Here is a 72089-nt window from a genome sequence, read left to right as displayed (position 1 = left end):
TCCAAGGGCACTGTCCCCGAGGTCCATGCAACATTGCAGAGGCGTGTCAACCATGACAGTCCTGCAACATCCAGGGCCTTAAGCATTTCTGGGCGGATCTCCACAGTGGAGCTTACCAACTACCTCAGTAACTTCCACCAGGGAAATGGACTCTGACAGACCGAAAGCCTCTGGCCCTGACTCCTGTAAGGGAGGCATATCACTTGGGTTTAAGACCTCTTCAAAGTGCTCCTTCCACCTCCCGACAATGTCCTCATCAGAGGTCAGAGTTTCTCCACTCCTGCTAAACACAGCCTGGGCGAAACTCCTCCTACCCCTTCCGAGCTGCCGGATGGTTCTCCAGAACCTTTTGAAGCCGACCGATAGTTGTTTTCCATGGCCTCTCCAAACTCCTCCCATGCCCGGGATTTTGCTTCTGCAGCTGCAGCCGCTGCTGCCTTTTTCGCCTGCTGGTACCCATCTGCTGAGTCAGGAGTCCCCAGAGCCAATCAGGCCCTAAAGGCCTCCTTCTTCAGCTTGACGGCTTCCCTCACCACCGGTGTCCACCAGCGGGTTCTCGGGTTGCCTCCCTGGCTGGCACCAACAAGCTTTTGGCCACAGCTGTGCCTGGCTGCTTCCACAGTGGAGGTTTTGAACAGGGTCCATTGAGACTCCATGTCCCCTACCTCCTCCGGGACATGGGAGAAGCTCGCCCGAAGGTGCGAGTTAAAATCATTCCGGACAAGGTCCTCTGACAGTCGTTCCCAGCACACCCTCATTAAACGCCTGGGCCTACCGGGTCTGTCCATCAGTTTTCCCCGCCATCTGATCCAACTCACCACCAGATGGTGATCAGTTGACAGCTCAGCACCTCTCTTCACCCGAGTGTCCAGAACATGTGGCCTTAAGTCAGAAGAAACGACTACAAAGTCGATCATCGACCTTTGGCCAAAGGAGCTCTGGTACCAAGTACACTTATGAGCATCCTTGTGTCCGAACATGGTGTTTGTTATGGAGAAACCATGACTAGCACAGGAGTCCAATAACATTTCACCATTCAGGTTCAGATTGGGCAAGCCGTTCTTCCCAATCACCCCCCCGCCAGATTTTCCAGTCATTGCCAACGTGAGTGTTGAAGTCCCCTGGCAGGACTATGGAGTGTGTAGGTGGGGCCCTGTCCAGAACTCCACCCATCTTCTCCAAGAAGGTCGAATACTCTGAACTGCTGTTTGATGCATAAGCACACACAACGGTCAAAGTTTTCCTCTCTGCGACCCTAAGTCGCATTGAGGCGACCCTCTCGTCTACCGTGGCAAGCTCCAACTTTATGGCAGCCAGCCAGGGGCTTATGAGTATCCCCACACCCGCCCAGCACCTCTCACCTCGTGCAACTCCTGAGTAGGAGAGGGATCACCCCCTATCAAGGAGTTTGGTTCCAGAGCCAACACTGTGAGCGGAGGTGAGCCCAACTATATCGAGTTGGTATTTCTCATCCTCCCACACCAGTTCCAGCTCCTTCCCCCCAAGTGAGGTGACATTCCACATACCAAGAGCCAGTTTCTGTTGTGAAGGGCTACGACGCCATGCACCATCCCGCCCCCTCCTGCCGCCAGGTATACATTGCACCCGACCCCCATATTAGACCTTGCAGGTGGTGGGCCCACATGGCCCCCCCACGATGCCTTTTCGGGCTGAGCCCAGCCAGGCTACATGGGCTGCCCGGCCACCAGGCGCTCGTCTAGGAACACTACCCCCAGGCCTAGCTCCAGGGGTAGATCCTGGTGACCCTATTCTGGGCAGGGTAAACGATCTCCTGTTTACTTTTTCCATGAAGGTTTTTGGATCGTGTTAGTCTGGATCTTCACTCCAGACCTGTTCACCTTTGAAGACCCTACCAGGAGCATAGTGTTCCTGACGACGTAGCTCTGGAGATCCCTTGATCATGCAAGCCCTAACAGTTAAAATTAGTTATAACACAATTTAAGAAGTTTCATTATTAATTACTCTATAATACTTAATAGCAAGACTTGTTCTGCTCTTTCGCACAGCGTAAAAACTACTTAAAAAAAGATTTCTTCCTGGTCCCCCAATGTTCTCCCATAGATCAAACTCATGCGTGTCAGGTCATTTGGTGATTCTAAATTGCCCACAGGCTGTGTATCTGTCTGTGTGTCTGTACAGTGGATTGTATTGCGTCATATCTGATGCATGCAACAGCTCCTTGTGATCACCGAAGGACCCACTCCAGTTCACCAGACAAAATACAACACACCTGAGTCCCATCACACAAGTCTTTGAAAGAGAGAAGCAAACCCACAAAGAGTGCAGAATCTTATTGAGTGTATATTTTGTTCCTAGTGTTTTGCATAGTTCCTAGTTCATATAATTGTATATAATTGTACATATTTTTATTTTTCTCTTGTATTTTTCCACTTGTTTTATAGGGTTTTATGTTTTGAGTGGCTGGATAGTGTAGCGGTAAGATCACTGCCTTTCACCTGGAAAACTGGGGTTTGAATCCTGGTCATGGCCTACCTCCAGTAGTGGGTCCTTAGGCAAGACCTCCTTACGCTTGGCTCTGCCTACCTTGGATATGAGAGCGAAACAAACAAAGAGAGTCATGCTGGCTCAGATGTTGACTGGATTAACAAGGTCTGCGCCAGATGTTGGGGAACCGGGACATACTGACGATAAGTGGGCTACTGGAACTAAAACAAGGCATGCATGGACAAGAGAGGAGAATAGGGCACTGCTGGAATGCTACTACACAAGTAACCCCAGTGAAAGGGGTTACATGAAGAGGATGTGGGACCTATGGATACTTTGAAACCCAACATCAAGACTAATGCCTAAACAATTAGTAGCTCAGTGTTACAACATCTGCAAGAAACAACTGCTATCACAACTAGAGATTGATGAGGTACAACACAAATGTTATGGCAAGGGGGAGCCAGGACAGGTCAGGGGGGAGATATCGTTATCCCCACACTCCAAGATTGGGTACCAAGCCCCTAGAACAATGAGCCCTTGTAAGCTGAATGCAACAGCATTTGACCTAAGAGATAAGATCATGGCTAAGAAGGACACCTGGAGCCCCCCTGGCTGATTACCTACTGAAAGTCTACTAGAAGATGTGAATGCAGCACTATGAACAATCCCTGCTGAGACCAACCAGCTGATGTACAACACAGCAACAGTGATCCTTGAGATGCTTGGATACAAGATGAATACCAAGCATAAAAAGCAGTATACTCCATGGAAAAGAAGGCTAGAGGCCAAGATCAAGGCAGCATGAAGGGAAGTTAGCCAGATAGAGGAACTGCAGAAAGGGGTGATGAAGACCCTGCCTAAGAAGGAGAGCAAGCTGTCTATACCTGAGGCCTTAGAAACTGCCAAGCAAAGACTCACAGCCTTGGCTAACTGCCTGAAGAGGTACACAAGAGAAATAGAGGGCAGAAGAATAAACCAGATGTTCTCCACAGAACCATCCAAAGTGTACTCTCAGTGGCAGGGTAATAACATGAGAGTGGACCCACCAAGGTTGGAGACTGAGCAATATTGGAAAAACATATGGGAGAAGGAGGCATCACATAACAATAAAGCCTAGTGGCTAGTGGATCTAAGAGCAGACCACAGCAACCTCCCTGAACAGGATCCAGTAACCATCATAGCGGCAGACATCCAAGAAAGAGTCTCAAGTATGAAGAACTGGACAGCACAAGGCCCTGACATGATCCATGCCTTCTGGCTAAAGATGCTAACTGCACTCCATGAGCACCTGGCAACACCAATGAACCAGCTGTTAATGGATGGGATCCACCCTGTCTGGTTAACAGAAGGCCGGACAGTCCTGATCCTGAAGGACCCTGAAGGAGCAGTCCCATCCAACTATCGCCCGATAACCTGCCTCTGCACAACATGGAAGCTGCTCTCGGGTATCATAGCAGCTAAGATGAACAGGCATATGGCTCAATACATGAGCGGGGCCCAGAAAGGAATTGGTAGAAACACCAGAGGAGCAAAACACCAGCTACTGGTAGACAGAACAGTCACTTGAGAATGCAAGACCAGACAGACCAACCTGTACACTGCCTGGGTTGACTACAAAAAAGCCTATGACTCGATGCCTCACTCATGGATCCTGGAATGCTTAGAACTATACAAGATCAACAGGACACTAAGAGCCTTCATCAGGAACTCAATGGGGCAGTGGAAAACAACCCTAGAGGCCAACTCCAAGCAAATTGTGCAAGTCACCATCAAGTGTGGCATCTACCAAGGAGATGTATTGTCCCCACTGCTGTTCTGCATAGGCCTGAACCCCCTCAGCCAGATCATCACAAGACTGGCTACGGATACTGACTACGGAATGGAGTAAACATCAGTCACCTCCTCTACGTGAATGACATCAAGCTGTATGCCAAGAGTGAATGAGACATCGATTCCCTGATCCACACCACCAGGATCTACAGCAATGACATCGGAATGTCATTCGGATTGGATAAGTGTAGTTGGATGGTAACAAAGAGAGGGAAGGTAGCCAGAACTGAGGGGATTGTACTACCAGAAGGCAACATAGCAGATGTTGAGGACAGCTACAAGTACCTTGGAATCCCGCAGGCGCATGGGAATCATGAAGAGGCCGCAAGGAAAGCAGCAACCGCCAAATGCCTGCAGAGAGTAAGGCAAGTCCTGAGAAGTCAGCTGAATGGGAAGAACAAGGTCCGGGCTATCAACACCTACGCCCTGCCGGTCATCAGATACCCCGCTGGCATAATAAGCTGGCCAAAAGAGGAGATAGAAGCCACTGACATCAAGACAAGGAAGCTCCTCACAATGCATGGAGGGTTTCACCCCAAATCCAGCACCCTGAGGCTGTACACTAAGCGGAAAGAAGGAGGCCGAGGACTAGTGAGCGTCAGAGCCACTATCCAGGATGAAACCATAAAGATCCTTGACTACATCAGGAAGATGGCCCCGACTGATGAGATACTTAGTGAATACCTCAGGCAGCAGAAACCCGAGAAGGAGGACGAGGAAGAACAGGAACCATCATGGAAGGACAAACCCCTACACGGTATGTACCACCGGCAGATTGAAGAAGTGGCTGATATCGAAAAATCATACCAGTGGCTGGACAAAGCTGGACTGAAAGACAGCACAGAGGCACTAATCATAGCAGCACAGGAACAAGCTCTAAGTACAAGATCAATAGAGGCCGGGGTGTACCGCACCAGGCAGGACCCCAGGTGCGGGCTGTGCAAAGATGCCCCTGAGACAATCCAGCACATAACAGCAGGGTGTAAGATGCTAGCAGGCAAGGCATACATGGAACTCCATAACCAAGTGGCTGGCATAGTGTACAGGAACATCTGTGCCCAGTATGGGCTGGTAGTCCCAAGATCAAAGTGGGATACACCCTCAAGGGTGGTCGAGAATGACCAAGCTAAGATCCTATTGGACTTCCAGATCCAGACTGACAAACTGGTAACGGCTAACCAACCGGACATAGTAGTGGTGGACAAACAGAGGAAGAAAGCCGTAGTGATAGATGTCGCCATCTCAAGCGATGGCAACATCAGAAAGAAAGAACATAAGAAGCTTGAGAAATACCAAGGACTGAGAGAGGAGCTAGAAAAGATGCGGAAGGTGAAGGCAACAGTGGTCCCCGTGGTAATCGGAACACCTGGGGCTGTGACCCCTAAGCTGGGAGAGTGGCTCCAGCAGATCCCGGGAACAACATCCGAGATCTCTGTCCAAAACAGCGCGGTCCTAGGAACAGCTAAGATACTGCGCAGAACCCTCAAGCTCCCAGGACTCTGGTAGAGGACCTGAGCTTGAAGGAGTAAGACTGCCCGCAAAAGGGGGCGAGTGGGGATTTTTTTTTATATATATATACATATATATATATCATATATTTTTTTTATATTGCAAGTATTTTCAGACTTGTGTTCTGCTGCTGCAACATAATAATTTCCCTTGTGCGATCTATCTATCTATCTATCTATCTATCTATCTATCTATCTATCTATCTATCTATCTATCTATCTATCTATCTATCTATCTATCTATCTATCTATCTATCTATCTATCATATTAAGACCTTTGCTTTTCCCATAAGGGGGTGCGGTGGCGCAGTGGGTTAGACCACAGTCCTACTCTCTGGTGGGTCTGGGGTTCGAGTCCCGCTTGGGGTGCCTTGTGACGGACTGGCGTCCCGTCCTGGGTGTGTCCCCATCCTGGGTGTGTCCCCTTCCCCCTCCGGCCTTACACCCTGTGTTGCCGGGTAGGCTCTGGTTCCCCGTGACCCTGTAAGGGACAAGCGGTTCTGAAAATGTGTGTGTGTGTGCTTTTCCCATCACGACCATGAATCTTTTAGTCAAAACCCTTTCCATTCAAAACAAAACCCTTTGGATCACAGCCGCAGCTCTTTGGACCAAGCCATGTCTTTTCTGATCACAAACCTGGACCTCAGCCTGATCTTTGAACCATGACCTAGATCACAGCTTGGACTATGCCCACCACAATGGCCTTTCCGTGTGCCCATCCATGCCTTACTCTTCAGAGATCCATCCTGTGTCTTCCCTTTCCTGAGCAATCACAAACAGCGACAGCAGCTGGTGTGCGTCTGCTACATCTTACCTTTGCAGCTTTGTACTTACATTCCCAACAAGATTCAAGAGAAAATATGACATGTTGTCTGTCACCTTGAACAAAACTTCAGCTAAGTACTACATATTCGTGATCATTGTGTTTTGCTATTGAGAAAATACCTAAAAATGTAAATGTAAACTCAGCTGTCAGAACTTACTTCCGGGTGGCACGGTGGCATAGCGAGTAGCGCTGCTGTTTCACAGCACCTGGGTGGTGCGAGAGGACGTGGGGTTGATCCCTGCTCAGTCTCTGGGGAGTCTTCCATTGTCTGCATGAGTTTCCATCAGGTGCTCTAGTTTCCACCGACAGTCCAAAGACATACTGTTCAGGTTCCCCCATAGTGTGTGTGTGACACAAAGAGTGTGTTCCACTGATCTATGGATGAGTCACTTTGGTGAATAAGGTGTGTGGGCTGATAACACTACATAGCGATCATTAGAAGTCGCTTTGGAGAAAAGCATCTGCTAAATGTAGCAACGTAAATAAACTTGAAGTCCAACTTTGGTTCTTGTCAATTCAAAGAAATGCTTTGCAAGCATAAGTAAGAATGTGAAATGAAACTCACCATAAAAGTCAAGTTCTCATAAATTGAGTGGGCATATAAACCCAGGTATGATTGTATATGTATCGGAAGATGGCAATTTTTTTCCTCTCTCTAACTGACATTTGTACTCAGACGATTTTTACTAACTTGTCTATTTTTCTTTTCCTTTCCTTGTTTTTACAATGCACACACTTCACGGTCAAGGAGTTTGCATTTTCATCCACTGGTTTCCCTGAATTGTTGATGTCTTTTCCCGCCACCATTCATGCCAAGATCACCTTAGCAACTGTTCCCTGTGAAACATCAGTAAACAGAGCAGTCTTTCATCAATAAAGCTCCTGCCAAACATAACCCGACAAAGAGCCTTCTCTAAAAATCACTTATATCTCATCCTCAATGCCTGTTAGCCATCACAGTGATGAGCTGAGTCTCCCCAGCACTTATATACCAGGCATAAGTATAATGGAACGTTAGTTACTTATTAATCTCAAAAACCAAAACCACATCTGTATAGCAGCACCAAGTTTCAGTTGGAGTGGTATCTTTCCTTTCTTTTCTGTTTTTCCATCCTTAATTGCTTAAAGTATTTTGACATCTATGTGTCTAATGTTCACTCTTCTAAAATACACACACACACACATTTTCAGAACCGCTTGTCCCATACGGGGTCACGGGGAACCGGAGCCTACCCGGTAACACAGGGCGTAAGGCCGGAGGGGGAGGGGACATACCCAGGACGGGACGCCAGTCCGTCGCAAGGCACCCCAAGCGGGACTCGAACCCCAGACCCACCGGAGATCAGGACTGCGGTCCAACCCACTGCACCACCGCACCCCCCTCTTCTAAAATATTTTTGTATTAAAATTTAACTTTTTTAAAAATTTTCTTTTTCTTCCAATTTTGAACAATTTTCAACAATTTTCAGAAGACTTTCCCCAAAAGAACTGTGGAGAATTACAGGGTACTAAGAAGTTTGTGAGAAATATGAGAATGTGCCACGCCCACACCTTCGAGCCGACACGGAACACCTGGGACGCAACGCACACTGGGGCATAAAAGGCTGCATCAGACCTGTAGCTGATGCGGAACCTTGTTCAGCCTTCTTGTTTGCGACCTCCTAGCTAATTCCTATTCCTGAACGCCTTCCCCGATCCCTTCCCTTGTTCCCACGATCCAGTACCTCTTTATGATCATCAATCTCTTGCCTGTACCGACCTCGCCTTTTGTATTCTCCCTGTAACAACGGTCGCACCTCGAAGACCAATCACCTGTTCTCTGACCTCCTCTCCTGGATTTCCCCGAATACACCACGTATACCGCTCTGCACTTGTGTTCGCCGCTTCCTTCCGGAACAGGACATGACAGAAGGTTCCGCCTCGTATACGGACCCAGCGGAGCTAAACCGTCTGCAGGTGGAGTTGGACTCTCGCGAAGTACGCATGGAAGGTATAGAACAGATGCTCTACAACCTCATCACCTCCTACAACGAAGTGGTAAGCGTGCTGAACACGTCATGGGCGCTCGCGCCGCCCATCGCGAAACGCGCAGCCGGTCCTGCGCCTGACTCGCCGAACACAACGCCGCCTCTACCACGCATTTTCCATTTGTCTCCCCCGACCCGCTTTGACGGGACGCCGGCGCAATGTGCAGGTTTCTTGTTTCAATGTGAACTCGTTTTCTCCAGTATGCCCCTTGTTTACAGCACCGAACAGAGCCGGATCACCTACATACTCTCCCTGCTCATGGGCAGAGCGCTTGACTGGGCAACACCCAGCACATATGCTCAGTTCAAGAGCCGTTTCCTCGCCATTTTTGGACTGGTTCACCCAGAAGAACATCTGAGTGAAAAACGTATGAATCTACAAGGTAACCGACCCGTGGCAGATTACGCCATAGAATTCTGTACCCTCGTGGAGCGCAGTGGTTAGGGAGAGAAAGCTTTGTTGGCTGGTTTTTGTCGTGGTCTAAACCCGCACATCCGCAAAGAAATGGCGTTCCAGGGAGAAAGATGAACCCTAGATGGGTTCATAGAAACTGCTGTTGCCTTAGATCACCAGATCAGAACCCAGGAACCAGTCTCAAAACCTGCCCCAGAAAGATACTGTCCAACTCAGGAGGAAGCAGAGCCAATACGGTTGGGGCTTGGGCGCCTGTCCTCCGCAGAACGTCAGCAAAGACTACAAAAACACCTGTGTCACTACTGCAGTGACCCCGTCACTTCCGTCTCCAGTGTCCTGTCTGCCCTGAGGCTAAGGTGAGTGGCACCCTTTGTTGTAACTGCCTCGCTGTACCTGTTATGTTGTCATGGGGCTCAGGACAGGTAAAGACTCAAGCTATGGTAGATTCGGGAGCAACAGGGTGCTTCATGGACGTTGGTTTTGCTCGGACTCATAGTATCCCGTTCAAACCCATTGGGAGGTGTCTCAAAGTGAAAGCTCTGGATGGCCAGCCCCTAGGGAAAGGTTTTGTGGACCACCCGACGGCACCTGTAACTGTGGGGGTATGTCACCAAGAAATTTTGCGTTTCTATTTGATTACTTCTCCGGAGTTTCCCCTGATTCTAGGGTTCCCTTGGCTCTCCCACCATGACCCTGTTTTTCAGTGGAGTACGCGGGAGTTGTTGGCTTGGACCCCAATGTGAGAGGACATGCTTAAAGCTACCCTGCCAAGCTACATCCATAGAAGGCTCAGAATCTGCCCCACAGGTGCCAGTTCCTCCTGAGTATCAGGATTTGGCTGAGGTTTTCAGCAAAAGACAAGCACCTGAGCTACCACCACATCACCTGTGGGACTGTGCAGTTGAACTCCTGCCAGGTATCACACCTCTGCGTAGTTGCATTTAACCCTTGTCCAGACCTGAGCAATTAGCCTTACAGAAATACATCACCGAAGCCTTAGAAACAGGAATCATACGGCCATCCACGTCCCCCACGTCTGCTGGGTTTTTTTCCCATCGAAAAGAAAGATGGGGGGGCTATGCTCATGTATTGACTATTGGGGGCTAAATAGCATTAGCATAAAATACCCACATCCCTTGCCTTTGATCACGGCCGCCCTTGAGAACATCCAGCAGGCGCAGTGGTTCACGAAGCTAGACGTGAGAAGTGCATACAATCTAGTCTGTATCCGGGAGGGTGACGAATGGAAAACTGCCTTCAGCACCACCCTGGGTCATTACGAATACCTGGTTATGCCTTTTGGTCTTGCGAACGCACCCAGCGTCTTCCAGGCGTTTGTGAATCATGTGCTCGGGGACATGATCAACAATGGCGCCCTGGTCTACCTTGACGATATCCTGATCTATTCTGATACGATGGCCAGGCATGTACTAACTGTCAGACAGGTGCTCCAAAGACTGTTGCAGAACAGATTATATATGAAGTTGGAGAAGTGTGAATTCCACAAGCAGCAAGTCTCCTTCTTAGGGTTCATACTCACCCGAGACGGCATTGCTATGGATCCTGGAAAGGTCTAGACCATCCAGCAATGGCCTCGCCCAACCACCACTAAGGCTCTCCAGCGGTTTTTGGGGTTCTCCAGTTTTTACCGCCGGTTCATCAGGAACTTCAGCACAATCGTCGCCCCACGGACAACACTTGCAGCAAGTAAAACCCCTCGTCTCCCGTGGATCCAAGAACCCCAACGAGCCTTCAAGACCCTCAAAGCACAAGTTTTCTGCAGCCCCCATCCTGCATCAACTGGAACCGGGGTTGCCATTCGTGGTTGAGGTGGATGCCTCAGAGTTAGGGGTAGGCGCCGTTCTTTCTCAGAGGCAAGGTAAGCCCATGAAGTTGTATCCTTGTGCCTTTTTTTCCCAGGAAACTGTCTGATGCCGAACGAAACTACGGCATAGGGAATAGAGAACTGCTAGCAATCAAGTTAGCCCTAGAAGAGTGGCGACATTGGCTGGAAGGGGCACAACCAGGTTGTTATGACTGCACCACACAGCCAGCTCTTTAACCTCCTGTCTATAAGCAGACTCATCCTCATCCTGGATGAGGCCGATGAGTGTGGTGTTGTCTGCGAACTTCAGGAGCTTGACAGACAGGTCTTTGCTGTGCAGTCGTTGGTGTACAGGGAGAAGAGCAGTGGGGAGAGCACACTTCCCTGGGGGGCACCAGTACTGATCGTGCAAGTCTTGGATGAGAATTTTCCCAGCCTCACTAGCTGCTGCCTGTCCGTCAGGAAGTTGGTGATTCACCAACAGACTGAGGTGGGCACAGAGAGTTGGGTTAATTTGGACAGGAAGAGGTGTGGGATAATGGTGTTGAAGGCCGAGCTGAAGTCCACAAACAGGATCCTCACATAAGTCCCTGGTTTGTCCAGATGTTGCAGAATGTAGTGCAGTCCCATGTTGACTACATCATCCACAGACCTGTTTTCTTGATGAACAAACTGCAGGGGGTCCAGTAAGGGTCCAGTAATGTCCTACAGGTAGGCCAGCACCAGTCTTTCAAATGACTTCATGACCACAGACGTTAAGGCAACAGGTCTGTAGTCATTAAGTCCTGTTAAGTCCTGTGAAGATAGGGGCCAGTTAGTCAGCACAGGTTTTTAGACAGCCTGGTGAAACACCGTCTGGGCCTGGTCCTTCCAGAAGACCCGATGCACCTCCTCTTCACAGACCCAAAGTGTAGGAGGAGGAAAGAGTGGGGTTGCGGGAGGTGTTGGTGGATGCATGGAGAGAAAGTCAGAATGGGTGTGGGGTGTGAAACAGGGTTTCTCAAACCTGCAATAAAACTCATTCAAATCGTCGGCCAGTTGTTGAGTTGACACGGTGCTGGGGAATGGTGTCTTGTAATTGGTGATGTCTTTCAGGCCTTTCCACACTGATGCAGGGTCGTTGGCTGAAAACAGTTTTTTTCAGAGTAGTTACTCTTAGCCACCTTAATCTCCTTTGTCAGTGTGTTTTTGGCCTGTTTATACAAGACTCTGTTGCCATTCCTTTAGGCATCTTCTTTGGCCTGACGAAGCTGTCTAAGTTTTGCAGTGAACCACGGTTTGTCATTGTTGTATGTTAAGTGAGTCCTGGTAGGGATGCACATATCCTCACAGAAACTGATATATGATGTTACAAAGTCTGTGAGCTCATCCAGATCACTAGCAGCAGCCTCAGTAACACTCCAATCAGTGCACTCGAAGCAAGCTTGTTCTGCTTCGTTAGTCCATCTTTTAACAGTCCTTATTACAGGCTTAGCTGATTTCAGTTTCTGCCTGTGGGTCAGTATAAGATGAACCAGACAGTAATCAGAGAGCCCCAAAGCTCCCCGTGGGACAGAGTGATATGCATCCTTTATTGTGGTGTAACAGTGGTCCAGTATATTACTGTCTCTGGTAGGACGTGTAACGTGCTGTCTGTATTTTGACAGTTCACGGGAGAAATTTGCTTTATTAAAGTCCCTGAGAATGATTATAACAGAGTCCGGGTGTTGTTGCTCTGTGTCTGTAATCTGATTGGCCAGCTGTTGCAGCGCTGCGTTCACACATGCTTGCGGTGGAATGTAAATACTTACAAGAATGAATGAGGGAAAACTTCCATGGCGAGTAGAAAGGCTTAGAGTTGATGAAGAGTGCGTCTAGATCGGGACAGCACATCTTCTTCAACGCTGTCACATGTGTACATTTAAATTTCTTGTTTTTCAAAACTATGAAGTACAGTATTTCCTACCTTCAACACTGAACTATTTATAAATTTTCAGCAAATGAAATTTTTTGACCAAGAAAGCATAAATGAGCACACATATCTGCTGGAAAAAGAGAAACATCTGAAGTATCAGTGTTAGAGTAATCTAAGGACAGCATATGAGAACCACCCAGTCATACCAATGATGTCATTTATCTTCTATAGACCATAGAAAGTGGGAACAGTCATTATGATATAAACCTTCTCAGTCCACATCTGGGCTTCTTGCACTGATGCATAAAGACTGTCAACCCAAATTATCAGAAACCCAACTATACACACATTTACAGTGGTCACCCCTTGGAACCAGAAAGGCATCATGATCACTTAGAGATTTAGACATTGGCAAACACAAGTGCAGAATTTATGCAGAAGTCCAAAGAGCAGTAGGTGGTCATGTAGATGCAATGATGGAGGGGTACAAAGACCTAAGAACAAAGTAGCACAGCAGCTGGGGCTTGGGGAATCAGGGGACATAGAAGCTTAAAGAACAAGGAATCCTTCTAGGGGTACTGCATGGGAACACAAAAAAAGCAGGTACTTGGAACAGGAGGGAAACACAGCAAGCACAACAAACCCAGTGAGCCACTTGCTATGACATACAGTGAATGAGATTCCACAGTGTCACAGGTGAAAGTCTCTCTTTTTAATATCCTTGGTGATTTTTTCAATAACTTGAATTCCTGGAAAATTAACTGGAACCAGGAGTGCTGGGTTTAATCTGGTATCTTCAAATTGGAGCTTTGGTGGTCTTAGTGGGTATTGCTGTTCTATCTCAAACAATAGAATGTAAAACCCCAACTACAAAAAGCAAACCCAAACAGAATAGGTGAATGGAACTACCCTGATTCAATTCACTTCCACTTTATTCTCAGCTCCTCTTGGTGTTTTTGTGTATTGGTGATCAATAACAAAATAAGGAAAATTGCATTTGTTTATGGGAGTAATCAATCAGTTTACTATTGGAGTTTGTGGAGATCATGTATTTTCAATTTCACTCATTTTAATTTTAAATTTGAGCTTGCTCAAAAATAATAAAAAAAAAATTCAAATGTAAAGTCAATTTTTACATATTACAGCTACAGTATTTCAAATTTTTAAAGAACCTAAATAAATTTATCAACCTATATTATTTAGCTCTTACTGATTGTGTTAATAAGAGGGGGTGCGGTGGTGCAGTGGCGCAGTGGGTTGGACCATGGTTCTGCTCTCCGGTGAGTCTGGGGTTCGAGTCCTGCTTGGGGTGCCTTGTGATGGACTGGTGTCCTGTCCTGGGTGTGTCCGCTCCCCTTATGCCCTGTGTTGCCGGGTAGGCTCCGGTTCCACGTGACCCCATATGGGACAAGCAGTTCTGAAAATGTGTGTGTGTGATTGTGTTAATAATAAAGAAAGTTCAAATTAGCCAAAAACTGGCAAACATTAGACATCTATGTTACGAATTGGTTTATCGAACTGAACAAGGGGTTTTGGTAGTTTAATGGTAAGTAGATTTATTTTTAGTCTTTTTAGATTAGTTTTTACTTAAAATAAAGGAATAAACAAATGAACAAATAAATGACACACACACTCTGAAACTACTCGTCCCAAGCGGGGTCATGGTGAACTCGGTGCAGCAAGTGGTAGGCAACCAATTAGGTCTACTTGAGTCACATGTCTGCAGCTGTGTCTCTTTCTCTTAATGTACTTTTCTCTTAATTGTACTTTTGCTGAGATGTCTGTCACTTTGGACAAAAGCGTCTGGTAAATGAATAAATGTAAATGTAAATGTAAGTGGAGCCAAACCCGGCAACATAGGGCACAAGGCTGAAGGGGAAGGGGACATGCCCAGGGCTGGATGCCACTCCATCACAACGCACACCAAGCAGGGCTCAAACCCCAGACCGACTAGAGAGCGGGCACAGGCCAAACCCATCCCATCGCCACAGCACCACACCCATACTAAATAAATAAATAAATAAACACACAATCACACACACACACACACATTGTTTGAAACCGCTCATCCCAATAAATAAATAAATAAATAAATAAATAAAAAGAAAGAAAAGAAAAAACAAACACAAATCTCTAGTCACTTGTTAATCCCATCCACGAGAGGTTTGGAGCACACTGAGGCATGCCAGGCCCAGGGAGTGACCACATGGGGAACAAGTGTGGGACGATTTAACGTTTTTGTTCCTTTGTCACATATTATTTATATGAAACCACACATGTATAAAACAAAGGAGAGCCAGCAACATAATAAACAAAACACAAGGAACAGCAACTAGCTGAAGTCAAGCCAAAGATAAGCCATCACATCATTAAAACCATCAACCGAAACTTTCCTTCTTCTCGTTCTTCTCCTTGTTCTGCCAGCTGTGACTTTTCTGGAAAGTGACTTAAATGTTTGGTATGTAAACTAAGCAAGTTGCAATTACTTTCCCATTTATGCAGCTGGATAATTCAATTCAGTTTCAAACAGTTTATTTTTATAGAGTGCTCCTCTCACGCAGTGACACAGAGCGCTTTAACACAGGCATAAGGCAAGAATAATTTGTAATGTATTCAACAATGAGAATAACATTTCCCAGAAGTCCGTGAGCAGGAATGGGGATTCAGACATGGGTTCTTTGAGTGGAAGGATATAGCAGTAACCACTGCGCCACCAGGTAATCCACTGGAACCAGCCTGCCCCTGAACCTTCTTGCCCTCTATTGTGCCAGCCGTGTTGTTCAATGTATTCTTCATTATGCATTCTTTTGGGTTTGGCCGGGTCCTGCTTTCCAGTGGGTCTGGGGTTCAAATCCCGCTTGGGGTGCCTTGTGACAGACTGGCGTCCCATCTGGGGTGTATCCCCTCCCCCTTCAGCCTTGCACCCTGTGTTGCCAGGTTAGGCTCCGGCTCGCCACGACTCTGCTTGGGACAAGCGGTTGTAGACATTTTGTGTGTGTTTGTATATTTTATGCAGCACAGATTTAAGTCATTTCACATAAAGTACTTCTCTCAAAGGTATAACCTTCTGGTATTTGTAATCAAACTACGATAACAGTTCATGGCCTACTTGTTATTTCATTTTATTCAACAACTAAAGATAATGGTTAGTGTTGTTTATTAAAAGGGGGGTGCGGTGCTGCAGTGGGTTGGACCACGGTCCTGCTCTCCAGTGGGTCTGGGGTTTGAGTCCCGCTTGGGGTGCCTTGCGACGGACTGGCGTCCCCTCCTCCTCTGGCCTTACGCCCTGTGTTACCGGGTAGACTCCGGTTCCCTGTGACCCTGTATGGGACAAGCAGTTGTGTGTGTGTGTGTGTGTGTGTGTGTGTGTGTGTGTGTGTGTTAAAAGTTAAGTATTTCAGGTCAAAATAAGAAATTAATGCCACACACACCAAAGCAGGAGATAGGATCCACGTGTGGGATCTTTTATTAGTTGTCCAAAGGGCAAGGTAAGAATCATAGTTGGGGATGGGCATGGGCAGAAGAATCGAGGAGTGATCCGATGTTGAAGTTGAAAGAGAAGGTTATAGATGAGGGTGTCAGGACTTGGGGACGAGGAATCAGAGCTAATAAGATGAAGCAGGAACGTGGGGTAAGGGATGTGCAAGCTGTTTCTGCCAAGTGCGTTTGGTTGGGGTTAAGTTGGGGGGGCTGGGGGGCAGGGTGACAATTTAACGTAAGTTAAAATGATAAGGTACAGTGTTTTCTGTCATGGGGCTGAGGGCGGGAGACCGAAGAGTTAGTGTGGACCTAATCGCGGGTTTCTTTATTGTGGCACAGATGAGGAGCAAACCGGAATCGTAGTCAGGGACAGGCGTGGGTTGACCGAGCCGCAGACATTGTTCTTGGGATGAGACAAGAATCTAAGTCGATTGGACAAGGCAGGAGATCTGAAACCAGAGAGGCAGAAAACAGGGAACAGATGGCAAAGGATGAGGATGAACTGGAAGGACAAGGAGGTAAGTAGGGTTCTTTGCTGTTGCAGAAGAAGCGGTTTGACTCAATGAGGTTCGCAACCTGGTCAGTTGGGACGGCATCTTTTACAACCTGCGGATCTGACTCAGAGCAGATGCAATTGTTGGCTCAAGGGTGTGGGCGTGATATTGTCACTGCAGTTTAATACTCAAAAGCTGACAGTCCCTCATAATATACTTCATTTTATTTTGATTCATTTTTGTACAATAATATTACAAAAAAACAAATTGTTGTTGCTGTTGTTGTTGTTGAAATAGAGTTACAACATTTTATTGCAGTTTCATTTTAATATTTCCACTAGAGGGAAGTAGATGCACAGTAGATCTGAACATTGCGAGAACAAGCACACTTTGCACAAACACAAAACTAAGCTTTCAAACCAACTGCCCAGGACATTTGAGGGCTTCACTGTGCCAGCATGCATGTGCTTCTTTCAGGAAGAAAACAATAAAACAACCAAATGAAAATAGAAGAAAAAAGTCAGATAAATGATGACAGAGAAAGAAAAAAGATAAGGTAGGAATTTGGCATGTTTGATAAATGTCAGAAACACACACACACACACACATTTTCAGAACCACTTGTCCCATACGGGGTCGCAGGGAACCGGAGCCTAACCCGGCAACACAGGGCGTAAGGCCGGAGGGGGAGGGGACACACCCAGGACGGGACGCCAGTCCATCACAAGGCTCCCCAAGCGGGACTTGAACCTCGGACCCACCGGAAAGCAGGACTGTGGTCCAACCCACTGCACCACCGCACTCCCTGTCAGAAACACATTTTTTTATATTTCATATTTAATTAATTGTAATTCAAAAAGAGCTTAAGAATTCACCTTATTATAAAATTTTGTGTGGCAAACTACACTCATTAAGTGAGGGAAGCCTGTTATTGAGTTAATTTTGCTGACCGTATATGAGTACATCTTTTCTTTGCTAGGGAAAAAACGTAATGCTTGGTTAAGATGTGTCAACAACGTCTAATTGAAATGTACAGGTTGAAGAGGCTTTATTCAGGTTTTTTTTTTTCCCTAGTTTCATAGTTTTCATCTACTTTTTAATTTATTTTCTCTGCCTTGACATTGACACTCCCAGAGACTGGTACACTTGTCTTTCAGACCCATCTAGAGAATGAACTCAGATGATGGCCGACAACCAGCAGCTACGCCAATGCCATCTTGTCATCTTGCTAAGGAGTAAGAAGGACTTTGATTTAAACATTCTTCAGCATTGCCTTCCCAAGTGTTGACTGACATCTTAATCTTGCCTCTAAATGACTTTGCAGAATACTTGAGAATGAGCACTACAATTACATTAGTCATATCATCTCAGAGGCCGGAAAAAAACAGGCTGAAGAGTCAAAAAGCTACTTGGTGCTAATATACAAAACCAGGCACATTTTCGCAAGCTGGGCAAAAAACCAATACTAAATCAACTTGAAGTGTAGAGTAAATAATTCTTTCAAATTTAATCTCATTTCATCAGTCCCACACCTTCCAGTTGAAAAGGTCAAATACTTTAATTCACATTTTCAGATCAGAAAAGATTTTCGCATAAAACAGTATCACATTACAGCAAAATGAGCTACAGAGGGCTATAAGGGGGTAGCCCTACTGGAGGAATGTGTTTCCTCAGACTGAAAGAGTAATATTACTCTAGCAGAAAGAACCAAGCTCTATAAACAAGTAAACCCATCAATACACTTGCTCAGTAAATATAGGTGATGTAAAGAATATGAAAGAGATCCTGTAGACACTTCTAAAATTATTTTCTTAAAAAACTGGATGAAGATTAAAATGCCTCCAGTAACTACTTAATATTTTTTCCTGATAAATATTTAACACACACACACACACACACACACACACACACACAGACACTGGTTGAAGCTTTGTATCCCTAGCGGGGTCGCAGTGAACCAGAACCTAACCCGGCAACACAGGGTGCAAAGTTGGAGGGGGAGGGGACACACCCAAGACAGGACGCCAGTCCGTCACATGGCACCCCAAGCAGGACTCAAACCCAAGACCCTCCAGAGGGCAGGTCCCACCCAAACCCACTGCACCACTGTGCCACATCCTAATATTAAACATATTTTATGTATATTTTTATATGATATTTTCAACTGAAGCCAACATCTTACTGTTCTCTGGATTTTGCAAATTAATCCTTAAGACTTATTGCATATGTGTCATGCCCGCTGGTCCATCAGCGCCACCTGCAGCTCATCAAGGAATAGAGGATAAAAGAATGCCCCGGAAGCTCTTCCATGTGGAACCTCTTCCCAGAGCAATTACTGGTTCTGTGATCTCTTGCTCAGCTTTACTGTCCACAATTCTGTGTACTCCTTTTGATGACGTCCACTCCTCGCATGACCCTTGTCTGTCTTTTGACTACTCTTTTGCCTTACCCCTTTGAGCACTGCATTTGAGTCCATCGCTCCCGCTTGCTTCCCGTCCGGTGACATGACAATATGTATCATTCTGGATTATGAGAATATGAATTCAGTTTCAAAGAAATTAACTTGCATGTCGTTATTAAAACCCATGGTTTTAATAAATGCTTTAGGCCTATCATCCATACATCCATCCATGCATGCATATACATGCATCATGACTACATTTCCCAAAATTCATCCAAATTATCATACAGTCTGAATACAGTATTTCCTGGTGAAACACAGTAAGACACTTAAGTCAACCACATTCATGCAACACCCAGGAAACAGTGCACACATATACACTCAATGCTTCAGTTGTCTTTTGCTTACCTCTGTGTTCCAGCTATTTTTTAGACTGCATATCAAAATTGTGATACCAGTCTTGAAATAGGCTTCTCACATTATTTACTTCATTTAGCAGATGCTTTTCTCCAAAGAACACCATGTAGTGTTATCAGCCCACACCTTATTCACCCAAGGTAACTTACCCAAACTAGAAACATTACTTAGAATGGGTCATTCATCGATACATCAGTGAAACATTCTCTCTGTCATTCACACATCACGGGTGACCTAGACTGACTAATCTGCTTGAACAGCATGTCTTTGGACAATGGAGGAAACCCATGCAAATGCAGGGGGCACATACAAACTGAGTGGGGATCAAACCCACAGCCTCATGCATCACTCAGACCCTGTCAGACAACAGCGCTGCTCACTGTACCTCCCAGATGCCTACCAAAAAGTAACAATGACTAGATGTCCCTAAACTGACAAAAATTTAAAAAAAAAAAAAGATTTACCAAGTATATAGGCACGGGACCTTTATATACTCTGTTAATTATCATTTGGCCTCATTTAAGTATCAATATTAATTACATTTAGGGCTCTTTATGTGATTTATCTGGCTCTTTGATGGCCTCCTGCTATCAGGAGGTCTTGACAATGGTTTTGGCAGGGAAAGAAAAAGTTGCCCATGTCTGCACAATCATATGCAATATCTCGGTGGTTCATTCTGCGTATCTCAATGTCTTCTGGGAGCCAAATTAATATAATTTGGCAAGTCTCCTAGACAAGGTCTTCCAAAGCCAGCCAAACCAATTACAATCTGAGCCAGTAATTCTTTAATGTGGCTGACTGCCACCAAGTCCAGCAACAAACTGTCTTGAACCTTATTTAAAAGGGTCTTGTGCCTAGTCCAAAAGAATAATACAAAAATGTGGTTGATCCACCACAGCATATCAGTTCAAGGAGATGTAAACAGTTAGGTGGTTTAAGCAATGGGTTGCAGCATTATGTTGCAATCCCAAGTCTTACTGAGAATACAGGTGTCAAGGATCTCCACCCTGATTCCACAGACTTTATGTCAACGGCAACATCCCTGCCAAATGATACTGGGACATAATAACAAAGGGAGTTTGAAATGTTATGGAAAATGTAATTATGGAGACAGAATAAGTCTTTCTAAAAAGAAGGGGAATAAGGTAATTAAAGTTTTGATAAGAAAAGAATTCATACATACTTGAATGCAAATAACATTGCTCCCTTTGTTGGCCATGACTGCCAACAGTTACCAAAACAACAAGCCCTACTAACAGTGCCAGGAGCACTAGGCAGCAGGGGAATCTCCAGATCTCCGACAGACTAAAGTTACAATCCTTATGTGCCACTGACCTCTCACAGAGGTAACACCCTAGTGTCATGATCCAAATGTTGGACACATACCAAAAAGCAAGATGACAAGTCCAGATTGGGATCAATGGTATGTGAACTTCTTCTGGAGGACTTGGCACTGTAAAGTAAATGCTTCACTATCTATAATGGACAAATCTCAGAGATTGTTTATTTTTAATTGAAGATGTATACTGTACATGTGCATCATGTCCTACAAGTATTACTTGAACATCAGCTGGAAGATCATTTTGCATAACTCGAAATTTTGCCTAGAAATCAAACTATTACATTTTGCGTAGAAAATTGCTAATGCAAAAAGTTAACCATTTTTTCGTACTTTAAGTAATAGTGTTGATGCTTTTGAAAGCCCTACTGAGAAAAGACACTTAGCTGAAACAGAGGGGTTGTATATAGTGATAGTTGTCTTCCCTTTGTCTGTTCAAATGTATGGAGACCTATCAAGGCAGAAGCAACAAGAGGTCTTTGTGGTGCTCTCAAGAATGCACCACCTCCCTTATGCAAACTGTGTCAACTGTGTGACTCAGCAGCAGTCCTGGGGGTCTACAAACATCTCTGTAGCAATGTGTCACCCATTTCCCTTGTTTCATTGTTCTCATCCAGTCAGGAGCAACCCATAATCCTCTTCTCTGAACTGTAATCAGATGCTCCAATTACACTAATCTGTCACGGCCGTCGGATGAAGGATTGTTTTTGTTGTTGTTTACTTCTTCACTGCTGTGTTTGTTTGAACAAAGTTCTGCGTGGTTTAAAAATGAATGAATGTGTTGCCCTTTTTTGGACAAGTGGCATTATTTTGTAATTCTTTAAGTCGTAACTGTTTTGTTTAAAAGGTAAACCTTTTCTTGATGTCATAGTTCTAGCCACATCGGTGATAATGTTTCACATCAGTCTTGAAAATTACCTGTTCACACTTCAACATTTTTTTTTTTTAAATTTTTGAGACAGAAAACGTGTATATATTAAGATCTGGCACACTTTTGTTCAGGTTAAACAAGATGGAAGAGAAAAGGTGGAAAGAACTGCTACCATGTGATTATCGATAAAATTATTGTTTCAAAGTCACATGCCCTAAAAGCAGCTTGGTTTACGCCACAGTAAAATCAGGGTAACATTTACCTTTGTTGCTTTGGCCTTTCTCTCTCAGGCTGCTGGACAAGCAAACGTTGTCAGGGAAATGGTCCGAATGGAACCCAGACCAGAGACAGTTGGTCAACTTGGGTGGCACAGAAACTGCAGGAAACTGAGACTGTGTGTGGGAACCAATCCACAAATCCCCACCCAACACACCTTTAATATATTATATGTGTGATGTAAGGCAGACAGATGCTGACCACTTCAGCTATGAAAGCGACACACGATGTAAGCAATGCTTCCTTTCATTGCCTTCCTGGAGTCAGTGTTGCAAATCCTCCCTCACAGAGTTCTCCATGCTCTGATTTGTGCTGACAATCCCACAGACATCCCGTCAGAACATGTTGCTTTGATTTTCAGTAAAAATGTGAGTCATTTCCAAGGACTGGCATGGTGCAATTCACAGCAGTTCTTGTCCACACTTCTCCCTACTTGTTACAGTATACAGTACATAAACAAATAAACAAACAGGGAGTTAAAAGAAACCATCAAAGCAATTTATCAACTCAATCTGGTTTTCAGTTTTCATCATGTGCTTGTCCTATGTGGGGTTACACTGCTCCATAGCCTATCTCAGAAACATAGGAAACAAGGCAGGGTACACCCTAGAAAGGACACCACTCCGCTGCAGGGAAATCATATACATACGTTTACACACTATTAGCAATTCTGAGTCCCCAACACACCTGAAATTCAGAAAGGAAGGAAGGAAACCAGAGCACTTTGAGGAAACCCATGCAAACACAAGTACAACATGCAAACTATATGCAAGACTGAGCTGGATCAAAACTTGTGTCGTACAAATGCTGCACCACTGTGTTGTCCATGAGTTGCAAAGCTCAAGTTTGATGGGAAATTCTGAGAATTCCTGTGAAAAATGTGCTTGGCACTTTTATGTGTAATTTCTGCTAAAATTCCATGGCGCTTTTTTTTTTTTTTTTTTTAATGTTTTTGTTGGAATGCCAGACTTAATGCCAGACTTAGTGGCTTGTAAGTTTCCATCTGGTGCCTTGTGAGAAGGGCATGTTTCAGCATGTCTCCTATTTATCAGTATCGTGACTTCCAGAGACCTGTTGGCAGAGGACTGCTTGCTTTTGAGGTGATTTAAACCACCCATTTGTGAAATATAAGTTAAAAAAAGAAAACGGTATCATTCTAAATAAGGTCAATTAAAATGTGATACATGGACAGTGGACAGTAAATAGTTTTTTCCACTCACTGGTATTCTTGTAAGCAAAGTTCCTTATGAAAGGAAACTTAATTAAACAGTGTCTGATCTGCAGTGCTGTGGACTGGCTAGATTTTTGCTACACTTTCCACAATCCATCACAGCAGGTTGAGCGGCTATTAACTGGACTAGCCTGGAATCTGAAGGCTGTTGGTTCAAGTCCTAGAAGATGCCCTTGCAAAAATGGGTGAGCTGTGATGCCTTCAATGAAAGCTGCTTTTTCTGCCAAGGAGTCCATTGGGCTACCTTAAGAACTAGAACCTGCAACTGGTGTTTAATCACTGGCCTCAAAAATGATGCTCACAGTGATTCTTAAAGTGTAAATCAATTTTTTTGTTAAAGACCTTTTTTATAGTTGAATGAACACCATTCCAGCATGCTTGTATGCTATCAGATTGCCAGAATAAATTTATTAAAGTTCCATGAACAGATTTCCATCAGAGTTAAGAGAACTCCATAAATAACCTATGGCTGTGTACTGCTCTGAAGTAAATTCATTAAAAAGAGAGAAAAGCTTAGGCAGCCAGGCAAGGTAATGGTGAACCAGAGCCTATCCTGGAAACGCTGGCCACAATGCTGACCAAGGTGCACCATAGACGAGAACCCAGAGGAAGTAATGAGCTTCAAATTCCGTGCCTTATATCTATGGGAGGTGCAAATGAAAACACTCTGGCTCATTTATAAAACCATGCACTGCCTCTAAAAGACAAGTCATTGTCTCCTTTGTTAGAGATAAAGGAATACACTTGACCAATTCATTGAAGTCTGATATGCTGCACTAAGAAAATATTGGTTTCTTATAGTAATGCAACCAACCACTGTTTTTAGGAATGTTAAAATCGTCTCCCTCTTAATTTCAAGGGCCATACTACTGATGTCCCAGGTTATAAAAATAAGTGGACAACTCATGTTTACATAAGGTAATACCGCAGTAATACAATCTGCCATGTTAACAAATCAATGGAAGAAGATGTAAGGGATTCAGTGAAACTGCAAGCAGAGAAGAAAAGCAACACTGTTAAACTCAAACAAAAGCAGAGAAAGCAGTGAACAGATTGTAATTTGATAGTTGTGTGTCTTATCTAAATCCCATTGAGGTGGATGCATTTTGTTTATGGTCAGTTAACAAGGGATCAACATGACTTGAATTTTTAATAACCCCAAGTACTCATCCAAACTCATTGACAATGGCATAAGTTTTTAATTTAATGGTGATCTTGTAATAAACACTTTGCCCCAAAACCTAACTAGATTTATAGATTTCACTTATACAAATCTCTGTAGTCCAGGATTCCTTCATTCAAAAATTATAGAAAGACCTCTACATAATCACTTGAACAAGGGAAGTGCAACAAATCTCAAAACAGATACGATGCTTGTGTGAACACTGAAGTCCATACTAAAAATCTGTCCGTTGTGACCTTGAGCTGTTTTTTTTTTTTTTTTTTTAACCCTTTCAAATATTTTTTTATGTATTTCATTTATTTGGGAATGGTTTAAACACAGTTTATTGAGGTAAAGACACATTTTGAGTACCACAGCTTTGTTAATGATTTTTATCATATGGTTATCATAGCAGCATTTCTTGCTTACTGTACTGTAGTAAACAAATTAATAATATTGTTTAGCTTTCATTGTCACTCATTATCAGCAACTGCTTGTCCAGCTCAGGGTTGCAGCAGTCAGGCTGAGCAAGGTAAAAATAATAGTATAAATAATGATTTGCTGTATGTAAAAAAAAATATTAAATTAAATATTAAAAATAATAATAATAATAGACAGGTGATTAGGAATTGTCTATTCTGAGTTTTATGCACCTACTTGTGCGATGAACATTGGTGCGTATAGGGGAAAGGAAGAAACTAACTTACTTAAGAATCACATCTGTGCAACTATTTCTCCCTTCCTCCTAATGTAATGCACAAATTGTATTTCTGTGAGATGTACGTAGCTTTGGAGAGAAGTGTCTGCTAAATCAATCAGTGTAAATGAAATGTATCTTTTAGATCCTACAATATACTGCCATTCTGTTGAGGGTATTCCCCCAGCCTAGTGATTCTAGGATAGGCACTAGACCCCTGCAAACCAAAGCAGGGCAAGCAGTTAATGAAGATGGATGGATGAATCTTTGGCTGATTTAAATGGGCCCAACCACGAGTTCTATGGTAAACCCCCTCTCATTCCTTATTTATTTTTAATTTATTTACTTGACACCTTTGACCAAGGTGACTTATGTTAAGTTTTATAATTAGCTGTCTACATTTACTCATACAACACAGTCATCTAATCAAAGGAAATGTGAAGGCAATTGGATAAATAATTAAATGTGACAGTTCAAAATCAAGATGAAGCCCTAAAGCCAGACTCATGACTTATTCGAAATGTGCACTTCTATATTTCAGTTGATTTGGGTTTCTATCTCATGTATGTATATAAATGGACAGAACACATAAGCACACATGACAAACTGGGGAAGATTATTTATGTGGGTTTTAATCTCCTGTGGTTCTTTGATAGTGGAATTTTCTTCATAGGACCCCAGAGGTAAGCACAATTCTATACTCCAGGTGATACTTTCTGGCCTTCCTCCATCTGTTACTTCTGACCAGATACCGTGGCACTTCTACTTTAATCAGTGTTATCGCTGAACTTATTGTCTAATGCAATTAAAATCTTTCTAGAACCCATTTTCTATTTGCATTTGTGTCATCTTGCAAGACACCGTTTTATTGATAGTGATCTCTTAGCCAGTGGAAATGCATTATCAATCAGTCAACGAAATACTATTTCATAAAGTTTATATAAGCATATTTTTTATAAGGAGAGCATACCAGAATGATTTACAACATTTCATTCCAGAGGGAAAAATTGCTGTTATGGGATAATCTGAAAATTATTCTCTGACTCCTTCAAGAAAGTGATTAAGACTCCTGAAATTCACTGTCCAACCATGGATTTGTTTGTGAAATTAATATAAAAAGAATGATCATGACTGGGACATTAACTATTGCTGCTAGAAATGATGATGCCGTACTCTTGATGGAAAGTTTCAATACAGAGCATTAAATTAGGCTGGATTAGACTGAACTTGGTTCCTTATTGTGAATTTTGCCTCAAGTCTTTTGTCTGATTTCCTGATGTGATCTATGAGCTGGCGACCAAATGGCCCCAAGCAGAAGGAAGCAGAGAGGAAGAATGATCATATTCTTCTCTATATTTAGTCTGTAAAACGACATTTGAGATAGATGAGTGAATAATGGCGAAAGCTATAACAGCACAGCACATCTGCGGCTGCGAACAAGACTACAAACAGTCAAACTATAATACAGAATTAGTAATACAGGATCACTTTATGTAATTGCAAGGTTGACATCATTGAGAGTCTGGCTTGCAATAGCTCTATGGCCTGGATCCATCCTCTATTAGCACCACCGGTATACGAAAGGCCAGAAAGGTAAGTTTCCATTCAGGTCTTAAAATATGCTTCACTTTTGTTTTACTGAAGCATGCTTTACTTCTGAACATGAGCAGTTACGTTATTGCATAATAATTACTGTGCTTTTCAGTTCTGAAGGTCTTGTTAGAACATCATCACCGTATGCTGAACGAGGTAACCGAATGAGGAGTATTACACACACACACACATTTTCAGAACCGCTTGTCCCATACGGGGTCGCGGGGAACCGGAGCCTACCCGGCTCTCCGATGGGTCTGAGGAGTATTATTTTAAATTAAATATGATAGGGAAGCACATGCAGCACTGCTAAGTAAATTTGTTCAGGAGACAACTTTTGCGGCTGCATTCCAAAATAGATCATGAATCAAAAATGCGTTTAAGACACGTAATACACACCTCTGTACGACAGACTGGGAGATGCACCTCACTGCCATAGTCCAGCAACATGAGAGAGTATCGCACTGCATATCGCTTGTCCAGGAAAAAAAAATCAAAATTCGAAGTACGGTTTCTACTGAATGTCTATCGCCAGCTCATCACTGTAAAGTCGAAAATATCGTAAGTCGAACCATTGTAAGTAGGGAACCACTTGTATAGAAACCTCAGACTGCATTTGAACAGTCACAGAGCAAAGCATTAAAGTACGGTGCTCTAATCATGCAAAGACAGTACTTTTCTCATTTTGACTGTATTATGAAGGTGAAAGAAAGACAAAAATAAATGTTTCCTAACCAATGGTAGTGTCAAGATACTGTATCAGAAACAGCATAAAGAGCAACCAGGATTTAATTTGCAGTCTGAAAATCTTTGCCAAACTGACTTGGTATTTATGAACAGTTTCCATGCCTTATTAGAATTCATTTCAAGAAAGTAATGTTTTATCCACAGCTTGGTGTCCTTGAGACAAGCTTCCAACTTTTTAGGTATGTTCAGATGTTTTGCTGACAAAGTTCTGTGTCATTAGCACAGCAGCAGTACCTAACACCACGCATGTTTTTAAACCATTGAAAGAGAAAAAACTTTATACGGGGACTTTGGACCTGTGAGCAAGGTACTTACCCTAAATTGCTCCAGTAAAATTACTCAGCTGTGTAAATGGGTAAATAGTTGTAAGTCACTTCGAAGAAAAGTGCCAGCTAAATGAATAAATGTGAATTTACAAAGATCTGTGAGTCTTCTGTACAGTAAGACTGTTACATAATTCAAAAATTCATATTTTACTCAATAAATTATTTTTTTTTTTACTTGAACCAGCAGGAATCTGTTAAATTAGAACAATAAGAGTGTCAAATCTTTGCAAAGTTGATAGCCAGAAGAGTCAAAACATCACTTTAGTTAACCTCACTGCATTTTAGGGGGAAAAAATACATTTCTGAGAGGCTTATAAACAGATCATTGAAGTATAAGCTATTCTGTCCAAGACATGCTATAATCAAAGCAATCTTGAGAGCCATAGGAACAAATCTGAAATATAGCAGAGTATATAATCTCTAGCACAGGCTGCCAATTTCAGGCAGGATCCCATTCATTAGCTTTGAGGTTACAAGATGAAGTTAGTAGGCAGATAAATTAAAACCTTTAACTAAAGCAACAAATCCACTGAGTGTAAGAGGAAAAAATTAATCAAAGACTTCATTATATCTAGCAATGTGAAGCGACAAATCAGACACCTTTCAGGTATTTTAAGAGCTTCCCTTGGTTCTTGTCTATAATCTTCACAAATTTGTTTTCAAAGGTCATCACTACTGTAGATTAATTGGGTCAAGTTCTTGCATGCCTCTAAGTTGAGCAAACTTATCAATCAAAAATGTATTTCTGCACATGGCTAAAGTTAAACAGACCTTCCTGTTTTAATAATCAAAGACCTCTGGAGATTTTTAGCAAACCGTCTTTACCTTTTCTATTTGGCCTTCTCTATTTGGCCTTCTCACTGCCAAACTCACATGGACTGAGCACACAACATCGACCATCAAAAAGGCCCATCAACGCCTCCACTTCCTCAGGTGTCTGAAGAAAGCCAGGATGTCCACTACAGTCCTCACCACTTTCTACAGGTGTGCTGTGGAGTCCTTTCTCACAGGGTGTATTACATCCTGGGGTGGCAGCTGCTCCATACAGGACAAGAAAGCCCTACAGAGGGTGGTCAAAACAGCTCAGGAAATCATCGGTACACAGCTACCAGCAGTCGAGGACACCTACACCACCTGCTACCTCAGAAAGACGATGCGCATAATGAGAGATCGCAGTCACCCCGCATGGGCACTTTTCTCCCTGCCATCTGCAAAACGGCTTAGGTCTATTCGAACCTGCACAGCTAGGTATAGGAACAGCTTTTACCCCACTGCTGTAAGACTATACGACACTAACCAATGTGCCACCTTTAGTAACTAGAGTTGGACTGCTCCACCCAAGCACATTGGTAAATTACACTGTCACTTTAAACATTCTCATTCTCTCGTTCCGAGTTCTCTGACTGTCAACTGGCATTATTGTTACGACTGTTACCATTATTTATTGTTATTGCTGTCATTGCTGCTATTGTTATTTACTGTCATTGACACTGTTTTGTTTGTCATTGTTTTGTTTGTGAGGTATTTCTATTGTCCTTGCCCATAGTCTGTGGAGAAGCATTCAGAAAGATTTTCATGATATATGTCCATGATACTTGTATCTATGACAATAAACTTGAACTTGAAACTATTTGATAATTCTAATGAAGGGCAGCATTTCACAGATCAGAATGTCCTTCAGTTCAGCATATTTGGCATGTTTAGCTCAGCATGATGTCCTCATGACTTTGGATGTGAGTGCCTCTTTCAGTACATATTACCTTGATAAGTCTGTGTATTTCCCAACCCCAGCGTCCCACTGTATGTACTACCCCTTCAATCAAACTCAGATGGAGGTAGTGCTAACTGTACTAATCTCATGGCAGCAAAAAAGCTTGAAAAAAAGGAAAAGAGAGGTTGGATGTCCTCAGAAAACATGGGGCAGGAAAGTAAAGGAGAGAATCTTTTGCCTTTTGGAAAAAACACATGTAGGAAATATTTCATAGACTACAACACTGGCGTAGTCCATGAAAACTACCTTCAAAACATTCAGGAAAAGTACAAGTGCTTAAAATATGTTCACTTACTGTCTCTCACTAAAGAGGACTCAGAGATAAACAGGGAAGCAAATGATCAATATTTAATATTGTTTATTTTGTGGGTTGGCGGCAGCGCAGATTTTGACTTCTCCACTGACTCTGTTTAATGCTTTACTGAAAGATTTAGTTCAAACAGTCTGCTAGCTAATATCTGTTACTGAATCCAAATAATTCCCAGTAGAGTTGTGAAGACAGGTTATAAGTTTTAATCCACAAGCAGTTTGAATTAATTAAATATGCCTGTCATGAGAAACCCAATGCCACACATATACAGATGTTACAAATACATGTTTTCTCACTTTTCAAAAATGTAAAAAAGCTTCAGTCATAAATATTACACACAGAGCTGCCTGTATTTTCTTGATCCTCATACTTCTAGACCTTTCTGAAACATTTTACATCATCAACCACGTTATACTGCTTTCCTCTCTAGAACAGCTTAGAATTAACTGAACACCATGTAAATAGTCAGAGTCTTGGGTAAATGTTACCAGGTGGCCCAATACAACTCCTTGTCTTTTCCTCAGACTCTCTCTCAACTGGTGTCCCTCAAGGCTCTGTGCTCAGGCCTTTACAATTCTCCATCTATGCCTTTTCTTTTGGTTCTATCATTGCCTGTCACATATTTTCCAATTAATGCTATTAATGCTCATCTTAATTTTCCGCTGAAGCACCACAAATGTATCCTCTCTCATCAGAGCCTGCAGCACTCTATCTCTGCTTGGATAACTGACCATTTTCTACAACGCAATATTTCTAAGACTGAGATATTCCATTTTCCAGCAGGATCATCCATTAGTCACAACCTCTATATGAAACTGGACAACTTGCTCATTTAAAGTGTCAGGAGGCTAGCAGTAACACACACACACACACTTTCTGAAAGCATGTCCCAGACGGGGTCGCGGGGAACTGGAGCCTACCCGGCAACTCAGGGAGTAAGGGGACACACCCAGGACGGGACACCAGTCCACCACAAGACACCCCAAGCAGGACTCGAACCCCAGACCCACCAGAGAGGAGGACCCGGTCTAACCCACTGCGCCACCACACCCCCACTAGCAGTAACAATCGACTCTAATTTCTGCTTTTCCTGAAGCTAAATCTTATACAACATTTGCAAGATATCCCCATATAATACAACATACTCTACACAGCTCCAGGTCCAGGCTTGGACTACCTCAGCATTCTTCTGTCTGGTCTTCCAGTCTCTGCCATTAATCTTCTACAACTCATCTAGAATGGAGTGCATTCCCATATTGCTTCCCTCCTCATCTGTCTCTGTAGCCCTTCTCTTCCTGCCTGTGTTAAGTTCAAGATTCTGGCTATTGCCTGCAAGACAGTCAGCAGATCTGTACCCTGATGCCTATAAAACCTGATCATTTTCTGCATCCCAGGAAGAATACTATATTCCTTCATCTCTGACTACGTACTGGTCAAACTCAAAGAAGTCAAATATCAAATGTTCTTAGGTTGTTAGTTCCGGCTATAATGTAATGAACACATCACCCCCAGAACTGTTGAATCACATTGAACATTAAAGAAGTATGTCAAAAACATTTCTTTCTGGCCTACTTCTCTCCTGATATCACAGTAGCTTGATAAATCTGCAAAATATTTCCTGATAAATACTTGAAGTTTGGGGACACGGTGGGGCAGTAGGCTTGGTTGGGTCCTCCTGTCTGGTGGGTCTGGGGTTCAAGTCCTGCTGGGGGTGTCTTGTGATGGACTGGCATCCTGTCCTAGGTGTGTCCCCTCCCCCTCCAGCCTTGTGCCCTGTGTTGCTGGGTTAGGCTCCGGCTTGCTGGAACCCCGGTTGGGACTAGCGGCTTCAGCCAATGTGTGTGTATTTGAAGTTCCACTCAATTCTATAGGCAGCTCCTTGTGTTGTCATGGTTGAACACACAGAGTGGACTTGTCAGACCCAGTTGCAGGTGTTTATTGCAACATTGAAAAACCAAAGGGGCAGGCAAAGGTTAGAAAGGAGCAAACGTAGTAACAGGAGCAAACCAGAGTCAAAGTCTGTGAAACAATACTGAAGGTCAAGGAGTCAGATAAACGGATCCGAGGGGTATAAGGGAGGGACAGGGAACAAGGAGTGAAGAACCACTGTGAGTATTTGCTGGGATTGCGGTGGCTTAAGTGAGGGTTTGCGATCCGCTGTTTCCGAGCGGGCCTGTTATGCCTCGTCTCACTGATTCGCTGCAGATGCGCTTGTCCCATCCGACATCGTGGACGTGACCTGTGTAATGTATCAACAAAAATGATACCGGAAAAATTACCCATGCTTCAACAGGTGAATTTCTGCATAGAAATGTCTTCCCTTGTGAAATGCACTTTTGTTTATTCTCAGCTATGTGTTACTTTGAAACGAATGCCTACTAAATGAACAAATCTATAGTAAATGTAAATGGAACAATTCTGAAATATGATACACACACACACACACACACACACACACACACACACATTTTCAGAACTGCTTGTCCCATACGGGGTCACGGGAAACCGGAGCCTACCCGGCAACACAGGGCGTAAGGCTGGAGAGAGGGAGGGGACACACCCAGGACGGGACGCCAGTCCGTCGCAAGGCACCCCAAGCGGGACTTGAACCCCAGACCCACCGGAGAGCAGGACTGCGGTCCAACCCACTGCGCCACCGCGCCCCTCTGAAATATGATACATTTTCATTAAACACTGTTATGTTATAAGGGACATATCACAGACAATCACATTTACTGCAGTCTAACAACGCTTACATTATCTCATAAAGAGTATTCTGTTGTGTGAATTAAGCTTCTCATGGAATACAAGAAAATAAATGATCAAAATCTTGCTATTGTGGTGCAATGCCCCCAAGCAGGCACGAGACAACCTTCACAGGCGTCAGACGGATGATTGATATAGCAAATGAGAGAATAATGAAATAATAATTCAATTACTGATTCTACTAGCTCTTTTTTTGTTTATTAACTTTGAAAAGTTAAGGAATTTAAATTTGCCATACTTATCCAGTTATTTCTTGATAGAAAAGGAAACAGACAATTACTTACATGTACCTAGCTCTTTAGAGCATGAACCCAGTGAGAGTACAATGACATCTGCACATATTCAGGATGAAAAACCAGCTTTTTGTATTCAATTGACTATGAACATGACACGGAGAACACAAACGGAATAACAATTATGTTACACTCCCTTGATGGTTGCTCTTTGTTGTTAAAAATATAGAATCACAATGTGCCTGAAAAACACCTGGTAAATTCTGGTACAGGCAAATACTGACATTTGGAGGTGAATGCAACTTTTCTCTTTATCAAAAGGAATTATTTTTGTTTGGTATGTGTCTCACAGACAATGTTACTGTTTAAGGCTGTGGTTCAGATCACGAGACTGACACAAGGACCTTAATGAGCTTGAAGGAGCAACATCATGTCCCAGACAGCAATTTTTTTAATCTCAAGGACAAGACCAATTCCTCTGAAGATGGTTCCTTTTTCTACTGCTGGTGGTTACTATACTTTCTAAATGATGATATGCAGCTGAAATTATGAGAGCTGACTTATTTATGCAGCACAGTCTTGTGATTCTGACAGCACCTGCAAAGGCTGCCTAATATGTCTTACTTTATCACTGCTTTCTCCTTCTGCAATGATTTTTTTTTTTCAAAACCATGTAATAGTGTGACGGGGGCGTGGTGGCGCGATGTGTTGGACCGGGTCCTGCTCTCCAGTGGGTCTGGGGTTCAAGTCCCACTTGGGGTGCCTTGCGACGGACTGGCGTCCCGTCCTAGGTGTGTCCCCTCCCCCTCCGGCCTTACGCCCTGTGTTGCCGGGTAGGCTCCAGTTCCCCGTGACCCCCTATGGGACAAGCGGTTCAGAAAATGTAATAGTGTAATTATTTTACTTATATCTCTATATTAGCAAACAACTTGACAATGCTCCAAGTTGCCCTGTGTGCAAAATTATAATTATGACAAAAGTACAGCACTTTGTTTGAAAATGGCACATATGTCAATTCGCCCCCTCCCTTAGAAATTATTCAGGTAACAATCTTCGCTCTTATGTCAGCACTTCTTTCACAGCTGAGTAGAACATGATTTGAGTAACACAACTTGCTCTGAGATTCACTTATTACAAGTGCAAATCTTTAAATGCCGGAAGATCGGCCTTAATTAAGTAACTCATGCAGCACAACCACGTGAGGGCTTCAGGAGACCCACAAACAGCCAAACCTCATTGAAACTTTTCCATTACAGTCACCTGACTAAATAAGAGCCCCAGGACTTCTGCGCCCCCATCTAAAGGATTGTAGTAGAGCTCCTGACTCCGTCCTGCACACAAAAAGGGCCGGATAAGGTAACGTGTAGGCTTCCAAACTTGGCTCACTGCAGTCTGCATTCCATTTGACTTGTGTGATGCCCCAGGAATGAATAACTCAAAAGAGATGCAGCTGGAGAGGAGAACATACTTCTGTCTACCTCTAAAATCCAAAATAAACCTACTGAGTCTGGGAAGCCATTTTATAAGATGACCGGGGTTGGGGGGGGGGGGGGGGGGGGGGGGCAGTGAAAGCAAAACTGCAGCCAGTCATGGCCAAGCTAGCCCAGTCTCTGCCATGTTTTACATTCCAGCTGCCAGTTGCTTGGGTCAGAGGTTAGACACCTGGATAATGTTAATGGAAGTTGCTCTGTAAAATAAAATTTTAATAGAGAACAGCAAAATATGAGGTGGGCCTTCTTCATAGGCAGAGTCATTGACCAGAACAAGTGTTATTTAATTTTTATTCTAAGATGTCAGTCATTTTAAGCAAATGTCACAAATGGCACACCCATTCTATGAACACTTTAGTTAATAAAATAGACTTGGACCTGAATAATACACTTAAATTTATTAATTTAGCTGTCACTTTTCTCCAAAGCAACTTACAATTTTTTACCCATTTATACACCTGGGTAATCTTTTAGGGTAAGTACCTTGCTTAAGGGTACTACAACCAGAGGTGGGGATCACACCTGCAACCTTCAGAGCAAAAGGCATCAGCTCTAACCACTACACTACCAGCTGCCTATAGTTCAATAATTTTGGTTTTAACTTAACAGCTGGAGGTGGGATTCAAACCTATGACCTTCAGAGCCCAAGAAAAGAGCTCAAGCCACTACACTATCAGTTCTACACTTAAACCAACATGCCAGTATTTTATACCTGTTTTCAGAAACGGTTTAAAATTCTTGCCCCGAAGGTCCAAGCACTGACAGGTGTGGAAGGCCTCTTTTTCACCTGTATATACAACTTGCCAACAATGGTTTACAGTGGTAATACAAGGATGAAAGACATGATGCAATACACAAAACACAATGGCTGTAAATAAACATAGGCACTGCCTTAAACTACAATGCTTAGGTCTAGTTATTTTTAGCTCTGTGCACAGTGAAGATAATAAGGGGTTTCAAGTTTCCATGTGGAAATGTTACAGATAACAAAATAGGAAGATATGTTTACAAGAATCCTTTGTTTGTGCATTTCTGTTTTCTTTTTTTTAAAAAAAATTTAAAAAAAATCACACTTGGAGTTTTTGTAACAGCGTATTGTGGGAAACAGCATTTTTGAGGTGTCATCTTTATGTACATGAACATTATACTTGTAGCTTTAACTGGACTCTGTATCAAATGATGTAATACAGTACACAAAGGAATACTGATAGTGAATTGTGAACATAAAGTGTGATTCCGAAGAAAACGGATTGTGATGTATATTTACATTTATTCATTTAGCGAACACTTTTCTCCAAAGTGACATACACGATACAGCTTATAGAAAATGCAATGTGTGCATTACATTAGCAGAAAGAGACACTTAGATGCAGACACGTAATTCTAAAGTACAGTGAGTCTGTTTCTTTCCACCATATGAACCAATGTACATCACACGAGTAGCTGCATAAAATTTTCTCAGAATTTTGGTAATTCCTAATCACAATTTGATAATTTTAGGATAATTTCTAGCTCTGAAAAGTATTAAAAATAGAGTATTATCTTTTGAAATGAAAAGACATTGATATTTCTGATATGAGTCACTTTTCAAACTCACAAAGAGGTAGGCTATTCTTAGGACATAATGCATAAACAACCTAAATAAATAACAGGGCTGGTACTGAATGTATGTTCTAGCTTTTAGTGTTCGGAAAAGGAATAAAAGAAAGAGCATGTTAGGTACAACAATATCACTCAGAAACAATGTGGAACACTAATGGAATATATAATCCCTAACAAAAGAACCCTTGCTACAGACGAGTGCTCAAACAGGAATATTTGCTATATGAAATCATTCAGTATTCAGTAATTCCCATTTGAGGGGGTCAAATTGCATTATTTATTTTGGTCACAATGTAACAGTACTATAACTTTAAAATACAATCATTTACAGCTTGTATTTTAATGCTATACTTTCAGTCACTCATCCAGTATCAATAACCTCATGTTAAGTGCATGGTCACAGAGGTCTGAAGTCCTTCCAGGAAGCACAGGGTGTGAAACAGGGTACACACTGGATGCTAGACACTGTGATCATTTGGCTCACAGATGTTTATGAAATAAAGAAATAAGCTGATGAGATCACTGCCTATAGCTTTTACTCTGAAAAGCACACTATTAACATCTGAAACCCAGCTCCTGTTGCCATGAGCTGACATCCTGAATGGCAACAATAAAAATCACCTTGCTGTAAAAGTGTGTGTGTGTGTGTGTGTGTGTGTGTGTGTGTGTGTGTGTGTGTGTGTGTGTGTGTGTGTGTGTGTGTGTGTGTGTGTGTCGCACCACAGTCCTGCTCTCCGATGGGTCTGGGGTTCAAGTCCTGCTTGGGGTGCCTTGTGGTGGACTGGCGTCCCGTCCTGGGTGTGTCCCCTCCCCCTCCGGCCTTACGCCCTGTGTTACCAGGTAGGCTCCGGTTCCCTGTGACCCCGTAAGGGATGAGCGGTTCTGAAAGTGTGTGTGTGTGTGTGTGTGTGTGTGTGTGTGTGTGTGTATATATATATATATACACACACAATATATAAAATAAACTACATAAACATTGTTATATTATTCTAGGTGGCTTAATATTGCAAGTCGGTTTATATGAATTAAACTGAATTGAAGAATAATAGCACTGAATCTGTTGTTTCATATGTAATATTGTATTTACCTCAGCTGAGGGTTGTGATTGGTTAAGACTGTTAAAGGAGAGGGGAGTAGAAAAAAAGAGGTTAGCGGATTGTGCTATAGAAGTCTAATGTCTGATGCTAAAGAACATAGTAACCAGTAGATAAAATACCTACTGTGGGAGTAAAAATGATGGCATAAACACAAAAATACTGCAGTACAGTGAATAATATGCTTGTTGTATGAAAAGGTTGTGCATTTCCATTCGTTGAAGGAGACCCGTAAAAGGCTGTCCCTAATTTGGGACAGTGTCCGCAAAATATGATGCTTTTAACTTAAAGTGTCGCTAGGCTTGAAGATGGACACATATATATAACTACCTAAAAACTGAAAGTTACCAAAAACAGTTTAATTTTTTTATTTTGTAAACATATATTTTCTCCACTATATAATAATAATAATAATAATAATAATAATAATAATAATAATAATAATATCAGAATAACTGGCATTCTATTCTACATAGATTGAGCCTTTTCGGACTATGGCACAGCAGGGAGGCCCCTTAGACTTAGTGTATCAGCATGTCATGTTATCAACACAAGGGTTTCGATAAACAATCATGCCCCCTCCACTTGATTTATTTTACATACAAAGAAAAGAGCATTGTCGTTCATTTGTGTCCTTTTTTATATGCAGATCGCCAGGAAAAATACTGCATTTTCTTTCTTGATTTATTGGAAAATAAAGCCCTTATTACTTGCATTTAGTGTAATAAAGAGGAAAACGTCAAATAAATGCAAACATTACCACTAGTCTAAGAGACATTAAACAGTATCCCAAAAAAGGATATCTTGTACTTATTTAAAAAGGTGGCTTACGTGACGCGCTGCTGAATGAGTGTTAAAGAATGCGTACTATGTATGCGCTTTTCTTATCGCTCAAAGAGACATGACTAATGGAAGAAAGTTGAGCGTGTGGGCCGTAACTGGGGCTGGAGGGGCTCGGCGGTGGCGGCGCTGGCCGTATCCCCCCCGCCTCTCTCCCCCCTCGCATCTCTCCCTCCCTCCCTCGCGCTGACATCACGGAGTCGCTGCTTCCCCCGGGCGGAGCGGATCAGAGTGGAACTGAGTGGAGTGGAGTAGAGTCGAGTCTCTCTGGCACTCGAGCGACGCAGCGCCCAGCCGATGCCGGAGCTTCTCGCACCTTGGACGCGTTCGCGAGTTCGCAGGGATACAACCAAGTAAGTGTCGCTGTTTGTTCGTACGCGGGTCGGTTCGGCGGGTCGCTCTTTCAGCTGCAGTTTCCTTACGTGGAACTTAATCCCGGCGGGCCGGTCTCTCACGTCCCCGGTTTCTTGTAAAAGACACGGGGAGAGCCAGACTCTCAGACGCTCCGGACCGGGACCGGCAACTGGTCCACTCATCCCCTGGAACTCTGGGTTCTTCCACACGCGTTTACTACATTCGGATGTCTACATGTTAAGAAAGTTTTTTTTTTTTTTTTTTTCTCCTTCTTCTTCAGTGACGAATTTAAGTATACCCAGCCTGACTAGTCTATCATCCTCTGGTCATTTTAGCCTTTTGCAATAACGGACGGCTAATTTATACGTTTATCTCTAATAATAATAAGTCAAAGTGTGTGTGTTCTCTGGAGATAGATACTAGATAGGCTCAATCAATGTATTCGCTATTTACACAGCGATTAAATAGCACCGCAATCTCCACTCGTGTTAGTTGGTTTGTTTGCGACCTCCTTTGGGATAAATAAAGTAAATAAAGATTATTTCCTTGCTCTTCTGCCTCCCAGTCGTTGTCATGGCAGTAAATAAAACCGCTTTCAATCACTAATTAATTCCCTTTCAAATTGAGAGTACAGCTCAGCTGCGCTCTTTCACCACTTCTTCAAACTTACATCGCATTTCTATCCCCCCTCTTTTCTGACCTGTCCTTCGAAAGATATGCAAAAATCTTGTTTTGTTGGAAAATAAATAAATAAATAAATAAATAAATAGATAAAAAATAAATACTCCTTGACTGAGGTGTGGACATAGAAACGGACAAGTCTTTGGAAGCAACCTGGTCGCATGGTTGCATTCTGTATCAATAGCTATTTATTTATTTATTTATTTATTTAGACATACACAGCTATCTACTTAACTTAAATCAGGTAAGCAACATCCATGATGTTGAAGGCAACAGTACAGGGTCCTTTCTTGGAAGCTCTTCAACCTCCAACATTGTGCAGTTGCTAGATGTGGAAATTTTCAGTGTGCTGGAAACCTATAGAAATCCACAGCACAAGTCAGGCAATAATTGCAACCCCTTGTTCCTCCCATCGGTGATTTTCCTCCGTTACATTGATTTCTGCTGGAGATAAATTACTAGAATTTACCTAAACTGTTTTCTCAGGGCTGCAAACATTGAAGAACAAACAGAGCCTTGTTCCAGTGATGCCCTCTAAATGGTCTCAGTAACATGACTTCAGTTTCCTCTGAGTGATGATTCACCCAACCAGTTTTTCATATTTTTTTTTATCTCAGGCCTTTGTCCAAAGCAGCATGCAATGTGATTTACACATTGTCCATAAGGGTGTTCTTTTTGGATTGTTTCTTTTTTGGTAATTACCTTGTTGCGGGGTACTACAACAGAGGGTGGAGTCGAACCCGGGGCCTTCAGATGTTAAGGCAAATTTTCCAAAATTTTGGTAGTGATCCTCAATGCTGCTACAGCCAGTGCTACCGATTCTTTAGATAAATTGTGCCTGTTCATAAAGTTTCTATTCATATGGTTCTATTTAAACAATATATATTTTTTAATTTCAGTTGAATGAAATTAATAACAAATTTACACATAAAATGAGATTTATTCCACAATCAGTGATTTTCTCAGTGACTGCCATGGTACTCTTTTACTTTGTGGCTGAGCTTTTCTAAGTCAGCTAAAATTATAGCACCATCTATAATATTTCATTCAGATAAAAATTTTGTCTAATAGCATGCTCCTCGCTGTTCTACTTGACACACCAGCATTGGACGTGAATGGACGCAAACATTGTGTCGGTGCTTTATTAGCCGTTAACTGTTGTACTTCAATATTTCAATCATCCTTCATATTGTTCCAGGGGATCCTTATCTAACACTGAATTTTTTTTTTTTTCTGAGGTAGTCCTGGGACTCTCAGAAACACTCCTGTAAGGGGGGTGCGAGCCACTGTTTCACGGTGATGGAACAAAGTAGAACCTGGCCTGCCGACCAGTAATCATATCTAAAGATTTGCAGTTTGAGAGCATAGCGTTTACCTACTTACCTTATTACGGAGCTTAATACAGTTATCCCTGAGATACGCCAGTTTGAGTTACGCCAGTTTGACTTTAAGAACGGTTTTATTTAATATTTAATACCTCTGCCATGAGTTAGCCACAGTTTGACAGCACTTCCATCCATCCAGTGAAGGGATACTGCCTTGTTATGCTAACTTATGTTAATTTTTGAAATAACTGTGCCCTTGATGGGATTTGGTGATATTTTGGCATCAATGGGTGTCAGTTTTGGAGCTTAATTCGTACAGTTTTTATTGTCATTGAAACACATTCTAATTGCATTGAGTATTTATCTTTGAAAGGATTTTTTCAGGACTGTATTACTGCCATAAGGTGGGGGAGGCGGTACATGTAAACAGAACCCTCCTGCTAACATAGGGGCCTGAGCACCACTGAGCAACAATCCTAATTATTAATGCCTTGGTAACATAGGTGATGGAAGGAGCCAAATGAAAGGACCTTCCAATTCATCCGTCTGCCAGTGTGTAGCCACAACGCCTCCTTCTCGTAAAATTCTGCCTGAATAATTTATGACCTAATATGTATGTTTTATTTAAACAGCCAAGCTTGAAAACAGTGTCTGCTGTGTGCTTTTTCACATCACTAGTTTTACAAGCCATGAGAATTGCCTTCCAGATGCTTCTTTTTCCATGCTTGTTTGTTCAGTTATCATGGGCTTAAAAACATTACAGTTGGCCATTGTGCAGAGTGATGTATTGTTACGATGTATTAGATACAGATTTTTATAGCCTCAGCAGGGGATTTTCAGAAAGGATTTTCCACACATTCTGCTGGGGGGGGGAGATCACTTTGCACTAGGTTTGAGTGACGGCTGGAATTAAATGAGGCTTTGTCTGGTTAATTTACATATGATTGAAAGGTGATAAGCTTTTGTTATGACTACAGGTTATTGTAAAGTTTCCCAGTCATACTTGTGCTGCAGTAAGAATATCAGTGATAGCTTTTTGTGTATTGGTGGAGATGGTAAGATTTAGGAAGAGACTAATGTGAGGACAGCTGGTAGTGTGGAGGTTAGAGCTGCTGCTTTTGGATCCAAAGGTTGTGGGTTTGATCACCATCTCTGACTGTAGTACCTTTGAGGAAGGTACTTATCCTGAATTGCTTCATTTAAAAAAAGCAAAAAATTACCCAGCTGTATGAATGGATACATGCTGGTGAGTGTAATAATTATAACCTTAACCGTGTAAGTCGCTTTGGCGAAAAATGTCACATAAGTGCAATGTTATGTAGGAGGTAGAGACACACACATTTTCTGAACTGCTTGCCCCAGACAGGGTCGCGGGGAACCGGAGCCTACCCGGCAACTCAGGGCATAAGGGACATACCCAGGACGGGACACCAGTCCGCCACAAGGCACCCCAAGAAGGACTTGAACCCCAGACCCACCAGAGAGCAGGACCCAGTCCAACCCACTGCACCGTACAGACATTACCGCTTAAAGTCAGAGTCAGTCAATGAGTCGTACACAAATGGTTGATAATGACAAATATGACCAAGATCATTATTTTAAGCTGGTTTTCTTCTATGTAAAGACTGTATACTAGTTGAAGGTTTACCATGCCATATGTGACTCTGCTAAAGCAGTAAATGTACAACATTTCCCCTAGAGGATCATCAGTTATTTAATTCTATCAGTGATCCCAAACCGCTTTTTTTTTCATAGTCTATCGCCATTCTTGAACTGCAGCAGGGGAATGTTGAAGCTTAGCAACACTATGTACAGCAGCTGTCACTGCTGTCTTGGCATCTTAAATGGCCAACACCATGTGTTTAGGATTGTGTGCCATGGAACTGCCTGCGCACCACCCCTCTGTCAGAGTGCCAAATGTGAACATGTAAGCTCAGATGAGGATGCATTCACTCATCCTGACTACCCCTAACTCCTCACAAGTTTGTCATCCAGATGTCGGATTGTCAGTTTTGGTAGCAAAGACAGATTAAAGTGGAGTAATTAAATGTGTTCATTATGCCTGTTGCACTCTTGTCAACTTTCTTCCCTGGTTCATACCGAGAAGGGATCTGTTCAGCAGATCCAGTAATTCCCTTTTATTCCAGTATAAGGGTTTGGATGCTAGTTATTATAGCATGATTCCCAGCCTACTTTCTGATACTCCAAGAATGTATTAATTCCTTCCCTTCACTCTTTTCATTTATATTTTTACTTTGTCCCAGGGAACTGTTTGGACAGATATATTTAACGCTGAAAAATTAGACAGGGAAACAATGAAAGTACACATTTTTATGTGGGGAAAAATAGCATTTTGCTGCCATTTAAGGAACAGGGCGCATGTTTATTTGTGGTCTGATGGTAGCTCAAGCTAGCGTAGCACATCCTTACTAGCCACAGTTTACGTCTGCCTACATAAAGGAGTATTGCACCCCTGCATTTTAAACATATTTACTTTCATTTTCTCCACTGCTTTGTGAGTAATGAAATGAACCTTTAACAACAGAGTGAAAATGACCACTAAAACAGGAATCTGGCATTTGTTAATGTACTGTTAATGTCACACTGGTGGTTCCTTGCACATTAACAACAGTGCCTGTTTGAAATTGAGTCAGCGGCCCTTGATAAAGCAGAAAGAACATGTTCAGTCAGCTTCTCCTGGACTTAAAAGCATGGAAGACAAGGCATTTTCTGTCTTCTGTGTGGTCTGCTCATTATCAAGCCAACTGTACTGTACGGTGTGCACTTTACTGTGCTCTCTGCTCGTGTTTCTGCATTTTATATAGGACAACAACAGAAGAACAGAAATCTGCAGGATAGCTGATTTTCAAGGTCCTCCTGCCCACAATCATTTCTGAATATGTATTGGAAGGCATTAGGTGTGTTCCAGGGATTTTTATTGGCGATAGATGCTCATATTCAATTGCTATCGCTCTCTCTTTCATTGTACTGCTGCCTGAATTACACTCATCATTTTGGTATTTTAATGTAACTTTGGAGAGCCTTGATATAGCCTACCTTCTTAATGGAATCCACACAGGCTGTACTGAATTGTTAATAATAAAATGCATTAATAGGCCGAATCGGTCTTGACTGTTCCTCCGGAAGGGTCCAGATTTTTGAGTCTGAACCGTGCTGCCAGTGATTCCGGTGCATTCCTTCTAGACAGAAGAAGGGAAAGGAATGTAAAAAGCTTGCTTTTTGTATTCCAAAGTCATGAGACAGCAAAAAGCCAAGGTAAGTGAAGGGGGCTGGTAAGATGCTCACAGTCTGTGATTCCTTCAGATCACCTAGAGAGAATTATGATATTAAACTGCAGGGGAGCATCAGAGGGTCTGGTACTTGATCGGCACTGACCATAGATCACGCAGCGAACCAGCAGTCAACAGGTGCATGCATCCCTCGACGGGAACAAGGGGAGGGTGTTACAAGCAGGAAGCATGTCACCAGGGACGTAACTCACTGGGGCTTTTTATAGCCCTCTCCTCGGGCCAGCCCGGAGATGGGATCAGTAGGGTAGGCCATGGTATGTCTCCAGCAGACGTGGTACTTAGGGGATTTGGGCTTATCTGGTGACCTTAGTCACACAGGCCAAGGGCAGAGTGTCGCTGGACAACATGTAGGGCTCATGTGCTGCAATCTCATTGGCGGTTTCCTGTTTCCTCCAAGTCATGTGTGTGTGCCTCACTAGACAGTGGCCCACGTTAATGCACTTTGGGCTTAGAGACCTTATCTCTTATCAGTCCTGAAGGTAATGCAGAAAGTACACAAATAAGATAATTACAAACGTTAATGCTATTAGATACTATCAGGATGTCAGAAATCTACATGTATAGGAGGTAGCTGGAGTTTATGAAGTGGTGCTGTATACTTCAAATGTACAATATGTACAAAGAAAAAAACAGAAGGTGTGCAGTTAAATTAAATGAATACATTCCACTTTAAATGTCTGTGCACTGAAGGTATTGACATTTACATTAACTCATTTAGCTGACACTTTTTTCCAAAGCAGTTATACAGTTATAATCTGTTTACAGTTACTTACCCATTTATACAGTTGGGTAGTTTTATTGGAGCAATTTTAAGGTAAGTATGTTGCTCAGTGGTACCACAACCAGAGTTGAACCTGCAGCCTTTGGGTCCAAAAGCAGCAGTTCTAACCAGTATGCTCCCATCTGTCCCTCTTGGACATTCATTAAAAACTATGTGGAAATCGTATGAAATTTAATTGCCATGTATTTGTATACATTTTGATATAATTACTATTATGTGTTTGTTTTGTAATGAAACATGGTGCATGTGTATAGATAAAAAAATATTAATTGTACAGTTATATCTCATACATATAAATGTGAATAACAGCTTGAATGGGGTGCTTCTGTTTGGTCTATCTGGAGGTGACAGACTGTAAATCAGAAAAGTGAATGCAGAAACAAAAGGCAGCACGAGTCGTGTGTCGTGCGAGAAGCTGGAGATCTCCACTGCTCTGTCGCCAGGAAAGCCTTTTATTGTCATTTTCTTTCCTCTCAGACATTTTCAGCCTGAGGGGAAACTATTCTCCCTGCCTACGCTTTCTCACATACACATACGCACCCACACACACACACACACACACACACACACACACACACACACACACACACACACACACATACACACAAACACATCTCGGCTCCAGGGATCCGTAAACAACAAGCACCTTCTCCGTCAGGCCAAGAGACCTGGCGACCTGTCCCGCACATCCTCCTCACCCACAGACCCTGTCTTAATCCCCCAGAGCATTAAGAGATTGTTTTAGTCTCGAAGGTGCTGTTCCCAGACTGGTGTAAACAGATGAGTGACGTTGATTTGCATCATCTTCTGGGAACAGGAAGACTCATGCTGCGCTCAGGCAGGTTTGCTTAAACTCAGCAGATGGGCAGAGGTACCCCTGAGGTGCACAGCATAACAGTCAAGTATTCATTTTTGTAAAACATGTATTTTTGGCCCTATAATACACTTTAGCAAGTAAATCAATCTGTATGTGTATGTATATATATATAATGGATGGCAAGGACTGTTTTTATATGTTTTCAGGCTAGATGCTGTTTGCTTCCCCGGTAATCCTTGTGCTATGCAGTATGCAAAGGTGGTGTTTTGGTTGTTGCGGCATCCGACTGCTTCACTCACGTTTTCACACTGAGCTGGAAATGGGCACAGCGTGACTGTTGGGGTTAGTTACTGAAACCAGCATGGCTACACCCGCAGCTGTCAGTGGCACAGATGCTGCTATAATGGCTCCAGATATGAGCCTTTCAGAGGAAATGCCAGGCCTGAGGATTTGGGGCTCATCTTGCACACTTTGGCGACAAACGGAGGTCGCTTTTCGGATTGGTAAAAACGTACTGCAAAACAACATAAATTTTCTTATGGCATTCTGTGGGACAGTGAAAGGTTATTAGCGTAACAATTTCCTTACTAGGATAGCTTATATTGTGCAATTTATATTTCACACATTTAACAGTAATCCATGTTTTAAATGAACTTGTCCTTCGAGCTGTTTATTAAAAAAAAAAAGAAAAAAAAACATTTGAAAAAGTGTGTAAATATGATTATGTAACATCTTTTCTAGCTGCCTGATATGTCAGATTAAGTGATGAATTCAGTTAATACGCCTTATCTCATCAGCATGTTATGTTGATCTGGGTATCTCATTTGCAATGCTTTTTCTTGCAATTACTAACAATGTTTCTGGGATAATATTAGAGGAAAAAAAAAAAAAAAAAACAAAATATCCATTAGGATAAAAGACCTGGCCATCTCATAATACAAGTAGTCTGATTGTGTGATTTTTTAAATTTTTTTTTTCCCTCCCTCTCTCTTCCCCCCCTGTACTTCTATCTTATCTCAGTGGCAAACTGTCTGACCTTAAACCACCTTTCCCACGACATTGACACTTTTTTTTTGCTCAGTCTCTCAAATTTCATGCTAATCCTCAACTTAGACGCACAATGAAAACTCCTGTTCAGCAGATGTTGAGATAGCATAAGGGGGTCTACCATGCTATATCATTTGGGAATGTACAGCAAATGGCTCAGTGCTGTTGAGCATGGCTTTTCTTATTTTGAAACATTTTTAAATATGTGTACCCCCTTGATTGTATAAGATTTCCATTTTTGCAGTCATACACATTTCACATTGTGCATTATATAATTATATTTCATCCAAACCAGTTTAATTTTTGCATTCAAGCTTGTGCTCCAAGGCAAATATAAAGCATAGTTTGTCATTCCTCATTTTCATAATCTGCCCCCCCCCCCCAAAAAAAAAATTTGCATTTATTGTTTATCAAACTTGATGCAAACGCCTGTTTCAAGATGGGAGGCATTTTGTTGTGCTAACTGGGAGACTAAGCTGTGGAATTCAACTTTGCATCACACTAATGGGAACCATTCTCACCAAAGTCCCCTGGGATGCGTTTTAGTGAGAAGGAAAATTGCAAGGGGAAAAGGGGAGGTCTAAGCCACATATTCACAAATACAGTTTCCCAATGAAGTGTGTTGCCTGGAGAGACCATTTCTTTTTCCCCCTTAGTCCCTGTGGTTCACACTGTAATCATTGGGTTCATGTAGGCCACTCAGGTTTCTGGGTACTTTGTCAGGGCCTGACCAATCCTGCTGGATCTCCCTCCTTCTTGGCATTACAGTCACAGAGTGTAACATTCACATGGCATGTGTATACAAACGGCTTATTCCAGGCCAAAACACTGCCATGGATAAAGTCTCGCATGGAGAAGTCGCCGTCTTACACAGCCTTGGACTCATTGCGCAAGACACTGTCAGCTGTCTGCCCATAGTGGGTTGTGGCATTTAAGGGACCTTCCAAAACTATCCAAGATTTTTTTTTTCTTCATTTCGATGTATAGTTTTGGCAAGAAAATCCTTTTGTCTGGAGAGAAGGGTGAAGCAAATCTCAGAAGAGTAACATACCGTTTTTTTCTGTTTTTGCTGAATACAGAAAATATCTTCGCCATCACATTTTAATAATTAACAGGATCACGTAGACACCCAAATGTTGCACAGATGTGCGTGCACACACACACACCTTATTGCCTACCTCCTGCGCTGCAGGGGTTCTCTCATTTCCAGAAGGGCCCCGAGTAGCTGGATTTTGCTGTGTCCCCATTAATTATGGAATGGAATGTGGCAGCTCAGAGTAGCGTGGCAGTTCTGGTCCAGGAGGGGAATTAGGCAAAGTACAACTCCAGTTAATTACAGCGTTGCATAGCTGTTGAGAACGTATTTCAGTGTTGTACGAGCTGCGTTTCTAATTTGTCCAAAGCCTCTATCTGAACTCCTTTTAATCCCGCCCCTTGTCACGGTTTGTGTAAAAGTGATGGTGGTGCACACACGTAGGATGTTTTCGTTCAGTATGGACACCTACTGCTAATTTAGTGAGAGAGCCATAATGATCAGCAGGAACTTTTCCACGGTGTATAGGGCATAGCCTTGGGGAGGCGTCGGCCTGTCACAATACGTTCTAGCTTTATCTGAATTTCTGGTGTTTTTTAAATCCTTGGAAAGGTGTTAAATCTTTTAGAATGACCCTATTTTCCTCCTAAGATCAAACAAGTTGTCATTACATACTAAAGGATAACTTGTAATATCATCTAGTGCTACTACAACTACTAATACGCTTACCAGTTTTTCAGATATTTCAATAAAGAGGTAGAATGTCTGAACTAGTGCTAGCAAAATCACCTCTAATAAGGTTTGCCATTCATAAAATTGTTGGATTATTTATTTATTTATTTATTTATTTATTTATTTATTTATTTATTGTGATTATCTATCATCTCCCTGAACTTTTAAGGAATTTAATTCAAATTCCAGTGTTCAGTGAAGGGCATGATAATTGGAAACAGTATGAATGAGATCAGTCGGACCATTCACTTAGGAATTGACCTTTTACATTCTGTTAGCGTGGTTTTGAAGAGACAACAGTTGTTTAAAAGCCCTTGCTTGTAGTGCATGCTAATGTAATTTATTTTCCGACGATACGCTTTTAAATCTGCAGCACTTCCAAAATGGTAGTCGCTGAATTTAGGTTATTTATGCTTTAGTTTCCCAAACTTTCTGTATAAAACCAGACAGTCTGAGTCGGCCGCTATAGGCTGAAATAACTGGTTATTTTATGACGCTTTGACTGGGAGCCTACAATTATGGTTTGCCAGCTCAACACTAAGACTAACATGACGTGCTGGACCTGGAGAGGCTTAGTTTGTCCTTCTTAAGATTTGCTGCAGTATTTCTATAGCCTCGATAGTAAAAGATTCTTCTCTCTGTTTCAGTTTATTAATAATCTGCAAAAGTAGTGGTCATGTGTTATTGTTTGGTGAAGAAGGGAGCCTGTGGGAGTTTCACAAGCGGAGGTGACAGCTCATGGTTTCCACAATGCTGACTTGTTCATCGATCAGCTGACACACCACCTGACTCCTTTCCCATAGAGGGTAAAGCCGCTAGCCATGGCTGCGTCTGCTGCGCTTGCATACCGAAGGCTTGTTTCCAAGGAGATGGTGGTGAATTTGTGGCAGACCGGCCAGATGTGTGTTATACACTGTACATGCGAGGCCTTTTCAAATCCTTTTGGACTCTGGAATCTGTGTAGTTCCATTAACCTCTCCAAAAAGACAGTCTTGGCTCACCATCTGATGGGTCTTGTTAAATATGTATGTGCGATAAAAGCTTGAGGGAGGGCAAACTTGGACCTCTTGCCCTGAGGCAAGGACTTGTGTTACAGTGACCCATTTTATGCTCTTGGCAGTGTGCTGTTGTATTGCAAGGGGAGGCCCTGCCAGATGTGTATCTGACGTGGATTTGTGGCTCATCTCAGTGGGAAGAAAAAAGAAGTTAGTGTTAATATATATCTATATTTTTTAAAAAAATTTTAAATGTTTTAAATGTCTAAGGAAAATTTTACATAAACTGCTAAGTGAAAAGGAATGACAGAAAATTCAAAGATGTAAGAAATGAATGAATTTGTAAATGTTTTAAAATGTAAATTATGGAGAGGTGTTGCTTTAGTTTTGAATTTGGAAATAACTTTTAAAGGAAAAAGCTAAAGGGCAGGTGATGCTTAAGTCTGTGTTTAAGATTACAACTGAAATGACATTGGAATGGTTTGACAAGCACTCGCTGTTATTTTTAGAAATGGCTAGTTAATAAATGACAAACTCGTGGCTCACGGTACCGGGAGAAACGCATCTTGGAAGCAACGATCTGTACTTCCAGCATCCCAAAGACCCAATAGTTATGTTCCCTGTCAACGTAGGATTATTGTGTTGGATCAACATGTCTACTCCATCCATCTCAGTTTCTTGGGGCCTCACAGCATTCTATCTAGCCTTGGGCACAGACTTGCCCTTCCCGGCCTTGAGGCAGAGAAGTGCCGTAGCAACGTTTACAGAGTTAGAGAGATCCAGTCAACGAGCTCAGGAAAGCCCAACTGGGGAAAGTCTGAGATTTGAAGCACCTACTCTGCTCTTGTGCAACCCGTTGCAATAATGGATAAAAGCATCATGTCAGTTGCTGTTGAAGTCAAACACGTAGACACCTGAGCAGGAATCTGGGAGCAATCTTTCTATCAGTGATGTTGGTGGGTTATAACAAATTATTCCCATCTACGATCATGTACAAATCGCTCTTCTGCTGTTTTAATCAGTTACTCAGGTTTCTGACACTTTTTTTTCTTTCTTCCCCAGATTTTGTTCTTAATTACTGTGTAGATCTTTAATTTTTCTTTATTTGCATGTGGATGTAAGGGACTCATAGAGTTCAGATTTGTACCCTGGCTCTGTCCTCCCCTTGTTAGAATGGTCTCTTTGATGTCACTCTCTGCTCGGAATCATTGCTGCCAAAGGAGGGGAGGCTTCCAGATGGTATGAATAAACTCATTTCATATTTCACCCCATGCTTGTGATTAAAGGTTTGCAGACATTATAGGAAAGCAAATCATATTTTATTCACCAATTCTTGAAAGAAAGAGAAGTGCTTAAACAGCATAGTTTGAATTAAACTCTTCAAGAAGCCTGAATTTTAGAGCTGGGTGAAATGGTTTGAATTTTAATTTCTTATAGATTTCATATTTAGCAATAATAACTTTAGATGGATTAAATATCTGCAGAGGCACTGCACTATACAGTTTACATATCTATTTATTATTTATTCATCTACCTACCCATCCTTTCTTCCTTCCTTCCCTCCTTGGGAAATAATGGTATTTTGTCCCATCACAACATGAATTTGTGGACTGATTTTAGGGTACAAATTAACCCCATTATGTGAGGAATGGGTATAGGCTATAGGGGCATTTGGAAATTTCTGCGCATTTTAAAGGGAAAATGTTAAATGCTCTTGGACATTTCATTCCGGTGCTTCCACATTTCAGACTATACATATTTAAAACGTGAATTCAATCTGGAAAATCAGAACTGACCCAACCAATATCTGCCTGGCTTTGTGCTTCTGTAACTAGTTTTACATCCTTAATATGAGGGTAATAATTCAGCCGCTACATTTCTCAAGGCATTTTCCAGATTTTCATACCATTTTGGCTTTGACCATTACACAGTACAACCTTCCACCTCCTACAAAGGTAATTTGCTTCTCAAAACCCCCCGTAAGGTAAATTCTCATAATCCGCAGGCACAATTACCATTAGTTCCAATGCTAAAATGCTTTATGCATGAGCTCCAAATTTGACACCAATTTATGCCATTTTATTTTAATTCCATTAAAATGATTCAAATGACTTCAATGGTTATATCACAATATAACAAGACAGTTTTCCATTATTAATTACGCTATAATACTATATGGCTATTTACCTGTGTTTGTTCAGCCCTTTCATAACTATCACATACCTTACACTTAACAGATCCTCCAAAACAATACATATATAAGTCAGTGTTTCTGTATTAATGCAACCTTTAATTATAAAAATGAATAAATAAATAAATGTAAATGAAATAACATTCACTGAAAAAATTGTCATGGTTTGAGTAGTTGAAATGGTGGCCATAATTACGGTGGTTATTTACATTTATTCATTCAGCTGATGCTTTTCTCAAAAGAAACTTACAATGTTAAGTAGCAATTCAGAGTAAGCACCTTGCTGAAGGGTACTATAGGGAGAGATAGGAACTGAACCTGCAATCTTTGGATTCAAAGGCAGTAGTGCTAACCACTACATTGTCACCTGTCCTGTGGTTTTGGCTTATATCAAATGAAACTAGCAAACAATGGGTAGTTGAAATTAACAGCTATGCAGCATGAGATAAATTGTAACTGCAAAGAAGATCAAGTGGTGGAACATGAGTTTCTTCTGGGTGCTCTTGTTTCCTCCCACTATCCAAAGATGTTTCAGGTGAATTGGTAACCCTAAATTGCCTTTTGTGTGTGTGTGTGTGTGTATAATATGCACACATGCATATATTTATAATAACATATAATATGTACATTCATATGTATGTATTACATGAACCTGACTGTAGTTCAGTTGTGTGCCTTAATGCTTTCTTTCTGAATGTGTCTGAAAATGTGAAGTATTTAAATTTTTGAAACAAGGCATCAGGGAATACTGAAACAGATTTCAGCTCTAATGAATTAGTTGTTGACTATATTAGCAATCCATCTGGGTTAACAGGTCCTGGCCTTGTTTTTATTGAGTACATTTGTAATTCAGAAATATACCTGTGAAATAATGAACATGCAGGTCCGGAGAAAGATAAGCTCTTCATCCTCAGTTTTAATTAGTGTAAGGTTTTTTTTTTTCTCTTAATTGTTTTTTGCAAGCAGCTCGCAAGCTGCTGTGGTAGGTTTACTGGCCTGCATCCAGCTTTTCTAATGAGATCGTCAGGCATAGCTAATTGGGATTTTCGTCTGCCTCTGTTTATCCAGACCGAATGGAGAAGTCCTGATGATTGAGTTCTATCCTTGATGGATTGGCTCTGAAAGAGTAGACCGACTGGGGGAAAAACCAGCAATGGCCGCCCACCGCATCAGAGTGACAAGCAACAACAACATTCTCCCCCGCTGCAAGTCTGAGGGAACACTGATTGACCTCAGCGAAGGGGTGTCGGAGGCCAGCCTTACTGATGTCAAAGGTCTGTGTACATTTTTCTTGCGTTGCCGCCTTTGCCCGGGGTATGAAATGGCTGTGACTTTCCTGACACACAGTACTTAATGCCTGTGTTTATTTAGTGTTACTGCAACAGTTGATTCAACCCCTGTGGTTATAAAATTTTAAAATAATGGCACTTGTTTTTCTTGATCATATTTAAGCACTGTTTAAAATTGCTTTGTTTCTCCATTTATAGTGCCTTCTCCCAGTGCCTTAAGACTTGACACCTCCACCTCCTTTGGGACTGCACGAGAAGTTATTGCTATTAAGGATTACTGTCCATCCAGCTTCAGCACCTTAAAGTTCACCAAGGGTGACCATCTCTTTGTGCTGGACACATCAGGAGGAGATTGGTGGTATGCCCATAACAACACAGAGATGGGTTATATTCCTGCTGCTTATGTTCAGCCAATCAACTACCGGAACTCCTCCTTCAGTGACAGTGGGATGTTTGACAATCTCGGGGATTGTTCTGATGAGGGGGCCAAGGAGCTGGACCTTCTTGGGGAGTGGACTGATTTAGGCCTAAGGCCCAATATGCCTTATGATGGCAATCCTTTTATCAATCGTTCCTCAACCAACCCCTTCCTCTCTGGGGCTCCACAGGGCCTGCTGGATCAGAACAGCAATGAAAAATCCTTGAATAACAGCATAGACCTGTTGCTCTTTGATACTCCAGCACCTTCCATGCCAAACTCTTCTGCTGGCATACCTGTCACACCTAATGGCTTTTACAACAGTGTCTTTGACAGGACCCCCATCAGTCCAGGTCTTGAATTCACACAGTCACTCCAGAGAGACAATCCATTTTTTAGAAGCAAACGATCCTACAGTCTGTCAGAGCTTTCCATCCTGCAAGCCCAATCCGGTGGTCCAGTGGCCTCTTCTGGATTCTTCACTGGCTTGAAAGCTCCATGCCCTGAGCAGTTTCAGAGCAGGGAGGACTTCAGGACTGCATGGTTGAACCACAGAAAGTTGGCAAGATCTTGCCATGACCTGGACTCCCTAGGCCAGAATCCTGGCTGGGGCCAGACACAACCTGTGGAGACTAACATTGTGTGCAAGTTGGATAGCTCTGGTGGGGCTGTCCAGCTGCCAGACACCTGCATAAGTATTCTTGTTCCTAAAGGACATGTAGCCCCAGGGGACACCCAGCAGATATCCATAAAGGCCTTGCTAGACCTCCCTTTGGAACTCAACAATGACAAGTGTTCTACTGTGAGCCCAGTGGTGGAGATTAAACTCAGCAATATGGAGATAAAGACCTTTATCACCCTGGAGATGAAGGTATCTGTCGTGGTAAAGAAAGAGAGCCAGCAGGCAGCAGAGGTGATATGTGTTCGCAGTGACTTCAAGGAAGGCCCTTATGTCCCAATCACCCAGACCTACTTTTACGGGGACACAGTTCAAGTCCAGCTGGACAACCTGGAGCCCTGCATGTATGTGGCTGCAGTGGTGCAAGCCCAGCATACTTCCCAGAATTCGACAGTTTGGGACCATATGGTCAGAAAGGTCACATTGGGAGTGTATGGGCCAAAGCATATCCACCCTTCCTTTAAGACTGTTGTGGCTATTTTTGGACATGATTGCGCTCCAAAAACATTGCTGGTGAATGAGGTTGGGAAGCAGGCTAATGCCACCCCTCCAGTAGCTCTGCAGCTGTGGGGGAAGCACCAGTTCATCCTGACAAAACCACAGGACTTACAAGTCGGTGTTTACTCTAACATGTCTAACTATGAGGTAAAGGCTAAGGAACAGGCAAGAGTTGTGCGGGGTTTCCAGATCAAACTGGGCAAGGTGAGCCGCCTCATTTACTTGATCTCATCTCGCAATGTGGATGAAATCTCTGACTTCACCTTAAGGGTTCAAGTGAAAGATGACCAGGACTGCATCTTGGCCCAGTTCTGTGTACAAACACCGCAACCCCCACCTAAAACAGGTGTGCGGTCCACAGGTCAAAGGAGGTTTTTAAAGAAGAAAGAAGTTGGCAAAATTATTCTATCACCTCTGGCTATCACCACCAAATACCCAACTTTTCAAGAACGTTGTGTCTCCAACTTAAAATACGGGAAGTTGCTCAAGACTGTGATCAGGCAAACCAAAAACCAGTACCTCCTGGAATACAAGAAAGGGGACATAATAGCACTCCTGAGTGAGGAGAAAATTAAGCTCAAAGGACAGCTGTGGACTAAAGAGTGGTACATTGGATATTATCAAGGAAAGACTGGACTTGTCCATGCAAAAAATGTTTTGATCATAGGAAAGGTCAAGCCAATTTATTTTTGTGGTCCAGACCTCACCACCACTGTGTTACTTGATCAGATCTTAAAGCCTTGCAAGTTTCTCACCTATATTTATGCCTCCGTGAGAACAGTACTGATGGAGAACATAGGGAACTGGAGGGCATTTGCTGATGCTCTTGGCTACAGCAATCTACCTTTGACGTACTTCTGTCGAGCAGACCTGGACAGTGAGCCAGAAAGGGTGGCCTCTGTTTTGGAAAAGCTCAAGGAGGATTGTAACAATGTGGAAAGCAAGGAGAAGAAGTCTTTTCAGAAGGAGCTCATGGCTGTAAGTGATTCTGTTCAACTGTCATCATTGTAGGGTAGATAGTCCAACATCCAAGTTCATATCAAGTATCCTTCAGTAAATTGTGTGTTTCAGGTCAATGAATATGTGTTTTGGAAGTTAGTGTCAGTGTCAGCAATGTCAGTGATTCAGTTGATTCCTATATGTGTTGAATGCGTAAGTGAATCCTTTTTTGCTTTATGTTCTCAAAATTGTTGTGTTTTCAAGTCTTTCCTTCATTAATGTGGGACAATTAATTGGTACACTGACAAAGCTTTTTGTTTTCACTTGCCAGTTTTTGCTTTATAGCCAGGGAGAACAGGGACCCATTCCAAATTTTGAGTTATGCAGGCAGCGTTCTTGTCTGTCAATGTACTGACTGTATATTACAGTTGTTTCAGAATCTCTGCTGACATGTTCTCTCAGAGGCTCTCATTGTGTGAGGTGGTGCACCAGCTCAGCAATTGCCAGCATCTCATTTTCATGTTTGTATTATCTGCCCCGTTCTGTCATCATCTCGCTAAGCAGATAGAGGAACTTGCTTATTTATATCAAAGGAACAAGCATTCGCATGCATTGAATACACTGTAGAAGGAGATATCAGCATCCAGTGAGCCTTATCTCACTGTGGACTAATAAGAGACAAGGAAAGTGTGGAATACACTACCTCCTTCTCCAGAGCTTCCTTTATAGAAATGTGCCTGTGATATGCATGAGAGTTTAGCTGTCCCATGCTGTCAGAGCAAGAACAGAGAGAGATCCATTGAACTTGATGTCCACTGGGAGATTATCATTAGGTAACCTTAATTTGACCTTCTTACTTGGAGACGGCGGCACGTGAGAGTGTGTTCCGCTGATATATGGATGAGTGCCCCATTGTAAGTAATGTATCTAGCAGTGTAAGTCACCTTGGTGAATAAGGTGTGTGGGCTGATGACACTACATAGACTTCATTGGAAGTCGCTTTGGAGAAGAGCATCTGCTAAATAAATGTAAAAGAGACAACAATGGAGTCCAACCCAAACTGTCTGCACTGTAAGTTTATTTATTTATTATTCGAGGTTCAACTGATCAGGGGTATTAAAATTCTTCAGAATTCCTTCCATTTGTCAGGCTTTCAAATTCATTCTTCATTCATTCATCCATTCCACTGATTCATGTAGAGGTCATAACCCAGAAGTGAATTGTAGCTGTAAACTCTTGGACAGTAGACATAGAGGTACCTTAGTAGTTGTTAGGAGAATATACTGAAAGTAGCACTCTGTAAGCTGTTACAGCACTTTATTTCATTTGGCTGTACAATTTGTGTGGCTCAGGATATGAAGGTTTGAACCTACATGCTCCTCCTGCTACCACCGTGTCCCTCACCAAGAAAAGTGGAAGGAAACTGACTGACTGATTATGTAATTTCTTTTTCTTTGAATACAGAATAGGTGTGTTTCTGTGACAGTATTAGTTGACTGTATCTGCAGTGCACTTAATTTTAATAAAATTAAGTTAATGTGGTGTTGGTGGAAGACTGGTATGTAAAAATTTCATTGCAGCCAATGTACTTCAACTTAGCATTTCATTAAAACAGAGATTTATGAGCATTATAAATGCATGAATGTTTTACCTAGAGGTTGTTAATGTAGTAGAGGCTATGGGAAACCACTGTGGGGTGTCCTTGCTTTTACAGGCATGATTGACATGTTGTTAGACAAGCTTTGATAGGCCTTGTTACATTTCTGCTGTCATTTTATTTTACATTAATTTTCAAAGCATAGAGTTATTACCCTCTTCCATGATGTCTACAGCTAGACATCTGTCTGTAGCTGAATTGTATTTATAGATCCTTTTACTTCAAAACATATGTTCATTTGTATCTTTCTTGAAACAACATTTTCTCACCAAGTTGTGTGCTTTCAAGTGACATTTGTTCATAAATATGAATAATATGATGTAGAAGTGGATGCACATTACTGGGCCCAAGGTAAGGTTATTTTTGTAGCACCACAAATAAATTAATAAATGCTTTCTGAAGTCACTGTTTAAAGAATTGCCCCTTGGAGGCATTCTACTGTGAAAAGGGCTTGCTTTCAGCGTTTTTGAATTTCAATTTCAAATCAGCAAAAGCATTCTTGTGAGAGTATAACCTTTTACATTACGTTGAGTAGTTTTGCCGGGAGTGTGAACCTGACAGTCTGCTAAGTTTGTGTAAATTTAATATGCTGTGCTGTGTTTGCCAGCTCCGGCAAACAGGGTGCTGTATTAATAATTTTGAAAATGCAGTGCACGTATTTTGGCACAGATCATGTTAAGTGAGTGTGTATAGATACCATCGAAGAAGCCACATTAATTTTCATTTCCGAGGATAGTATGTAGTGATGTGTCTACATTTAAATTTGTTCATTTAGCTCATGCTTTTCTTCAAAGTGACTTACAGTGTGAAGGTACCTACAGCTGTTAACCCATTTATACAGCAGGGCAGTTTTCACATAAGCAATTTTTAGGGTAAGTGCCTTGCTCAAGGTTACTTCAGCTGGAGGTGAGATTCGAACCCTGATCCCTAAGAGAAAGTATTTAGTAGTACTATTAGTATCCCTGTTCCTAAAAGTGTTCTTAGCAATAGTAGAAACTGAAGGGTTAATCTTCATGAGAATTTAATGTTTTTCCTGTTTTTATTTAGACAGATTAAAACCAGCATCCTGCATTTAAACCGTATTGTACAGGCTTTCATTCTGTGGCTCGCCTTCTAACACGTCATCTACTTCGAACGTGATGTGGTACCTGTGGTACTCATTACACACAATATACGTGGCTGAATTCAGCCATTGCTTCTCTCTGGAAAAGCTGTCATGTTAATTATGTTCCATGTCTATGGATCCTTCTTTGGAAAAGACTGTATGGGCTTCAACTCTTTCAGTCAAACACAAGATCTGGGGTGTATTTTTTTGGAAGTGAAAGTGAGGTTGCAGAGAAAATTACGTAAACGGCTTGGAAATTAGGCCTAGTATCATAGATTTGCATTTCTATGGGTTTAGTAATACTAGAACAACACCGAGACAGTAGACCATAAACGTAGAACAAGGTTGTGCATCTGTCATTCAGTCGCTGTAGTATTTAAAAAAGAATATGCACATCATGAGCTATCCTGATCCATCATTTGTTAGTGATATATTCATCCTCTGCTTTTTCTGGGACCATGCTCTAATAGGCAGAGTCCCCCAGTGCCCCATACTGGATTGTGTGTTGCAAACTCCAAACTCTAGAATGCATGCCTTGTGCGAAAAAACAAACACACACTAGAAAGATTTTTAGCTTGATGTATTGCATCGCTCCTCCAACAGACCGACAGATAGATCTCACATAGTCGTTTGTCTCAATAATAGGGACTCTGAACAGAAAGATCTATTTCTGTGATAATAAGACATCATACCAACCAACCTGTGGTGTTATTCAGTCTGTCACTTTTGTCAGGTATAAATATTTACCACAATGAGAAACCAAGCCCCCCCCCGATGTACTTCTCTCTTGGTGAGAGGAAAGTAATGTTAAACTTTGCATGACATAAATTTTTAATGGCTGCTGGAAGGATCAAGGAAGCATTTCAGTGTATGCTTCTCTTGAGTTTTTGCTCTGGAGAACAACCCGGCATTCTGTGTATGGAGAAAAAAGTGACTAATAAGATCCTTGGATATTTTTTGCTGTCAAGGGCTCAGTGATTCGTTCTAACTGGAGAATACATCAGAAACTTCACATGCTGAAGATTGATCATGTTGAAGGCAGTTAGATTCAATTAATGAATTTCAAACACTTTTTTCCTGCCCTGTCATAAAACTACGTTCCCCCTCACATACTTGCTCTCAGTACTTTTCCCTTCACGGTATCATTAAGCTTCTCTTTCTTGATTTATGTTTTAGAAGTTGAACATTCAGAAGGGCAATTACTCCTTAACAATTTAAGGGCTTGGCTAAAACATCTTTTCAGGATAACTTAATGTAACCTGGGTATCAGTGTCTCTCACCTGCTTCTTTCATAAGCTGCATGAGACAAAAAGTGCCATAAGGATCGGAACTAAATACTCGTCTTGACTCCTCTTTCCAACGTGGTGTTTAGAGGTACAGGTGGTCCTCGATTTACTATGGGGTTACATTCAGCAAAACGCATCATAAGTCGAAAATATCGTAAGTAAAAGTGCATTTAATACACCTAGTACACACCTCTGCGTGACAGACTGGGAGATGCGGATCGCTGCCGCTGCCCAGCATCGCAAAAGAGTATCGCTCCTCATATCGCTTGCCCAAAAAAATTTTATTTTATTTTTTTATTTTTTTTTTTTGCGATTGCTACAACCGCTTGTCCCAAGTGGGGTCACGGTGAGCCGGAGCCTACCCAGCAAAACAGGGTGCAAGGTCGAAGGTCGAAGGGGGAAGGAACACACCCTTGACAGGAGGCCAGTCTGCCACAGGGCACTCCAAGCAGGGCTCCAACCCCAGACTCACCACATTGCAGGCACAGACCAGGACTGCCATGCCACCATTCCCAGGAAGAAATCAAAATTCTAAATTTGAATTACGGTTTCTACTTAATGTCTATTGCCACCTCACCATCGTAGAGTCGAAAGAATCGTAAGTCGAACCATCGTAAATCGGGGACCACTTGTATAGAAACCTCGGACTGCATTTCAACAGTCACAGAGCAAAGCATAAAAGTGCAGTGTTCCAATCATGCAAAAACAGTACTTTTCTCATTTTGACTATATTATGATGGTTGGAAGCTCTATTTTTCTCTTGTCCTATGGGCTGTGTGATGAGCTCTTCCCAAGATTCCACAGAAAACGTATGGGTTTAAAAGCCTTGCTTGAGACGAAAGTTATTCTTGGTGAAATTTTTTGTTAAGTGAATGTGTTTAACGTGTATAGAGCAGAACACAGCCTCTCACCTGTTATCATGAAAGGGAGTAGGAGTACAGCACGTGGCCCTCACTGTCAACCAGATTCAGAACAGGATGTTTCAAAAGACAAATATACCGTACCAAGTTGTTATATTTGTCAAACAGAATTGCTTCATCTTGTCCACTTTAGATATGTGGGGGAGGGATGGGATTTTTTTTTTTACTCAAGTTTTTGCACAAAGGTGCAATAGAGATCCGTGTGAGCTATACCCGCCAACTGAGAGCAAACACGAAGATTAAATAATGGCATTTAAGTAACTGTGTGCAGAAGAAAAGCTGCCTTTCTCAGCCATGTTCTGACATTTTAACGGAAATTAAACACATTTGCCATGTAGCTGCTAAAGCCTACTTTTTATCATTGACCTCTCTTAAGAACATTTGTGCTCTTGTTTGTTATACCTGAGTGAATACCAAACACTTAAGGTTTAAAAAATGGGAAATTTAAATGTTAGAGTATGTATTCCCACCCCTTTGAACCATAAAGTCATATAACCACAGACCACAAAGTGGGGTTCCAACGTGAGTGTCTGACAAAATGTCATTGTAGGCCACTTCCACAACATATTGTTCCTCCCCTGAGGAGTACACTGTATTATTTCATGGACCTGATGTTGAAGAAAAGGCAAATACTGAGAACTGCTGTGTGATATTCCCACAAGGATTCTCAGATTAAATAGTAATTCTTAAAGTGGGAGGGTCTGGAGTGGCGGTTTACCTCCGGCTATTCTGCCTTTGACTTTCCATAAGGATGTCAATTCTTTTTTGGTATTCTCAATACCAAAGGTACTGTTGTGAAAATGAATGCAAATGGAAAATGTAATGAAAGTCTTTTGGGTCATCTTGACGCTATATATGTGCATACTGACAAATTTGGGGTATTGAACAAAAAATATTTCACTAATACCCAAATGGTCATCTATAACGTTTTAATTATGCATTTTGGAAGTAATGTGAGGAATAATTAGAGGAATGGGGTTTGCTTAACGCATACAATTTTTACTCATTTGGGAATAATGCTATTTTAAAAATTCAAACTCAGGCTACACTTTTCTGCATGTTTAGTTTTGATCGACTGTATTACAGTTAAAGAAAAATGTAAATAAACTTTCTGGTGGCCCAAGGGTTGGTGGAGGTAGTAAAAAAAAAATCAATAATAGTAGAAGAGAATGTTGATGTTGTAAAGTCTAAACAAAGTCTGAGAAACTGCATATTCTTTGTTTTTGGCATGCTTTCAGGTTTTGATTTTTTTTTTTTTGTGATTATTACTGTACTTTCTGTTCTCTCCCCGTTTTGCTATTCAAGCTTATTTTTATTATCCAAGTCGCAATAAAGCAAAGCTTCACACGAACACAACAGTCACATTATACCAGAACTGGCTGTACTAATTGTTAATTCCTATAGAACCTGAGTGCACCTTTACAGAGCATTATGGGTAGAATGTCTCATGACCAACTGAAATGAAATTAATGTTCTAACACATTGTTAGACCTCTTTTCACCTTGTTAACTTTGCTCATTATTTTTCTCTGTTTAATTTCACCTTTCCTAGGTCATTATGAATGCAGCACATTCCAGTAATTTACTGTACATGTGTGCTTTTTTCCTTACCATCATTAATTTAAGATGGCCATACAACGTAAACAGGCCTCGGGTTACATTGCCTCCTGTTTTTTTGAGTTGGTGTGGAATGACTAAGCACTGTTCATGTCGCCTGTTTACATAGCCCAGGGCAACCGTTTGCAGGTGATCCGTGGTGAGCGCGTTACCATAGTGCATTTGTGGCACTGGCGGCTTTAGTAGAGAATTTGCTGTGATGGAACCGGATGCAACGTATGACAAGTGGCGGGTTTAAGTAATCATCAGGAGAGACAGATGGTACGTCTGTGAGAGTGGCCAGATGGGCAGGCATACGGCCATTTTTAAACAGTTTTCCACGCATTGACAAGGACTGTGAATCAGCAGTCCAAGCTCATTACACACACACACACACACACACATACACACACACACAGAGCGACCGTTAACAAGCAAATGTCTCAAGCTCTTATGGAATGCACTTCACAGGGAAAACTGTGGGACCAGTTCACCTTCCATACTGACCAAGATGGAAACCCCCCAGTCATGCGCACACACACACACACACACACACACACACACACACACACACACACAACTACAAAAATTTGTTTCACTATCTTTGGATTTTACAGACTCCCACAGTGATCCAGTGGATTATTTCAAATAACATGTAATTTAAAGTAAACCACATGAAACTTTGTAACAAACTTTTTTTTTTTTTGTTTAATTTAGTTTACCCCCAGAGGTCCCCACAATATGTTCTATTAAGTATTCCCAAGCATGTACTATCCTCAAGATAAAGGAAAATACACCCTCATGTACAGTATCTATGCCTACAGTCTATACAAACACGTCACCACTATCCAGATGTAATATCTAGGAGGGCATATCTTAAATGTGAGTGATACATTTTTTTTCAAGGTGAACATAATAAATCTTCATCTCATATTCTGCAGCAACCCTGTACAGTGTTAACAAAATGGAAACATACGGACATGAAACAAGGCTGAGTTTAAATTTCGTTGTCTCTCCCTGTAGTCAGTGTGTCTTGTGTGTCCATGAATAGAGGGCTTAAAAACAGCACTTGAAACTTTGATGACTAAAGTGGAGGCAAGGCAGTACTTAGCACACACATTATGCCATGTGGTTGAAGGCCAGCACCAGAATCATAGCTCTACAGATGTTTCCTGAGCATTGTTACGTGCTCAGTACAAGTTCCAGCTTTTGATGAAAAGCCATGTTTAGCTCCCATGGTCACAATATGCAAACAAAGGGGATATTTAGGTACTCCTGGGAGTGGAAGTACTCTAGTGGTCAACATATCTGACTCATTCCCTGCTCTAATACTGCACATTTCTAAAAGATATTCATAGTCAGAAGGAGCTTAAAGAATCCTCCAGTATCAATTTTATTTTTTAAAGAATTGTAGCTGTTATGTGTGAGTACAAACGTACAAAGAACGATTTCTGGGAGATGAACTTCTACTAATGGCTATTATACTGTTTTTCTTTGAATATACTTTATATGCCTTTTCCTTTCAGCTAGGTTGAACGGTAGTTCCTAAATAACTGAGAGCTACACTTATTCCGAAGCATGTTAAGCACAGTATATTGCAGAAATGGCACAGGAATTTGGAGTTTGCACAGTATTTTGGATTTGCAATTTCCAGTTTTCTCTGTGCTTTTTGGTTTGGTCAGTTCTTTTTCTTTTTAGTTTTAGGAGTTTTAAGTAGTATTTTTTTTTCTAATTTGTTTAAACTTAACAGGCAGCACGGTGGCACAGTGAGTAGTGCTGCTGTCTCATAGTGCCTGGGTGGTGCTAGAAGATGTAGGTTTGATCCCTGCTCAGTCTATGTGTAGTTTTCATGTTCTTCCTGTGTCTGTGTGGGTTTCCTCCCACACTCCAAAGACATGCTGTTCAGGTTCACCCATATTGTGTGAGTGCCAGAGAGTCTGTGTTCCACTGATGTATGGATGAGTGACCTGTTGTAAGTAGTGTATCTAGCAGTGTAAGTCACATTGGTGAATAAGGTGTGTGGGCTGATAACACTACGTAGAGTTCATTGGAAGTTGCTTTGGAGAAAAGTGCCTGCTAAATAACATAAACATAATAAAATGTGCAATCATAACTATGGAAAAAGTTATTGCCCCTTAATCACCCTCATTAAGAGTGTAATTCATCAGCTGTTGGAATACAAGCAGGCCTGATTTGGATAGTCCTGTTAAATATATTCAGTTAATTTAAACTCCTATCCACAAACGTCAAGTTGGCAAAGTGGGATTTGTAGAGGAACATCATGGTTCCCTCAAAGAACATTTCACAATGCCTTTTGGAGAGAATCTGGAAAGAGAATGACAAATAATGATCAAATTTGATATCAAAAATCTGCAAAAATAGAGAAAATCTGAAAACGGGCCAAGAAAAAAATTCGCTGCGTTTTACATACAATAATGGAGAGTGCTGTACTTGAGACCAAAAGGTTGCAGGGTTCAGGTTCCAGTCATGGCCCTATGACTGAATACATAGGTGAAGTGTAAAATTGTAAAGTAGTTAATTGTACAGTAATGTTGATGATGATCATGATTCTATTTATCATTTTTAATATAACCTTATTAATTAATTGCACTTCCCTGTGGTACTGTTCCTCAGCATCTGATACAGCAATGACCTTATGTCCCTCATTCAAAGTAATGATATCCAGATGTCTGCTTTAGTTTTTTTTTTTTTTTTTTTTTTTTTCTCTGCATGTTCAGGAATCCTCTAAAGTTACAGTTATTAGCAGGAGTCCATTGAGTCAAACTGAAGATTAATACAGATCGACTAATGGTTAGCTTAGAGCTCCTGGCTTTAAGGGGGGGAAATGTATTGACAGAAACTGAAGGCAGACACATTTCATGAATTCAGTGCTGGTTATAGTATTTTAAAATATAACAAAGGTAGTTGCTGGACCCTGTCACATGAAAGCAAATGCCTAGAAGAAAAAGCAACACATACTTTTTTTTGAACTCTTGTGGGGGTTAGCTGTTTATACCTTGCTGCTTGTCAATATCTTACTAAAGGCTTATTTCCCTCCATTTCCTCCCAGGATCAATTATCAGTATAGTACTAAGTCTTTGCTTGTGATATTTATCTGTCTAACAAAAATTAGGATTCTGAAACACTTCACACCCTGTAAAAATGGAATAATCATGGAGATTGTCATAGTTCTAAGGTATTTGTTAATGTTGCAATGTCCGGAATTATAAAGGATAATTGCTGATGTCCACAAAGGAAATGTGTACTCGTCTGGGATGCCATCTCATCATTATTTCCAGTGCCACACCCCCGCACTGCACTGAAATATCTTCTATTTTCATTGCTGGGACACAAGACTGTGGCCAACTCAAGTATATGTGGCTTGGCAATCCCTTTGAAAAGGCCTTCCTGAAGTATTTATTTATGCTAGTGAAACAAGGCAGAGCAAGGGTAGACGTGTGTACTGTAGCCTCATGACAGGGGCTCCCTTTTATGGGAACCCCAATAACATGTGCCTCAAACCCACAGGTTCTTCACCTTTTCTAAGTTATGAGGCCCTTGAAGAATCTAATGAAAGCTGAGGATGCCTCTTTTTAAAATACAAATAAACAGCGAGAACATAGCACTCAATTTTATGCACTATAAATCGATTGTCTTCACAGAGAATTATATCCTAGATGGTAATAGCGTAGTAATATTTTTAACTTTTATGTAGACAGTATTTTCAAAGCAAGCCTGTGCTTCATGGTTGACCTAAATCCAATTTACCACCTTAAAGGGGTCCATGGAAGCCCTTGGATGATCCCTGTGGCTGGAACATGTCATGAGGGAGACCTATACAAACACACCACCATGTAGTCCTTCCACACATGCCAGTCGTTGGTACGAGGTAGAGCCAGACCCTGTGGGGCCATACCATATTTGCATTTTATTTTTCTGGCAGATGCTGTGTAGGAGAGTGAGAAGCAGCATCCTGACATTGTACTGCTCCTTTTCTGTTTTCTTGCTCTGTGTGTGTGTTTGTTCTTTCGCCCGCCTACAAAGCCTCATGATGATCATATTTATGAATGAATACCAAATGTTTGTCTTCGTAGATACCAGTGCTTACTTTCCATGCGGGGCCATTGGCGCCTCTGTGGGTGACAGCCACATGGGGGTGGGGGTTGAGAATCTAGAATGTAGTGCGGTTGTAAACGCTCCCAGGAAACGGAAGCGCATGCCAAGCTGAGCCAAAGGGGCATCTCTTTTTTCGTCTCTGACAAAGAAGGAAAAAACTAGGAAACCATGTGGTCTCCACAGCACCACGGGGGTTGCGATTACACACGCTTGGCTGCTTTCTGCATATCTTTATCTAATCAGTGGTGTATGTTTCCTCTTCCCCAGACCAAACTAATTGTATTCCATATAGTTCAAGATTCATTTATCCTTTCCAATAATGTGCTTAGCAGCTAGCCGCTCCATGCCCCTCAGTCCTCCGCCTGCCACAATTCAATAAGGAATGGAATGAGTCTATCAAACAAACCTTCAGGCTAACAATTCCTGTCATTCCACAGTTGCCTTTTCAGTTGAATTTGCGGCATGGGAGTTTTTGTAAGGTCAGACTTCTTTTGATTCTGAATCTGTCATTGATTTCCCCTTCTGTGTTGGGGTCCACATGTTTATGTCTAGACATTGTGATTGAAAGTTGTCAGACAGACGTTGTGTCCACTGTATGTCCGTTGGGAGCCTGGTTTACACCAGTGTGCACATGTTTGCTGGTTACTGTAGGCCCTGCTGAAGATGGATTGCCAGGGATTGGTGGCCCGACTCATTATGGATTTTGTGCTGCTGACCACGGCCGTTGAGGTGGCTCCGCGGTGGAGGGAGCTGGCTGAGAAGCTGGCCCGTGTGTCCAGGCAGCAAATGGATGCCTATGAGGCCCCACACCGAGACAAGAATGGAGTGGTGGATAGTGATGTGAGTACCAGCCCAGTGAGTGCAAAATGTTTCTGGAACATCCTCAGACCTCACCAAAATTTAAACAAACAAGCATGGCTTCCTCATGTTCTTATTCTTTCAATTCTCATCAAATATCATCATCCACATTTGCCTAAGGCAACAAACATTTGTTGCATAATGTAATTTACCTCGTTCTGACAGCATTTCAATGGAGCATCTAAGAAAATTCTGTCCATTACTCTGCAGAAGCTGAGTTGAGTTGAACTTACACCCAAATAGCCAAGGTGTTATGAGGTAGCAGCACTCCCCGCTGTGCCACTGTGCCACCCTAACACTGAATATTACTTTTAAATGCATTAGCAGCATCGCACTTTACAGTACAGGTGATCTTTGAGTTGTGACACGTGGCTTATGACCACCTCGACTTGACATTTCAAATAGCTAGGAAGCGAGAAAAGTGTCATGGTTGTGCTTAAAAGAAAAGGCAAAAAACAATAGATTAAGAAGTAAAAGTAATAATATAGTGCATCCGAAAAATATAATACTGTGCTGTTTTAATATTATACTTTATTAATATTTTAATATTACTAATATATAAAATATGTCAAAGCCCAGCGTTGTACAATGTTGTATTGATGCATTTATACTGTTCATACGTCCTTGGTTCCCTCAATGTATGGGGATTTTCGACTTACAGAAGGGTTGTCGGAACGGAAGCCCATTGTAAATGGAGGACCACCTGTACGTATTGCTCTCTTGTTCTCTCACAGGCTATGTGGAAGCCAGCCTACGACTTCCTGCTGACATGGGCAGCCCAGATTGGGGACAGCTATAGAGATGTGATCCAGGAGTTGCACATGGGGCTGGACAAGATGAAGAACCCCATCACCAAGCGCTGGAAGCACCTAACAGGCACACTCATCCTGGTCAACTGCCTCGATATGCTCCGGAGCTCTGCCTTTAGCCCTGCTGCACAGGATGACTTTGCCATCTAAGCCCCTTCACCACTACACCACTAGTCATCAGGATAACTGTGACAACCCATTCCTTCTCTCAGTCCTGATTCCAGACTAGAGATGCTGTTTGACAGTCATAGCCAAAACAGTCACATACTGTCAGTATTTCATCCCCTTTTTCAGTAGTATTTTTCTGGGGTCCCTCAATGTATAATTTTTTACTCCCAAATCGCACAAGGCTTCTTTTGGTACCACTAGTTTTTAAACATATGCTGAAAAAGAGGAGATTAATAAAAGTAAAAAAAGAAATGTCACCTGTCCTAATATGTTTATGAGCATTGAACTTTAATAACGCAGTGCTTCGGTGGTGTTCAGCTGTGGACTTTTTTCTTAAAATAAATTCATCTGGCATTAACAGAATGGACATTTTCCAAAAATGAGATTATATCTTTAAGCAGCAAGGGGACACGTACAGACTCTGACAGTTGTTTTTACAACATAAGGACTATTTTTTTTTTCTTCCTGCAGCTCCTCTTCTCCAAAAGATTCCTGGATTTAGTCAGGTGTTGCCTCACTTTTCTCCAGTTTGGCATTCTTTTTACAAATGTGTTTTTATATGTTTTATACGGCATTGTGTCGAAAAACAAGTAAGGATTTTTCACCTTTTTGTACCCTAAATATTATTGTAATTGTATTTAATATACCTTCTGTCTGTCATTGCAATGCCAACTATAAATCATAATTGATCATTCGTCTGAAAGCTTATGAGTAATTTTTTTTTCTCATCACAGTGCTGAATGCTGTTATGCTCAGTGCACAAAAATGTCCATTATCTTATGACTTGTTAAATTTTTTTGAGGAAAACCTATGTAAATATTTGTTTGAAAAGTTTTGTTTGGTATAACTGATTTACTGTTTTCTATTGAATGTTATTTAGGGGAATGGCCTCACTCCATCACCTGGATTGTTTTAAAGCCCACTCTGTTCTTTGACTGTTACTTAATGTCACATGTTTAGGTCACAATGTTTGCCATTCTTTTTCTATAGAACACTACTTCAAAAAAGAAAAAAACCTAGGAACAAATCAGTGGGTCAAACTTTTCTGTATTTCATTGTCATGAATTTAATAAAGTGGCTATAAGATTGTGAATTTGTGATTGCTAGTAATGTACAGTACTTTAGATAATGCCATTTCACAGAAAGCAATGAATCATTTGGGGAGTGGTTGATTATAGGGATGGACTTAACAATTTTGCATATTAATATGCGACATAATGTAAAGGCACCAGACAGGAAACTTTCATCCTGTTCCCTGCATTACAGTGTTAATACTTTAATACATACTATTATATATAGTAACAATAATGCAAAATAAGTTTGATGTAGTTCAGGCAAGATGGTTTATAACAAGCCTGTGCATAACTTAATTGAAATACTATTAATATTTTTTTGATCAACACCTGACTAGTTGTTTATTCCACTGGTCACAAGCATGAGAATCACTCCTCACATAGGCTCCAAAGCAGATCATCAAGCATCAGTGGTCTCAGTGAACACCTTTTAATATCCACTTCCTTCAAATGTGGATCAGATTCTCTTGAAACACTAATGCACAGAGGAAGCAGGAAGACAAGAGGTTGGACCCAAGTACGGTTGTGTGGAGGAAATATGAAATCCAGGTTGAAGGGCAGAGTGAGGGTCAAAACCAAATGTACAAACGTCATCCGTGAGGCAAATCCAAAACCCATCGGGTCATTTGGAAAATCTTTAAACTCCACTGCACTCAACAGTATTTACATTGCCTTCAGTATTCTTCTGAAGATTTAAGTTGATAGATCTGTACATATTTACAATTCAAAAACATATCATAGTGACATGCACATACATAGTTCTGTGCAGACATGTCTCCGGTTTGAAAAAAGCAAACCGACCAATGTCATCCTTTGTGATACTGGTCCTCAGCAACAAACACTGATGTGCTTCTTAATCTGAGGAGAGGCATTGTTGGGAAGCCTGCATGTGTAGAGGGGTTTCCATGGAGATGGCCAATCATCAAAGGGCCCATTCAGTTTGAGAGAGCACATGTTTTGTCTGCTTCTCTTTCTCTTCAAAATGTAGCTTTAAATGGACAGATGCAAAGCCCATCATCAGGGACTTAAACGACAGTTAGTGTGTTAAACTCGCAGAGATGGTATTTTCTACATGGAACAATTACCTGGGCTGACTCATATTAATATATTTTTCTTACATTTGATGCCAGTTTAAATGCTTCGGTTTTTTCTATTTCATATTTTTAAATACTTGAAAACTAATATCCAACAAAAACAGGAACTCACGGAATTTGTAGTGAGAAATGGAATGTCAATAGAAAACACATTGATAAATGCAGACACATTAAGATTTACACTAGTTTGTCATACCTTTACTGTATTGGTAATCTGGGTCATGTCTTTTTGAAACAGTTGACAGAAAGCCTTCTGCCTCATTAAAGGTTCATATACACCACATTTACTTAAGAGTTTGAGCAATACCTTACATGAACCTATGAGAGGAAACAAAATATCCTCATGTATGATTAGTCCAGTATATTTTCTTTGAGTAAGGAATCCATGCCAGATGCAGAAGGTATAAATTAATAGAAGGAGTATTTTAGTTTGCTTACAGACACAGCCTTTTCACAGATGATAGGTAGCATAACCACAAACCAATCTGCAAGTTTTCCAGAACAGTACCTGTTCAGAACCCACAAATTAATGGTAAAGTTTGTCTATGTAGCAAAGACCATGGATGGATGGATGGATGGATGGATGGATGGATGGATGGATGGATGTATTGGTTTAATCCAACTTATCATGGCCACTTGCGTGGTTTCTGAAACAAAGGAGGTAACATTAGTAGCTTTCTACTGCGTTCCTCTGTGCTTGTATGCAAGGTGCAAACACATGGAGAAAAGGCAAACTACTGAGCAGCTCAGGAACTGTTAAGCACTGGCTGTATCTGTTGTGCAATGGCATTCTGCTTGGTTGCATTGTAATGGGCAGCTTATGACAGGTATGATACCACCAGGTGGGGTGGTGTGGGCTCAGCATCAACATAGCGTCTTAGAGACTGACTGCTGGTGGAGCTGCTGAAGAAGTCAGGGGTCTGTTAGGGTTTCAGTTTTTCAAAACTAATAGCTGCCTGCCGACATTCTCACGTTGGATGCTGTGGACGTGATTAAAGCAGCCTTGTCGTAAAGCAAAAATAATAAAAAACCAAGGAGTCTTTGGGCTGCCTGTGCAATTCAACATCACGATTCCCAGCTTTTCAGGTTAATATCTCATGCACACACCCTGTTCAAACCCTCTGACAACAAACAGCTTTGTTCTCAAAGTACCAGCTGAAGTTTCGTAAATTTCTCAAGTAGAACTCTGAGTAATGAAATGCTATAATGGGACTGCCAATGAAATGGAATCTACAAACAGCTACAGTTGTTACTGTGATGAAAAACTGGTGCTGCTGTCTCATATTAATGCTGAATAAAGTCGGCTTTGTTAAGACAGCAATGAAGGCAGTTTTCCTTTCCAAATGTGCCACATTGCCTGACTTTCCTTCACTTGTACCGCTTGAGGTTAATTTATTTATTATTGAACAAATTGTCAAATCTGTCTGGTATAAAATCAATGTGGAAAACTTAAGTAATTAGTTATCAAGGGACACATCAGCTCTCATTATGTAGAGTCAGCTCACAAAATATTCCTTCTCCTCTTCTGTTTAAAAAAGACGGTGATAATAAATTGAATATTCATGGAGGGGTTCAGAGTGAATATCAGCAAAGATAAAAGTGAATATTTCCTATATTACTGCAGTTTTATTCAATACCTTTGGTGGGAGTTACCAGTAATTTTCTCACAATGTTTCCAAGCCGGGGGGCGTGGTGGTGCGGTGGCGCAGTGGGTTGAACTGGGTCCTGCTCTCTGGTGGGTCTGGGGTTCGAGTCCCACTGGGGGTGCCTTGCGGTGGACTGGCGTCCCGTCCTGGGTGTGTCCTCTCCCCCTCCGGCCTTGTGTGACCGGGTAGGCTCCGGTTCCCCGCGACCCCGCACGGGACAAGTGGTTCTGAAAGTGTGTGTGTGTGTGTCTGTCCGTCCAAGCTTGCAAAATCCTTATAATCTATTACAATATGACTTGAGTTTCCAACCTCAGAAATGTTTGGAAAAGAGTTCATCTTTATGCCACATGTTACATCAGAGAGTTCAAAATGATATGCTATAGGCTTTAAACTCTATGAAAGCAGAGCTTCAGACAGCTTTTTACACTCCTGCTGTCAGTGACACATGAGACATAGGCTGAGTACCCAACCCTTCCCTCAGACAACCCGAGTCTGTGTGCTGTAACCAGGCAACAGGGCGGAATGCTACCCTTGGTCCCAATGGCAGAAAAACAGGCACTCACCACATCCACCCAGACACACTACTTGTCTGCATGGGGCAATACATGAAAAACTCGGACAGCTTTAATTGACCCCATTAGGTGGAAGTGTCAGTGTGACAGCCAATTTCATTATCAGAGGGATTTATTTGTCTGGGCCCCATGGGAATCCAGCCACTTTTGTATTAAGCAAAAGCCA

General features: G+C 41.9%; 1 protein-coding gene across 2 annotated transcripts; it reads left to right on the top strand.

The window, feature by feature from the left end:
* The first annotated feature begins 38171 nt into the window (after positions 1-38171).
* On the top strand, positions 38172-68611 carry LOC108924295 (SH3 domain-binding protein 4-A-like). Of its 2 annotated transcripts, none has more exons than XM_018735581.1 (5): positions 38172-38287; positions 52270-52475; positions 52689-55063; positions 66355-66543; positions 67296-68611. In XM_018735581.1, the coding sequence occupies exons 2-5, from the start codon at positions 52355-52357 to the stop codon at positions 67518-67520; spliced, it is 2910 nt and encodes a 969-aa protein (XP_018591097.1). In that variant the 5' UTR covers positions 38172-38287; positions 52270-52354; the 3' UTR covers positions 67521-68611. The 2 variants fall into 2 exon arrangements, with proteins under 2 accessions (XP_018591097.1, XP_018591096.1); XM_018735580.1 differs by having other exon boundaries at positions 66355-66558.
* The last annotated feature ends 3478 nt before the right edge of the window (positions 68612-72089 follow it).

This window comes from Scleropages formosus, chromosome 21 (assembly GCF_900964775.1).
Source record: "Scleropages formosus chromosome 21, fSclFor1.1, whole genome shotgun sequence".
Taxonomy (NCBI): domain Eukaryota; kingdom Metazoa; phylum Chordata; class Actinopteri; order Osteoglossiformes; family Osteoglossidae; genus Scleropages; species Scleropages formosus.
This window is presented reverse-complemented; position numbering and strand designations above follow the sequence as displayed.

Excerpts from the sequence above, each read along its gene's own strand:
- LOC108924295 (XM_018735580.1), top strand. The coding sequence starts at position 52,355 with ATGGCCGCCCACCGCATCAGAGTGACAAGCAACAACAACATTCTCCCC. Across the intron at positions 55,064-66,354 it reads TTCAGAAGGAGCTCATGGCT|GCCCTGCTGAAGATGGATTG; the intron begins GTAAGTGATTCT and ends TGGTTACTGTAG. Across the intron at positions 66,559-67,295 it reads GTGATGTGAGTACCAGCCCA|GCTATGTGGAAGCCAGCCTA; the intron begins GTGAGTGCAAAA and ends GTTCTCTCACAG.